At 41.2% G+C, this 59,704-nt stretch overlaps 1 protein-coding gene across 1 annotated transcript; it reads left to right on the top strand.

Moving 5' to 3' along the window:
• Nucleotides 1-2,445: 2,445 nt before the first annotated feature.
• Nucleotides 2,446-46,854, top strand: zswim6 (zinc finger, SWIM-type containing 6). The gene is made up of 14 exons (XM_030065552.1): nt 2,446-2,949; nt 32,396-32,752; nt 34,690-34,838; nt 35,068-35,218; nt 37,193-37,372; nt 38,189-38,365; nt 38,482-38,628; nt 39,172-39,318; nt 40,011-40,271; nt 42,004-42,139; nt 43,082-43,239; nt 44,143-44,306; nt 44,390-44,471; nt 44,890-46,854. The coding sequence occupies exons 1-14, from the start codon at nt 2,523-2,525 to the stop codon at nt 45,750-45,752; spliced, it is 3,399 nt and encodes a 1,132-aa protein (XP_029921412.1). The 5' UTR covers nt 2,446-2,522; the 3' UTR covers nt 45,753-46,854.
• Nucleotides 46,855-59,704: the final 12,850 nt, after the last annotated feature.

Below are 59,704 nucleotides of genomic sequence, written 5' to 3'. Positions count from 1 at the left end.
AATAAAACTGGAAGATTGGAATGAAATTGTCGTTGGTATCTGTGAGAGTTTTCTTGCTGATATTCTTACAAATACATCCAACCAGGTTTGAGAGAATGTAGAATACCTACTGTGAGTAGTTGAAATTTAAATTTTGACAGTACAAGGACAAATGCGACCTAATGCCTAAGAGATGAATACACTCAATTGTTTAGAACTAGCAGCTGATTAAATCTCCAAAATATTCATTGAAATTTCTATATCATAATACCACCCTCCCTCCGAGTGTGAGTGTGTGTGTGTGTGTGTCTGTGTGTGTGTATGTTTGAATGTTGCTGTCCTCCCTCAGCCCACCCACTGTTACCACCATGCTGAGAGAATAGGCTCAGTCATTACTGTGCTTCTATTGCACTGTCTGTGGGGTAAAATGAGACAATAGTAAAGATTCTCAACCAGGGAGCCCAAATCATTTACACAGCATGGAATAAGTGTGCTAAAATAACAATGCCGGTGACTGTGTGTCAGGACCAGCAGGTGGTACTATAACTGGAAATGGGAGAAAAAAAAAAAGACAGACTAAGTTATTACAATGGCAAATAGCTTGTTTCCCAAATGTCTCCATGTAAAAACTCTTTCAAAATACACCCTTAATATCCTATATCAAATATTCTTGGCAATTGGTGTTTACATTCAGCTTTCATTTTGCAATGCCCCCCCCCCCCAAAAAACAAAAACACCCAGCAGTGTGTGACGCGCAATATCTAGCTTCGAACAGCAGAAAGCCTGTGTGTATGTGTGTGCGTGTGGTGGTGTGTCTGTGTCAATACATGCACATATGTGTGTATGAGAGAATGGGGATGTAATAATGAAATATGGAAGTTCATATGTCTGCCATGGTAAACAATGAGGACCAACAAAATGCAGGGAACACACACAGTTTAAACCAAGCCTGGCGAACAGATACATGCATGTGTTGGACTGAGAGCCATTAAGTTCACTGTCCACGGATTACAACCCTCACCATTTCAGTTGCAATTAGTTACATCACATTTTTCAATCAATTTGGCCTTCCCCGCAGGCCACGAAACACCAGTCAGTCCAGATTAGTTCTCTCCCCTCTATTTTTTAAGCTGCTGTGATATTTTCATTGATGTCGCTCTTATGATCCATATATGCCTTTCTAAACTCCCCCATTGCTCATGTATAAATAACCAACTCAAAAGGAATAATTTCTAGGGTGGAAGTAACACATTTCTCATGTTATTTTAAGTGAGTATAGAAAAAAACGTCTATTTCAAATGTGAAATGTGACAGTTTTGTCCCCCTTGACTTGAAAATTTGAGATGTGCTACCTTTTCAGTTTTTCAATATGCACATTGGATTTAGGGTTTAGGACTCCACTGAGAATCATATTGTTGAAGCACAACATTCCCCTTCAACACAGGATTTTAAATTAGTCATTTTATTGTGGACTTTTCATAAATATTTCCTTGACTACTTTGTCCAGTATGCTTCAAATTCAAATTCCGTCAATTCTCCATGAATCAGAAACCATTAACAGTATCAAAATAAGCTAAGTATCCACTCAACTACATTTGCTGGTTATGTTAGCTGCTGAGTGTTTTGCCTGCTAGCCTTGCTTGCAAGATGGATAGGAAACAACAAAAACATGAATGTAGTAACTTTATTCAAAAATGACAAACAAGTCATGACATGATTTTCTTTCCTAATATTATTTATACAAAGCTCAACATAGGTTAGAACATGTAGGCAACAGCATCATGAACTCTATCCTCTAGCCACTTTTGCACTGCATGTGAAGAATTATGCTTAAAAATACAATTTTGTAAGTTTCTGTATATTTATACAGAGTCATTTTAAATGAGCTATCTAGAGTAGCTTTTGCTCAAGTAATTTCAGCTTCTTCTGCCTCTGCTGGAATGGGACCTTTCAGCTCTTTCCATTCTATTCCTCATAATAAGCAGCGTTTTCTTTGAATGCGCCCACATTCCATCGGACCTTTAAACGTCACAGAGGGCGTCTCTGTGCTCGCTGCTCCCTGCCCTCCAAACCACGAGGCCCCTCTGTTGACAGGCCCCACAGTCACCGCCCAGACAGAGCCAGGGCTGCTCCGCCAGCCAGCAGAGCCGCCCGCCTCAGCCCTCCAGCTGGAACATCTGGCACCGCCGCTCCGGAGAACCGCGGTCTGTTAATGAGAGAAGAGAATAAGCATCACAATACTGAATAAATCCACTCGCAACATTTCCCTTCTCGAACGTGATCTCACAAAGGATTAGCGGACATTCGGGAAATCCGCCTTCCATTCCTTATTTAGAACACAGCCAGTCGGGCAGGCCACGCCCCTTTCTTAATTTGTCAACAAAGGGGTTTGACAAGCCCCGGGAGGCCCCGCCCACTTATTTCCATAAAAGGATTATTTGCCCATACACGGCCAACAATCTAGCCGTGGGTAACCTTTTCCCTTCCTTATCCCGTTCATATGGTGCGTTGACTTCCTCCGTCGGTGTTAAAGCGGAGCTATCATGGCGGAGCGCGCACAGCAGCCCCCAGCCAAACGGCTCTGCTGTCGACCGGGATACAATGCAACGTGTAGACAGGGCCAGCGAGTCGGGGGGACGCCGTGCGGCGGCTCAGCCGCGACCCAAGGCGGATCGAGCAAATCTCAGTGCCCGGAGTCTCTCCTGGACATCGCGGCGCGGAAAGTGGCAGAGAAGTGGCCGTTTCAAAGGGTTGAGGAGCGTTTCGAGCGGATCCCGGAGCCCGTCCAGAGGCGGATCGTCTACTGGTCTTTCCCGAGGAGCGAACGGGAGATCTGCATGTACTCGTCGTTCAACACCGGCGGAGAGGAGATCGGCTCTAGCGGGGAGAACAGCGACGAGACGCGGCTGCCTTTCCGACGAGGCATCGCTCTGCTGGAGAGCGGCTGCGTGGACAACGTCCTGCAAGTCGGTGAGTGATGCGACCAAAATAACGAGGTTCGACAAACATCCTGTAGCAATAAATTTGCAAGAAAACAACAACGCCATCAGTGTTAGTAGTCTTTTTTAATATGAACAACAGTACTGAGACAGCTAAAGCTTTGTGGCTGCTTAGCGACAGGGTTTCACAACAATGGATGAAATAATGAGGCGACAGACGCACACGGGGCTACAAAAGGGTTTTTAAATCCTCTGGGTGTGTGAATGGGAATGTGTGAGTAGGGCTTTTAACGCGTAGCCCGCGTGGGGTAGTTTCAAGTGGAAATTCAGCTTATTTAAAATACCCAGATTATTGTGTCATGTCTCGAAAATCAGGTAAATGCCTACACAGCACCGCAGTATATTTGCATTAAGTTTATTTTGCTGAGCAGCTTCTTCGGCAGCTGGTTATGGGCCATGAATAAAATAATGTTAAAGAGCAGTATAATTCAACACACTCTCAACCCGTGGCATAAAGTCTTAAAAGTTTGGAAACTGATTGTCAGCGCCGTAGCATCCAAAAGCACACTCTGTGCATCATGTTATGCCATTCCACTACAATGAATGTGAATAAGCCTGTGTTGTGGTATACATTGGAGATTCTGCTGACTACATCCATGCACACAGCTTTATCGAAGGTCCCTAACCCAACCACCATGGTGACTGGTCAGCAGAAACCCTGTGCTTCTCTCCCCTGCAATAGTTCCAGGAAAATAAGCAGCTACATATGAACTATTGAGTTGGGGAGATCTGAATGAGTCAAATATCCTGCCTCAAACTTGGTGTTGCCATATATTATTATTGCAGGATGTCTGCGGTGCACAGTAACCCTCACAGAAGTAAACGTGCACTCTTTCAGTGTCATGTTCACTTTGTTTCCGTCTCTTTTCACCAGCCTAGCCCCCAAGTCATACCAAATGTAGTTTAAAAAAAAACTGGAAAGTGAGTGAAACAAGAACAGGCACCTGTCTGCTAAGCTGACAGTCTATGGCAATCTCTTTCTCCACCAGCAATATGAGCTGTAAGATTTAAAAATGTCACTTCTTCCCAGTTTTCTTTTTGGCTTTATTCTTTTGTGGCCTTGGAGCAAATTCTTTGAGATTTTAATTACTAAGCACGCACATCAAATAGCCGACATTCCTATTGTGAGTTTGGTGCTTTGCTCCTATCTTCATGTTCATCGGTGTCTTTTCCTCTCATCAGTAAAACGAAGGCAAACAAAAGCATCTTTTCATTTGGTTTCACTGCCTCTTAAAATAGAAAAGATTTGAAAAGAGGACGATAGGTGATTTAAAGCCACGATGCCTGTATTTAAATGGGCCTTTATTTGCTCTAATTTACACGTATTTGGCTCAGGTTTGTGTCCCTGTGCCAATCTATCCTCTAAGAAACAAAAATGCATGGTTGCGAATAAATTCCCCACACGGTGGTAAACTGCAGAGGTGGATCATTTTAAAGTTGTCTGATTTCAGTCAGAAATTAAGTTCAGCATTCCATGGTCTACCTGGGATCTTTGAGTATATTCCAGGTTGGCACCCTTGTTGTGAATCCACTGAGCTTCAGTAACCTTTGGAAAGCCTTCAAGACAGTAATCCAATTACTCCACATGGTCATTTGAATTGTAATGCAATCTAAAGATGTTAGTGTGATCCATTCATCTTCCCCCACTTTGAAATGCAGTACGTTTAGCAGTGTTTTTTCTGGGCTTTGTGTACTCACTGAGAGGCCAGTAGACACACACACACACAGGCCTCTGTCTTGGCAAAAATTAGAGGCCTGTGTAATCCCTGATATTAGGAAAGATTTCTTCTGCAAAGTTCAAGAGGCTCCGTGTTGACTGTGGAGAAGAAGCTGATTTTGAGTTGTTATTCCAAGAGTAGGGGGCTCAAGCCGCATGCTTACAAAGGGGAATAGCAGGGAGGGTTTCCTGGCTGAGTGTACCCTGACCTGGAATTTGCTGGAAAATGGAGCCAAGAAGTGATAAATAAAAGATGTAATCTTCCCATGTGTGGGTTGTTCTTGAGGAAGGTGGTTGCTCACAGCAGACCTGGAGTAAAATGAGCTGGCACGGATTTGCTCCACACCCGCTTACTCCACAACAAAACCTCACAATTAATCGGCACTAAAATCAAGGAAGCCATATTTTCTCACAACAGGAAAATACAATAGATTCCCCAAAGTTGGAATGCTATAGCTTGTGGTGATATTGTTGTGATCCCAGTCGAGTCCCAGTCGAGTCCCAGTCCCAGATCTACCAGACAAAAATAGGAGTGGGTATGCTTTCCTCCTCTCCACCCCTAAAGAATAACTGAAGATATGTTTGTATGACATAATTCAGAAAACTGGTAATTCTTGCAGTAACAGTTATTCCAGTCCTGATGACCCAGTTTGCTCTGGTCTTTCTTATCTGTGCTTAAATGGCATTTATACATATTTATACATTTGTATCTCCCCCAGGTGGTAGTCAGGAGGGGATCATGCATTTGGTCATTAGTATCTGTCCATGTGTGTGTTTCTGTCTGTTTGCAGTTAATCTTGCAAACTACTAGTCTAGCAGCCTAAATACTTTGTGCAGAGTTATGGCTGAACTGTGAAGACCCTCTCATGGTTGTGGTAATTCTAAATCTTTAAAAAACGTTTTCTCTCGCTACTTCCGCTCCCTCTCTGCATTCGCTGTCTTGCTTGCTCATCCACGGCTGCTCTGTCTCTCTCTCTCTCCTCATACAGCATGCTACTGGGCCTGTCAGCCTAGTATTTTTTTTTTTTTTATCATATTGTGACTGTTCACTCGGATCGCAGGTGAAAAAATTCAGGATGTGTGTTGCATTTTTTGCGCGGGTTTATAAAACACGTTGCTGAAGAAGAAAGTGAACAGAACACAGTGCAGAAACACTGTAAAAAGTGTCTGAGGCTGATGGAATCTGTTAATAAGTGATGTATGGCAAATTGATGTGAGCATAGTGAGTTGGCATTTTACTTAAATGATGAAAGTCATGACACACAGCAGTGTTGTTTTAGTTCAATATAAGAACATTGCCCTGCTTTATTCATTTTGTTGATGCTCATTGGAAGTATGGGTATAGTAGTCTATGCAAATTAATTGTAAAAGTCAACTTAATGAAATGTATAGGGATGGGGGGAGATAGATACAGTATATCACTTTTTGACAAGGGTTTAAAATTGCAGTACTGTTGTATTATAACTGAAGTATTTTGATAATCTCGTATCGCGATTCCCACCTCTGATGAAATAGTCTTAGCAAATCAAATAGGTGAGACCTAGAGAATATAGCCCTGTCTAATTAAATCTGAAATGTTGCAAAACAGCATGAGAAAATATGACATTATGCTAGGTCCAAGTCAAAAATGATTTTATGATTGTGCAAAAGGCAGTAATTAGCAAGGACTAAGCCTAAATAGATTTTCACTAAACAAAGCATAGACATCTCCTTACTGAGTCATCCTCAAGACTATCCTTTTTAAACTCACCAAGGGAGAGAAGCTCTTTGAGTAATAAATCATTTTGCAATGAGATTCATGCAGAGAGGGAGCAGAGTACATGAAAGCCTTTCACCTAATTCAGTTTGAACTTGGGGTCAGAAAGCAAAAACGATTCCTTTGTGTGGAAACAGTGTTTTGTAGAGGTATAAGAGCAAAAATAATAAGCAAGACAACAGACCAACTCTATGGAAGAAGTGAATGTCCTGAAGGAAAGTAGGCAGACCACTAAGCATACATGATACAGCGCTGAGTAAGAGCTTAATATTCAACAGTAAACCTTATAATACAGTTTGTAAAGCACAAAGAGGGGATGAGGTGTGCGTAAAACAAGGCTGCTCTTTGGGACCACTGCAAAACAAACAACAACAAAAAAAAATCCGTAATTTTTCCTGTAGCAAAAACACAATTTCAGCTTCAGCAACTTTACAAACTGCATGGTACCCGAAGGAAGAACAGTTATCATTTATTCCTAAGAGCTTATGAAATTCCATTTCAGTCCCATTTCCTGCAGTGATAACAATGTGGGGGTGGGGGTTGTCGGAGCTATCACTAGCCGGTTTTCCACTGTCGTGCCACTGTGAACTAGGGCTGTCGTCGAGCTAGACGGTGCGAATGGCCCGTGCTCTCAGTCTGTGAGAACAAAAACCATTTGCGTTTCCACTGTCGCACTGATACCCTCGTAGTCTTGCCCTATTAACCCCTACCCCTCTGCATCAGTGTAAATGCACTGTGGGAAGTCAGTGGTTAAAGTCTGCATACCAAGCACCAACTAACTACTGCAGAATGGAACAGTTTTTTTTCCTTTGGATGTTGTTGTGTGCTTTAATTGCCTTGTACTGAGTCCTCATTTTTTCAGTTTTTCACAGACCTGTTCTGTTGTGCGTTGGTTCCCCACCACTGCCAGCACTCTCACTATATATAACATAACATCCTCATTTTGGCAAACACTGTCAATTTCACAATGGGACATTATTCTCTGTGCAGATAGTGAGCAGAGCCCTAATCTCCTCGCGTGACCAGTACTGCTGGTTGTTCTCCATTTTTCTTTTCTCAATTATTTTTCTGCTACAAAAGCGAGCTGCGGCGCTGACATAAGTGCTTATCAGCTGCACCCGTTTCCCCACTTATGACCCTGAACTCCGCCTCAGACCTCGGTTAGCCCTGTCTGGCTTGTGGGTATGTGGTGGGCCATTGGAAGCTGGCCCTGACAGCCCCACCGAGGTGCGATCAAACACCGGAAGTAACAATGGAAACGCAACTGGCCTTGGCACACACTAGCACGGTCATGTTTGGCACAACAGTGGAAAGCTGGCTAATGATTTAGGCTTCATTGTTCAGTTGCACTAAAGCACTGTTGTTTTAAAAGCACTTTGAACATATTTTGGCCTTGATTATTAATACAGGCAATACATTTGAGATTGCAGAACCCGACTCCTTTACAGATAGAAGACATAACGTAACTGATTGACGATTGATAGCATCATCAATGACCTCCACGGTTTATTGTGCTGTGAAACTTCCCCAGACTGACTTGTAAGTTGGCAAAATAGCACTTCAGAAAAGGACTTCACTCTTCATCAGGGGTGGACTGGCCATCGGGCACACCGGGCATTTGCCCGGTGGGCCGATGTGCTAAGTGGGCCGACAGTCCCCCGACACTTTTTTTTTTTATTATTATTATTATTATTATTATTATTATTGAAATAGCTGACCGTAAGATCAGTAGATCAGCGGCCCGATTGACACTGGGCTGGCCCAATCACATTGCTAAACAACCCCTTTTGCGTAGTTTGGTCCCGCCTGCATAATGATTTCGGTAAATAAAGTCATTGCAAGAGTTTGTTTACTAAGCACCGGGCCGGCCCTTAAGACACGCTGCTCTGCGGCCCATTGGTTATTTTTCTTCACTGACACGGGGCTGGCCCAATCATATCTCGAGCCTGTGGCTCGGTGCGCCGGTGTGCAGTGCAACGCCGGTCGAACGTTATCTCATAGGATCTACTGAGATGGAGAGAAAACGCAAAAGTGGCGCAGAGAAACTGCGAGAAAAAAAGCGGCTGTCAATTTTCAAACCGATCGGACTTTTTCGCTTTTTCGTAATTTATCAATATGAATAAAGACCAAGCCCAAACAATGCCAGAGGAACACAATTCCCGATGGTAGAGCGGATAGTGCCCCCGTCTGCCATGCAGGAGATCTTTGGTTCAATTCCCCACCCGAACAAAAAGTCGGATTTTACTTTATTACCTCACTTGTTGTTAACCATGACAGTGAAGTGATTCTTATCATTCCGCCTGTCACTGGCTACATGACACACACAGTGGTATTTAGGGTTTCTGTAATTTTCATTTCTGTACTCTTTGTGAATTTGTAACCCAGGTGCTAAATTATTATTATCACTATTATTATTATTATTATTATTATTATTATTATTATTATTATTTTGCCTTGTTTTGTTTTGGGTTTTTGTTGTTGTTGTTGTTGTTTGTTTGTTTTTTGCCTTTTTTAATGCCTTGTTCTAACTTTATGGGGAGATATATATACCAATCGAATCAGATTCAGATTTAAAGGATTTGTGTGGTATACTTTGTTTGTCGCCATGACCTTCCTATGTGCAGTTTGGGCTCATTCTCCATTCATGTTGATAGGCACCTGCACTTACTGATCTGAAATAGATGCCCAAAAGGTGTTGGCCAGTTGTGGCCTGTTCAATAGAATAAAAAAGTTCAATTCCTATTCATCTATTGTATTTTATTGTTCCACTATAGTACTATAGGCCAGTATGATTGGGGCAGCCAAGTAATTTGACATATTTGAACAATTTTTTAAAAAGTAACGTAATAGTTACTTTTCCTGGTAATTAATTACTTTTTAGTAGAAGTAACTAGTAACTATAATTAATTACTTTTTCAAAGTAACGTGCCCAACACTGCTGATGACAGCTAACTAATTGCATGGCATTATGGTTTTAAAGAGTTGCACAGTTGTTATACACATTTAAGAGAGCAAAAAGACCGGAAAGGTGTGCGTTATCGAATGTGGTGGGCCGGTCGGGTCCAAAATGCCCGGGCCGATTTTTTGTCCCAGTCCGCCCCTGCTCTTCATTGTAGTATTGTGGCGGGTGCAAGGGGAGATTAGTCCTCTCAAAAATCCTAAACGATCTAGTGGTGCATGGCTTTTTATCATCATTGTGACACCAAAAAGGTCAATAAACCCTGAGTCCTTCGTTTCCATGTCAAGGACATCAGAGGGGCTGTATCTCAGGCCTTGGTGTCCGCTCAGCTGCGTATCAGATACTGACGATTTCTTCGTAAATATGATGTAGACATTTAGCTGCCTATCCCTGCTCATATAAATCGATGTATCACGATGCATAAATAACGCAACAAAGATATCGCTCAAATCAAAGTTAAATTCATTGATTATGTATGTAGTGGGGGGAAAAAATGCTGGAATAGGTTTGTTACATGCAGACAAATGTTTTCATCACTTTGCATGCTGTAGTCACTGGCACACATCACTGTGGGTCAAGTTTATCCCTATACACTTCTTCTCTTTGACGGCCCTTCTCTCTCTGTCTTTGTCTCTGTTTCCATCTGCTTCTGCTTTATTAGGCCAAAGGTCATTCAAACATCAATCCTATTAGTATGCAGTGTTTGTTATTGATGGGAAAGGGAGAATTGCTCCCTCCTGTTTCCTCCTTTTCTCATTTTTAACTGCAGAGCCTGGATCTTAGAAGCTGACCAGTGTGATGAAGGAGTTAATCTTTGGGTTATAGTTCTGACATTATGGCCACAGCATTAATGCCAAGTGATTCACCTTGGACCATTTTGATCATTTGACCATAAATACCTTTACTTAGGCCTTATACTTAGTACAGCGGTTTGGATAATAAATTATCTATTAGAGCTTAACATTAAAAATATGAGCACAATCGTAATTGTTGATTGAATACATTGTCATTGGACTTGATATTACATGTGGATATTACATGGACTGTCACCCAGCAGTAGAAAAAGCCCCAAGTTAGCAACTTTGTGGATGGGAAAATCATTACATTTAATTTTTCAGGGTTAGGTTTACAGATGTGTTTGTGGGAGTATGTGTATGAGAGTGTGTGTGTTTGGGCAACGCCACCGACTAAACTGTTCTTCAAATGGTTATAATGTAGTGCAGCAGTGCAACCTTTTCAGGCTGGGCGCCCCTTAGAAGGATGATTTTTTTTTTTTTCCTAAGGACTCCCTGTGGTCCATATCATAAAATAAGTTATCAGAACAGTGTCGCACAACACATCATAGCAATTACAGCTTTTCTTCAAAACATATATTATAGAACCTTTCTTTTGTGTCACATTTTGGTCTTTTCTTAATATTTACAACCACATAACCTTGTAAATTATGTGATGTGCCTGTCTGTCACTGCAGTCTCTCAGTTCCTGATAGGAGAGGGGAGCAGTATTGTCAGGGCTTCAGCAGTGAGCTCAGGATACTCCTGTGAGTCGGAAGTATATGAGCTCTTCCTGTATGCAGCTTCTTGTTTTTAGTAATCCAGTGAGCCGACATGGACAGTAGGACTGGGCGATATATTGATATTATATCGATGTTGTGATATGAGACAAGATATCCTCTGGGATTTTGGATATTATAATATTGTGATATTTTAAAAATGTTGACTTTTCCTTGTTTTAGAGACTGCATTTCAGTACAAGGATGTAGTTGTTGTGTTGTTGTTGTGCTGTCTCCCTGTTCTGTTAGGTGTCTCTACAACCTTTGTCCACATTTCTAATAATTGTTTATCAAAAATCTCATCGTGTAAATCCTATGTGAAAGTAATAACACTCATCCATACAGTATTGTTACCCTATATTGCAATATTGAGGTATTACGTCAAAAATATTGTGATATTTAATGTTATCCATATTGCCTAGCCCTACTGGAAAATTCTTTTGGTTTGGTATCCTCCAGGTTTCTCATAGCTCGGCTGTATGGCCTCATGGCTTCAACTCTGACTCAAATACTTATTCATGGCAAGTCAAGTGAGCGTTGTTCCCAGCTAGACAGTGTCCTCAGACTCCTGACCCATGTGTGACTGGTTGACAGCAATAAGATGTACATGAAGTGTCACAGCATATCAGAGAACAAACAAACAAAACCTGAAACAAAACAAACAGGTGGGAGTAATTGACTCAAAGATACGATTGTTTTATTGCACAGAGTGGTGCAGGCCCCCGGGCCATGTGTCGCGTACTTCCAGGGGTCCTCAGACCCCACTTTGAGAGCCACTGATGTGTATATCAACATTGCAGACATTTTGTACACAGAAGAGTGGAATTTGAGACTGGGGACCAAAGTCTGTTGCTCTCCAGACAGCAGCCTGAAGACTTTGACAGGCACTGACAGTCTTCTGCCAGTGTGCTCTGTTTCGTGTATCTGTTGGTGGACCATACGATCACCACGTAGTGAAATCTCACCGGGCCTCTCAGATCTATCCAAGGCAGGGTTCCCGTCCATCCTGGAAGTCGTGGAAATTTATGAAGTAGTTTTCCAGTCATGGAAGACACATGGAAAATTAAAAAAAATACATATAAATCACTCTTATATGGGGACTATTAGCCTGTTGGATGTACAGTTATTGGTGTGCTGTGTGAAATTCTTGCACATAAAGACATCCACTGAGCTGCTGTGTCCTCAGGCAAGTGCTCCTTCTTGTGTAGCCGTCATTATGTGCTCTTGATTTGTGATTAGCCCGGCTGGCGTGCACTGCGGTTAGAGAGCTCTTGACATCGCGGTCAAGTCAGCAATGAAGGCATGTTCGCTTTAACTCTGTGATGGTGAACTGCAAAACCTAAAGGATGGCAGCAGATACACGGACTGAAATGATTCCATCGTTTTTCACTGCTTCCTTGAGCCGCCATTCAGAGACCGTCTCACTCCACCCAATTTCAAGTCATCAAAACACAACAGTGCTGTTGATTTAAGGAAAAATAATGTGGAGGACTCTATTACTGTGATGGAATCCTGGTGTGAGGAAAGTGTGAAGTCTCTGAAAGTTCATTTTTATATCGTAGTGGAATGATACGCACATTTTCAAAAAATATATTGCGTTGAGTAAATTTATGGATCAAAGAGCTGAAACTTGCATATTGGCTCTATCGTTTGATATGCTTATCATAGTGGGTGACGAATCTTGCAGTTCAGTATCCTAATTTTGTGACAGACAGATAACACGTTGTCCCTGATATCCATTTAATCTGTATTATATTAAAGAAATAACATGGCTGAAACTACACTTGGAGCTGTTATTGTTATTTAACTTTGTTTCTGGTTTGGTGACATGAACTCCAGCATAGTAAATTGAATTAGGCTTGTTCATGAGCCGAGCACATCACAGCCTTAATGTGCTCTCTCGCTCTTTCTCTCTCTCTCTCTCTCTCTCTCTCTCTCTCTCTCTCTCTCTCACACACACACACACACACACACTGCTGCATACATGGAGCCCCGGGCCACAGTATACACTGATTAATGCTGGCTAGCTATCTCATCTGCAATTTTATGAAGAATCAATGAATCAACACACACCTACTGAATGATGCAAGGCTTTGAAAGCTTGCTTGAGGAACACAAACACACACACACACACACACACACACACACACTGCGCTAAGCCTTTTAGGTTGTTGATCAGCATTAATAGTGAATGTATGGCAGCTCAATATGCCTCTGCTGTACACGATCGGTTTTTATTGGGCCTACATCGGTTGTACGCTTTGAAATGAACACTGCTGCGTGTTATGGGGTGCCAGCTTAGATGCTACCATCAAAAGCATCAAAAGCTGGAAGAGAGTAGATTAAAGCTTAGACAAAGACAGAGAGAGAAGGGCCAGAGTGAAAAAAATGTGTCGGGATTAGCTTGACCTACTGCCAGACAAAATGTCATACCTCGATATTTATGCCAAGTATCTCGATAGTGATAGGATTTACAATATGACTGCGAGTTCGCGTTTATTTGAAATTTTACATGTATCAACAGTGAAAATTAAGCATTCTTCGGAACGGACCAATCACTGTCTTAAGATAACCCTAACCCTAAATTTGATATCGTCCATACCTTTGCCTTGGGCAGGGGAAATTGGGCTCTAACTAAACTGAACTGAACTTGAACTTTTGAGATTTCAGTTTCACACATGCTAATATCAAGATAATGATATGATTACGATGTATCGTTCCGCCCCAGAGTGTGTGTCACAGCTCACCCGTGCTCGCTTTTCCTGTTGTTGCTGGTTGAAGCCTTGGAGTTCTGCCCAGGTATTTTCCAGGTCAGTGTCAGACACTCCGAGGAATGTAGCTGAATTTTTCAATTCTGTTTCCACATGGATGGAAAGAGCTGCGGGCATGTGTGTTCATGTGCACACACATACGTACACACTCCTTGAATTGACTTAGGTTGTATAATAAGTTTTGTTCTTCATGGAGTATTGAGACCTTAAAGGCCCGGGTTAGGTGTAATAAATGCCGGCGTGTTCTTGTGCAGTAGTTAATATTTGGATAATCGTCTTTCTGCAGCCTTCCAGAGTTGTTTAGCACGCTTTCCGTGTCTCCCTGATCTGTATTCTTCTGCCGTATCCCTTTATCATTAACCTTCAACTCAGGGGGGAGGAGAGGAGGGAAGAGGAGGAGGGCTGGAAGGAGGGCAGTGGAAGTGGATGGGGGAGGGGAGGAACTAGTTTACCTCCGTCTGCCCTTGATTGGCTCAATGCATTTTATTCTTCTCAGTATCAGCATGGACCCTGTCTAACCTCTTCTCCAACACACACACACACACATCAGTGTTGTAGTTGAGTCACTAGAATCCGAGTCCAGTTATGACTCCTCATTGTTACAGTAAGTCTGAGTCACCAAAGTTGGATCTGAGTTTAGTCCTCATTACCTGCTCCAGGTCCGAGTCACCAGTTTTGAGTCCGAGTCATGCCTGAGTCCAGTCTGCATTACCTGAACCTGAGCCCAAGTCATCTGTCAGTCTGAGCTGATTTTCAAGCCGGGCTCAGAACCTTTCTGCTACTGTGAAAGAGCTGACATCCATTTAAAACAGTGTAATTTAAACAAACATTTGCAGATTGGAAATCTAGCTGTGCTTAATTGAATCCATCGTATAATTTGAATGAACAAAGTTCTGTGTCATTTAAGTAAAATAAAAAAATAAATAAATAAGAAAACACAAAAGGAAAAAACTTAGATTCCTCAATTGCAGCGTCTGAATCCAAAGGCAGTTAATGCCCAAATCCGAGTCTTCAGCGCTCAAGTCTGTGTCGAGTCACGAGTCATGAAAAAAAGGGTCCGAGTCCAACACGAGAGTGAGACCTGGACTCGCGTGCTGCAAGTCTGACACACACCAGGGCTGCACGATACGGTTATAAAGTCATATCGCGATTATTTTGACAGACACTGTAATTGAAATATTTGTGATTTTAGTGGCAATGATCATTTTTGCATCATAAATTCATTTAACTGAAAAAATGGGGATGATGTCATTTTTGATGGGGTGTGCACCAAAACTTCATGTTTTGTTTTGTTTTTTTTTGTTTTTTTTTTTTACATCTGGATGTCATGATTTGTAGGAATACTGTAACATTTAACCTTTACCAAAAAAATTGCAGCTTAAATTATTAGGATATTGCACTTATCCATGTTGTGATGTTGATATGATTTTGATTAATTGTTCACCCCTAACACACACACACACACTTACACACACACACACACACACACACACACACACACACACAGATGTGATGTTGCCGCTACCTCCGACACAGCTCGTTATAATTAGGGGGGTAACTCTAAACTGGTAATGCAGCATATCATGATACTTCCTTTTGTGATATGTAATTGAGCCGCCTATGACAAGTATTCTTTGTTTTGTACATTTTAAGTGTATGTTAGATTTATAGGCCTAGTTTTCTTTTAACTTCAAAATTTATCATTGTCATTTGCTATTTTTTTTTTTTTTACAGTAATATATTTAGTATTTTCAGTTTTCAACTTCATTTAGTTGGGTTGGAGCTATAAATCGACAATGCATTTTATCACCACCTCTTGTGATACATTTACTAAGTATAGATATTTAAGCTTTCAACTTAATTTACACAGAGGAATATTTGAGTTCCTATGAGGCGTATTTGTTCCCTGCCTTTAGGTATTTTAACTGGAACTGCTCTGTCATGTTCATGTATCTACCAACAAGTACAGTTGACCTCGATTCAGCTCTGTCGATCATAGATTACTGCTTATTGGAAAATGATTTCGCCTTTTCCAGAGTGTCTTCTTCAGTTACAGATATTGTGATTTACCATAGCTGATTATGTTACTATATATCGCACATCACCTGTATCATGATTCCATCATTATCATGGGTGAAATATTGTGATCGTATCGCGAAGATTCCCACCCCCGGAGACAATTAGTACACACACCTCGCCTGGTGGAGCTGTAGAAACCAGTAGAGTGGCCTGTCTTGTGAGTAATATCTAGGGAGGTTTGTTCATCCCCAGACTCTGTTAACAAGTCAAAGCCTGCCGCTGTCCTGCCCCACGGGATTCCCGAGCCCCATGGTGTGGTCTCTGAAGACGAGTGCCCTTCGGACCTCAGCAGCTCTGCCAGCAGCGAGCTTCAGTACATAACTGGTAAACTGCTCCCAAGATTTTAGACGTGCCGCTAAACATCTTCGGAAGCTGATGATGCCAAGAGTCTAATAATTGTGTTTGCCAACGGCCCGTAGTGTGTATGTGTGTGTGTGGTTGAATGGTGCAGAGTGAATGAGAGGCCTAGCTGTCGTTATGTAAAACAGCCGGCTCACCTCGCCCAGCCTAAGTGTTAATCAGAAGCTGCTTATGAGCAATGCTTACCTTTTAATGGGAACTTAAAGGTGTCATCCATCAGAGGCTGTTACGTTAGCTCACAGCTACAGCATGCTTAATGAAGACTGATGGCCTGATCTTGCCCTCTCCTTCTCTCCTCCCCTCTCCTGTTTTCCTGCCAGTTGTCCAGTAGAGAAAAACCATCTGACAATGCACATACACACACACACACACACCACACATCACAGTAGTTAATGTGTGTGTTTTCCTTTATCTGTACCTGCTCTGCCAGATAACGCTGCTACCATCTGTTCTCTGTGTATACATATCAGCTTAACCTACATCAGGGCTGGGATGGAGGGAAACAAACTATCATAGTATTTACATACGCAAACACACAATATGCTCAGGCTGTGTGTGACATAACAGCAACCCATTCACAGTGAATGGACAAGTGCATGTCTGCATATAATCGGTAACTTCCTGCCTCCTGCTTGATCTCTCTCCACTGGGATCTCCTCTTTGAATCCCGTTTCACGTTATTCTCTCTTTAATCATGCTCCACCTTTGCATGCACCTCTCCACTGTTTTTTAACATGCAAATGATTGAGCTCAGTTGTTGCTGTAGCAGCACACCCTTTCTCTGCCTCATAGATGTGTGACTGCTTTTGGATGAGTGTTCTATATATCTTGAGCATCTTAGTAAGCAACTGCATGAAATCCTTATTTCCCTGGTTGGGATCAATAAAGTATATCTATCTATCTATCTATCTATCTATCTATCTATCTATCTATCTATCTATCTATCTATATCAAAAAGCCAAATCAAGAAAATACCCAAACATTATCAGCACCGCTGTATTCTGTATGGACAAAGCAACCAAAGTTGAGCCATTTAGTAAATCAGAAACTGCCAGGGTAATGAAATAATGCTGAAGGCTCATTTCCTCAAACAGTTGTTTATATAATGATGGAGGTGAGGATGACGCAGGACAACAGATCTTGACTAAATTCTTCCAGTTATAACAATGGTTTAGTAGTTCATGACATCAGTGCAGTAAAAAAAACAAACAAAAAAAAAACAACATCATCTTGAAACTGTCTAAACTGTTCCACAGCCTTTTTGTCACCCACTATAACAGCTGTTTGTAGTGGAGCAGCTGTGAACCTCCCTCACCCAGCTGTAGCGTTTCACAGCAGTTATTTAGGGACAGCACCATGAACAATCGCAATCCATCCGATTCAGCTTGAGTGACTGTTGTTTTCCTTCAGCAATCTGAGCCTCCTCAGATGTGGCCCCTCATGGGTTCGCTTACACATACATGACGGAGGTGCACACGCTGTTACCAGACACACACACACACACACCCGACATGCTCGTGACACATGTTCACACAGGCCCTACAAACTTATCCGGTCTGTCTCGGCACAAAACAACACGCCTGGCATGCGCCTACAAGTTGAGTCATTGTTTTTATCAGAAAAGATGAGTAATATGTGTGCTACATGAGACCGAAACGGAACGCAGAAAGCTGTGTCGACTGGGCTTTAATGCAGGGAAGGGGAGGTGAAAGAGGGTGTGTGTGTGTGTGTGTGTGTGTGTGTGTGTGAGTAGGGCTGAATGCTGAGTAAAGCAGAGGGAGGAGGAAACGCTGAGCTGGCCTGCTGATGTCACACATGAGGCAAGCAGGGCCTTACCCTTTTGGCCCCCAACCTCATGCGCTTGCCCACGCAGACTCAAGGCCAAGTTTTCCTCTTTACCCAGGGAGCAGGTTAGGTTTCATTCTAGCAGCCGCAGCAGTGCTTAAGCGGAGATGCGTGCCTGTTCCTATGTATATGTGCCGGAGCATATATGAAGTAGGAATGTCACAATACCAGAATTTTGGTACTCAACATCAGTGAAATCCCTCCATTTTCTCTACCTGATTTGAAACCACTGCAAATACATAAATTAAAGATCTCATTCAGCACACGCTCCTTTATTTAAACGCTTTGTATGAACGTGAACAAGTAAATAGAAACTCTATGTTTCAAGTATTTACCCATACAGGCTGGGGTTACATTAGAACAAGAACAATAAAGTGCAATTGGCCTGCAGGCTTTAAAGGACTATACCACTTTTTCATCCTTTTTGTCGAGCTGTTGGTTTCCATTCATTCCACTACGATATGAAAATGAACTTTCAGAGACTTCAAACTTTCTTCACACCAGTATCCCATCACCATAATAAAGTCGCTCACATTCGTTTTCCCGAAAAGCAGCAGCATTGTTGTGTTCTGATGACTTGAAATTGGGCGTAAAAGACACAGTCCCTCTGCCAGAAAATAGTCCCCGGGGAAACGTTTGCTTTACACAGTGAATTATCAAGGCAAGCATAACATCATAAGGCGGGTGTTTGAGCCAAATATTCAAATGTGAAAATCATGGGATTCTGATTATGTAAACATGCAAAATCTCTGGTACGGTCGTTTTTAAGTCGAAAACAACCAAATACTGTCTTCAAATCGGATGAACTGTATGAAATGTTGTGCTGTAACAACAAATAGCAACAGGGTTACAAAGAGATATGTCAGGTTGTGTTGATCCTCCTGATACTAAAAGCGCTGGTACTGATTCCATTTTACAAAGTTTGGCATCCACTCGGTACCTGAAGGTGGATTCTTGTGACATTGCAAATATGTACACGTGTCTGTCTGATTGTCTGACTGACTGTGCCCGAGGGACAACAGCAATGTCAGCTCTATCTGACAGCTGTCTGCACTGCCGGGACTCCGTAATTTTCCTTACCACCAGAGTGCGAAAAGGGATTTAAAGAATGTATGTATGTGGTGTAGGAGAGAGCATTTGAGCAGTGTCTGTGGCAGAGGTTCTCAACCTGGAGTCCGGGGACCCGCTGGGGTCCTTGATGGGGTTCCAGGGAGTCCCCAGACAAAAACGGGGAATGTTTCAATTTCACTTTTATTTCACTGGGTGGAAGTTAGCCCAATGAGAGAATGTATAAGAATGACTATCCAGTTAATAGGTTTCACACTCTTCACTGTTATTCTGCCAATCTACATTATAGGCAGTTATGGATTAACTAAATCTGATCAGATGGAGATCGCTCAGACCATATCTCATTAAATACAAGACTGCAGCTTGACTTGTATATGGGGATCCGTGACACCAGAATGGTTGAGTATAATCATGATGATCATAATTCTATCTCCTAAATATTTCTGTGTGTGTGTGTGGAAATCTGTTGACACGGCTAAGATGGATAGGAATTGGATATGCAAGATGGCATGACAAATTACATTGCCAGCCGAACAGGAATGGTAAATTAGATGCAGAGAGGAAATATGACGGCTGGTTGTAGGTGTGCAGACAGGAATAGAAAGATAAATGTGATGACGTGAGGACAGAGAGAAACAAAGGCGAGTTTGTATATATTAAAAAAAAAAGGCAGGAATAGGCAGATTGATTAGGAGGGGCTGTGACTCAGAAAACGGTGAGAGGTTAGGAAGGAGAACAGGAGAGACTCTAAACATTGTTGTATTGTTCGGTTTCCAGTCCAGTCCAACCTGTTGTCAAGCAGAATGACTGTCTTGGCAGAAATATTGAGCAGGCTCTGTTTAGCCCAAATAGAGTGGAGGTTGTATGTCGTTCTGGTTTGATGCTGAGCCATGATATGGTCTGACCTGCATCCTGTTTTGGCAGTGAGGGCCCCTCCTCTCTGGTGATGGTTTAGGAAAGTATTCTTTCCTGCTGGAGGCGTGACGTTAAGCTGACAGTTTAACGGTTGTTCTCAATTAGGAGGGCAAGCCCAGGGTATGTTGTTGGACCAGTTGTCCCACACACACACACACACACACACACACACATCCCCATATACATGCAGACCTATTCTCTACGATTCAGTCAGAGGCCGTGAGTCACCGTTTAAACTCCTAGAATGACATTAAAGAGGTGTAACAGTTTGGTTTTTAATTCAACACATTTCTCGTTGCACTTTTATGTCTATGCAAAGTCAGTGTGTCCATGTGGAGGTACACAACACAGCAGGCACACACACTTACTGGCAAAGAGCCGTCCAGTCATTTTGTGCGTGGGTTTTAACACTACATCCTGTCATTTTAACCTTTTTGTTTTGACGAGTGCACGCATTGTTCGCATGAACCACACGAGTTTTCCAAAATGGTGCAACGTAAAGACCGACAAATTACAGAGGATATGTATTACAACCTAAAGATAAAATGATCATTCCTAATTGTAAATAACAAATGATTGACCTTGTACATTTTACATCTCCTTTTGTTTTCCTTGTGGTGTAACTTTGTGTAGAGAAGCACGGAGACAAAATGAAGGCAAAATGAAGAGCGACTCGTGATTCTATCAGTGGGTCAGTACACCAAATCTGGACGTAGCAGATCATGTGACATGGACTGGAATTAAAAGAAGTCACTGGAGTCAATTAATTCTACCTTCGTAATGCAAATACATGGCATCTTTTGTTAATGCAAATGTTTTGACGCCCCCGTCTCCGTCTTCATTGGATAAAGACGTCATCATTATCGCATAATTAGGAATAATCCAAGGAGAGCTGAACTGATTGGACTTGTTTGTAGGTTGTTGACGTTTCACTTCTCGTCCAAGAGGCTTCTTCAGTCCTTGGCTTACCATGACCTGGATGACTGAGCACTTTCACAGACAATTACAGCTAGTTTGAATTTGTGATTTCTGCCGTCTGCCATGCTTCCCTCTGGCTCAGTAACACACTTCTGTCAAATCCGTGAGGAAGCCGAGACGCTGACAGACTTCAACCACGCAGGGGAAATAGTTTTGAGCAGCCGACTTGGTATGCCTGCAGCAAAAACAGACAGGCAAGAGCCATACACATGCACACACACAATTAAATGTGCACATCCACACACACACACACACACACACACACACACACATATCTGTATAATCACCCACACATGGTGTTGTCAGGCAGCGTAAGTACTGTGGGAAGCACCTGTTGGGAGTTCAGAGGTTAAAGGTCACACTGGTCTGGTCTTACTCATAAAGAAAAAAAACCCCGCTGGTTTGCACTTCACTGTTTACACTCCACAGCAGGTGTGTGTGTGTGTGTGTGTGTGTGTGTGTGTGTGTGTGGAGGGTTGTGGGTTTTGTATGGGTTTGTATGTTTGGACAGATGTAGAATAGAGGACAGGACTTTCCCTGTATCCGGCAGGCCCTTTATTTTGTGTGAGTCTAATGTTTCTTCTCCATAATGCATCGTAGTTTGTGCTTGAGCCTTACAGCAGATCGAAGCAACGAGAAGCAACTTACAGGTTAAGACAAAGTCTACAGATGTGTTAATCAATCCATCAGTCAAACTTTATTTATAGAGCTCTTTTCATACAAACAAATGCAATTCAAAGCACTTTCCGGAATAAACACAGGAGAATAAGAAAAAGAGAAGTAATAAAAAAAACACAGGCTATAAAAGGTGTAAAAATAATAAATGACATAAATGAAGAGAATTAAAAAAATAAAAGATTTAAAAAAAAAAAATACAGTCATACAATTTAACCACTGCTTAGACAATTGCCAAAATGGTGAGTTTTAAGATTCCTCTTAAAAGCATGACGGCAGCAATTACAGTAAACATGCAAGAATAATTTTTGTCAAAGATCTACTGTAGAGGTCAGTTCAGTTGATTTGGATAATTTGATCCCTTACATTATAAAAAAAAATGCCTATCTTGACAATGATATATTAGTTTAAAAAAAAAAACCTGTGCCTGCGTAGACTTGTCAGTGCAACATGAGTGTAATCTGTGTAACTAAATTTAATCCATTGTCACATTGGGATTTTATCAGAGCAGCAACTGCACACATAATCTCTGGAGATGGTGAGTGGTTATTCCGTGGAGTGGAATGGAAATATTTAGGGGAAGCAAAGCGCTCTGTAACAGCTGATGTTGCACCACCACACTCCCACAGGAGCCAATGAGACGTTCAGGATCCTCTATGTTAATTTCTCTCACACCTACCCAGAGACTCAGCGGCTCCCGGTGCATTTATTCCCACAGTGTCTCTCCCATCTTGCTCGTTCTGGCCAGTTTAAGTGATGTGCTGGGCCCGTCCCACGTCCCCCAGCTCTGCTCACAGCGTTTTAGAAACTCGCTCTCTGTCATTTAACCTAGATGTGCTTTTTCACCATTTCCATCCCCCACTTTTCCCCCCCCCTTGTGGTTTCTCTGTCACACTGGCAATAATCTATTCAGCACCTGTGACAAGATCATGTAATTAGAAGGACAATCCAAAAGAGTAAAACTATGTACTTGACTGGGTTAGTGGGTTACCAGTGATAGCAGATGGTCTCAGAAACCCGGCCAGAGCAGCGAGGGTGAAACCTCAGTGGTGTACTGCTGTGAAGCTCATAGCCTCTGTGACTTACAAATATATATGTGACGCTCGCACCACCGATGTGCTTCATGTATATTTCCAAAATGGTATTCTACACACTCATAAGTTACGTTTGCTCATCTGGAGAAATAGTGTCAGCCGTTCCATCCGTTCTCTTCTCAACTTGTTTGAACTTCTAATTTTGGTCCTTGTTGTGTGTGATGACAGTGGTGGATCACACAGCATCTGAATCTCTCTTTTACCTTCCAATCAACCCTCTGAGCATCTGTTCAGCTGAAGGAAGTGCAATATCTTGAATTCATCGCTCCTTACACACAAAAAAAATCACAGAGTATTCAGAATATTCAACCAATTGTATCAGATTACACTCATTATAAACAAAGGGTGGTGTAGTAACTTTTACTGTTAGAGCCGTCAGTCGGCCACGTGCAACATGTGAGCAAGCCCGAAAAAGTTTCCACAAGCCTGAAGTCTTGAATTTTGATGAGGAATAATATTTACTGCTCTTGTGTTGATAAAATCCAACTGGTATCTGTGTGGACTTTCTATCTTGGAGGCCACCTCCACTCGTCAGCATACCAGCACAATTTCTCTGGAGATCGATATGTATCTCAGTGGTGGGAACAAGATGCATTCGATGTGGGGGGGGGGCATCTTGGCTGGCCTGCTGATGGCCTGGAGAGGCAAAACAAATGAGGGAAAGATGCTTTTAAATGCGGGAAAAGAGAGAGGAGGGGATCCTCTTGTGTCCTTCTTACTGTACGTTGCCAAACCTCAGAATAATAGCCTCCCCTTGTCTTAGGCAAGAGACATTCGTGTAAATATGTTGGTAAGATTTCATGTACAGTTGTCTTTGCCTGCTCCTTTCTGAAGGAACTATACAAAAACTCCCAGGTTTTGTTTCAGATGAGTGAAACTGAGAATGAGAACACATTCCAACATCATGCAAAATACGGAAAAAAAAACCCTTTCCACTTTCTACCCAAATAGTTTATGTGAGATTTGGTGAGGTTTCCAGTCTGCTATGATCTTAACTTTCCTCCATCACACCGATACAGTGGCGCTGGATTGGTTTTGGGTGAACTGTTCCTTTAGCATTTAACCAACACCTCACAACATGCGTGCTCAGGCCTCTCTATGTTCATGTTTTACATGCTTGTGTGAACAGTCGGCAGGATGTGGCCGGTGTTAACGCTGTTTGATATGATGCTGTCTGTTCATTTGTATGTCTGTGTGTTGTCTAATGGAAGGACACACATTTGGCTCTCACATTGTTTTCTGCAGAGGGTTAGATGTTAAGGCTAAGGCTAAGAAAACAGGCATAGCTTGAATACTTTTGGTCGGTTTTGTCTCTCTCCTCCTTCCTCCTGCTTCTCGGTTCCGGTTTCTTTATGTGTTTTCTTCAGTCACTGTCATGCCCTAATTCTCTTATCTTCTCTCACTTGTTACAAGATGCAGACAGTGGAATATGACACAAATTCAGTATTGATAGTTGAGTTAATTTTTTGGAAGATAAACAGTAGGCTAACTACAGAAATATTAATAATAAATATCTGAATTGCAGGGCTTTCAATTGTCTAGGCACTGACAACTGAATGTAAGAGAAGTACGTGAAGAAACGGCTTTACTGTGTTATTCTCTCCCTGTAAGACAGACTAATGGCAGCAAAACTGGATTGTCTATGTAAAAACTCTAAGCCTATTTATGCCCTTACATTTAAAAATTGCATCTGTGGATGTCTGGTCGGCCACAAGCATGAACATTTATTCCAGTGTTTTTTGTTTTTGTGGCCCACAGAGCTTAATTCAAAAGGCTGCCAATCTGACCACATGAGTATAAAAACTGAAAAGTTGGGGCTTCCTCTCACATTCACAACAGTAATTTTATAGTAGTGTCCACAAGCGATGATATGAATGATTGTCATGGCATGTTTCCATCTTTTGTCGACTTTTTAGATGGATTCTCACACCGTTTAACTCAGGAACACCGATTTGTCAAAGGCCTACTCAAAGACAAGAGCATTGCCAAAATCAGTCAAACATTTCTTGGCTTCAGCTTTGAAATCCCTTCATTTTGAAAATGACCTTTTTTTTTTGGAAACATAAGATTCAATATTTATTGGCCCTTTTGCAATAGTGGCAATAGCCCAGGCTTTGGATTTTAATAACACCAATATAGGCTCACATGAATGATCCTTGAATTGACTTTGCAGTGCATTTTCTAAATGTTGCGCATGTGTTGTCAAATTGATGATGTTTTTTTTCTATTTGCATGCATTTTCTTAAGTTGCAGCGTGTTGAGCTCTCATTGTTTTAATGATAACATTAGGAATGCACACCGTGGGCTTCATGTGAGTGGGAAAAACTGCAAAAAAATGAACAATAAAACAATCAAGAACAGCTGTCGCCGTGGTATCTGCACTAAATGTCCTAACCCTGTGGTGTCGGTGATAATGCAGATGAGACTTTGCCGCAGTCTAGACATCACATCATTTACGTTGAATATATTATGTTAATATGTTCAAGTGTCCGCACCAATATGTGTGCTGATACCAGTCACTGGGAGGTCTCCACCTGTGAGCCCTCACTGTTAAAAAGCCCGAGCTCTCTCATGTTGCCAGATGGAGCCACGGCTCTTTTCATGGAGGGGCCAGTTTCCTCCCCCGGTGATCACTACAGACCTGACAGGCCTTGTTGGAGCCTAAATGGCAGCAATTAGACACAAAATTTCAGCTCAGGTCCCTTTATTGGGCAGCGAAATGGACACCATAAAACAGCGGATTCAATAGTGTCCGCTGGAGGGGTCGTTTTGTTGTCTGACTGGCACGACCATTTGCATTTTCTCATCTGCTGTAAATGTCAGTGTCTTGTTTTTCTGGCAGGGCTGAGGAATTCTTGTCTGCTTGGTTGTGAAAGAGGCCTTCCTCCTTGTAGCATGTCAGTGCAGTTTTCTGATGCACCAAGGAAAATAAAGACTCTGCCTCTCCTATTAGCTTCTCTGGTCAACATCTGCAAACCAGCAAACCTAGATGGTAAGCTCATAATAGTCTACCTGTTATTTATCACAGCTCCCTAAAGGAATGCTCCAGTATTTTGGGCAAAATAACTTTTTTTTTTTTTTTTTTTTTTTTAACTTACCCAGACTGAGACAGGCTGTTCAATACATTTTCACATCTGTACGTTCAGTGGTTCAGCTCCTATGAGTAGCATTTTCTGTTAGCTTAGCATAAAGACTTGAAGTCTATAGGAGTCATTAGCCTAGCTCTGTCAAAGCAAAAAAACAAACTTCAAAACAAACAGCAACTTCATGTGTATCTTGTACATTTGAAATGCACATCTTAGAAGTGTTTTTTTTTTTTTTTTTAAAGATAGAGATTTGTTTTAAGAGAAGTTACGTATAGAAGGATTCAAGATTCAAGGAACTTTATTGTCATACCAGCTCACATTTACAGAAATGGCCGCTACTGTGACCATGCTGTTGATTTGAATGGGGAAGTCTGTTCTACTCCATTCAAGTTCTATGGATGTACTGTTGACGCTCAAGTTCTGGACAGTAGAGAAACTGTAGCTTTGTTTATCCCAATTAGATCTTAAGCTCCTTAAGACCAGACTGGTACCCTAAAAATTGGCTTTCAAAGTACTACCAAGAAGGTTTCTGTTAAGTGGAGTGTGTCCAGACCCACACACACACACACACACACACACAGTGTTAATTGGTACGTTCATGCTGTGAGGAGCTGCTGGAGATTGCTGAGGAGGGACACAGATTGACCCAGTTAACTAAAATCCTTATTGACCTCATTTTGAGCTAGTGTGGAGGAGCATCCTCCACACTAGCTCCATCCTTCTACAACACACACACACACACACACACACTAACAACCCCCCACTGTCCCTTCATGCATTGTGTTCCTCTCTGTGGATCTTTGTCTTTATTGGCTACTTGTCACAGGTGTGACAAGGGGCTTTTACATGAGTGGCTGAAGGGGAGATTCGCTCATTTTCTGGCACATGTTTGCACTGGATTTTTTTCACATGGTATTTATCTCAATTCGTGTCTTACTTTAAACCATGGTTTTGCTAAAATGAATCATCAGGCTTAACAGTGTGGAAGTGGAACTAAAACCAGTCATTAAGGACAGATGGCAATCAGCACCTCATATCTATTGATTCACTCCTGGCCTCTCCTTCCTCTGCCCCAAAGGTACGTCTGTGTCTCCATGGATGAGAGATTAGGTTCCCTGTTGTCATCAGAGGTACACACACACAAAAGCACACCTAGGCTGAGAACCCCTCACTTATGCTCGGAGGCTGAGATGAATGGATGGACTGGTGTGTATACTTGTGTGTGTAATGGAGTGGGGCACTTGCTGGCTTTTGTGTGCTGGGAGCCTTGTTAAATGAAGACTTTGGTCACACTGCTCTGAATGGCTCCCTGCAGCCACAGTTTCATGGGGCGATGCTGTAGACAGAGTTTGGCATGTAGGAGTCCTTAGACTGAACTCTGCAGGGAGCTGCTGCTCTTTCACAGCTCGTCCCAGCGCCATTATCTGTACATTCTGGATTAGGGCTGAACAATAAGTCGAAAAAGTATCAAAATCGCAATGTGGCCAAGCGTAATATTCAGATCACAGGAGCTGCAAGTTCTTGATAAAGGTAAAATTTGTGACAAAACACTGTAAGTAAAGTGTTATGGTGCTACACAGATGCCCTGACCTGCCAATTTTATTTTCCAAATGTAAGAAAACATGTTTATATGATGCAGACCAAGGTTATTATTGTCAACAAAAACTAACCAAATAACAAAAAACTAGGTGTGAAAAAATATTTTCCTTGACTGAAATAAAAAATGAGGCTTTACCAAAAAAGGTAACTAACAGAAAGTGTACAGTGTTTAAAAAACTAACTAAAATGAACTAAAATTATTGAAAAACTGCCCTTTTGTCAGCGTAGTTGCAGAATACCCCGTATTACCGAAAGAAAAAGGCCACAGTTAATGCTGATAGTAATAAAAAGTCAACAAAACCTAAACATTTTCAAAATATAGGAACCAAACTAAACTAGCAAACTCGCTGTAAAAACTAATTAAAACTAAACTGAAATTGACAAGTTCAAAATGAAATAAAAATTTAAACTTGTGAAACTAGTAACCCGAGCAAAAATCACATCATGATTATTTTATTACTTTTAAGTGAAAATGAAAATTATAAAAATGATTTAAAAAAAGATCAGTCCTACTAAAATCATGTATCATATCGCTGTCACAATATCTGTAAAATTAATTGTAGTATGATTTTTTTTTTTTTTTTTTTTTTTTCATTCAGGCCCAGTCTCGTGGATCATATACAGGAGGCTTGAGTTCTCCAGGGCAGGGTTAACTGGTCGTCAGGTGTTTGGGTTTGGTTACCAGGCACGTGTGTGATGTTGTGTCGGGAGTGAAGGAGTTAAGTTTGGTTGCTGTGCAGTGCACAGGCCTGTGTTATGCAAGCTGTGAGGCAGAGAGACAGAGAGAGGAAGTGCATTACAGAATGCTGAGCTCAGGGCTTTGGCACGCTGCCAAGCATATACTCTTGCACGTGCACACACACTCACACACACACACACACACACACACACACACACACACACACACACACACACTCACAGCTCAGCTGAGGACATTCCAATTTTTCCAGCAGCCCAGTGGTCTCCACTGTTTAGCAACTCTCTCTCTTTCTCTTTCTCTCTCTCTCTCTCTCTCTCTCTCTCCCTCTCCCTCTCTCTCTCTCACTCTCTCTCTCTCTGTGTCTTTCTCTCTCTCCCTTGCTCAGTTTCTGTGTCTGTCTTTCCCTGACGTCAGTAGTTCAGCTGTGGGCCAGGCATGACTGGGGCAGGGCTACGCGAGGGAGAGCCTTGTGCATTTTTGTGTGTGTGTGTGTGTGTGTGTGTGTGTGTGTGTGTGCGGAAGACAGGATGTGGACTCGTGGTTGTGCGAAGTGTGTTCCAGTGTTGTGTCATCTGCCTGCTCAAGTAGAAAAGAAGCAATAAGAGCTGACACGTTTTTCTGCTTCTGTATCTCTCCTTGGTTTACTCTTGTGGTCTCGCTCTGCTTTTTTTTTTCTCTGTTTCTTTTCTCTCTGTTCACCTCCTCTATTTTCCTTCGTTCTCTACCTCTTAACTCTTTACACATGCAGACAAACACGTTATGCATAAAGTCCCTCACCCACGTTTGCTGGGTTGGTGGGTGTCAGCTGTTTCACATAGCTCATGGGAGTGTGGCTGAGTAAAGAAGGAGTAATAATCTGACACTGGTAACGGTTAGATTTATGGTTTCTCACACGCCCAAACGGACAGATGTCATGCTTATGACCGCTTGTGATTACATTATGACTCTGAGGAAGATAAACAGTCAGAGCTTGAGGTGCTGAAGGTGTAGGTGTGGCCCACGTCACACTTCTTTGAAGATGAACGTGATCTCTGCATTAAGCACTACTTTGAATAGCTCAGTAAACTCCTGCATGACATCAATCACATGTTTTTACTCAATAGAAATCAAGCTCGACCTGATACTGGATTTTTGAGGCCGATGGCAATATTGATATTAGGGAGTAGGAAAAAAAAAATCGGGTATCGATTTATTGCATAAACACCTTTTTTTTTTTGGCAGTGCTGGCTCAGATGTGGTTATCAAACACTTGTGAACATATGTAATGGAGACAGGATATTTTGCAGTTTAACAATAAACTTTATAGTCCAGAATGATCTCAAAAACTTAATTTTGCCAAATGATGAATGATTTGTTCGGAAACATTAGATCAGTGTTTGAAGCCGACCCGCAGGACTTTGAATCAGTTCGGGTTGTTAGTTTGTGGTTAAAAGGAAAATGATCCTGTGAATTATCGCGTGAAGGCAACAAAGTCAGCTGGTTGGGGTCAGCCGTGTTGCTCTCTGGCTGAGCCTCTGAGGCCATCTGTTATCCCTGGTAGCCCACTAACTCGGCCAAACACACAGCTCTGCTCCCTTGGATTGTCCCTCTGTAATCAGACAAAAATGTTGGTCATAAAGAATTTGATTTGCAAGATAAGCACGACCCAATCGCACTCGCAGAGCCAACGTCAGCCAGCGTCCATCTGCTCTGCCTCCACAGTATGTTGCCTACACATCCTTGTTTTGTCAGAGCTATGTTTATCACATTATGCTCTCTGACAGAAAGTAGTAGCACTGACCTGCGTCTATTTCCCCGTCAGATTCCCAGTCTGGCATTAAGGAGGTAAGCAGGTCAGCCAGTCCTGTTCACAGGGTCTGTTCAGCCTTAGTGCTCATTTTGTTCTCTAGTGTCCCAAAGCTGTTTTTGCCTCTTTTTTTTTTAACCCTCCTGTTATGTTCAAATTTACTAGTATCTTTTATGTTTGGGGTCAGTTTGACCCCAGCAGTTTAAACCTCCACAAAATTATTATAATTAAAATTGTTACCAAAGTTTATGTGTCAGGTACTTTATGTTTCTTTGTTGACGACCTAAATAGCCCTTTAAATAAACCATAACTCTCCCCCACCCCCACTTATACATCCAGTATTCCTATTACGCGACTGTGAAAAAAATATGCAAATCACCCTAAAATCTCACTGATTGATCTGAAATTGGAAAGAAATATTAATTTTTGGTGTTTTAATGGATTTATATTATTTCTAAGTACAGATTTTTGTTATTTATAACCAATGCGTTACAAAGTGTGTACAGGACATTGAAAACATCATCATGTGAATTTCGTGTTTACCCGGTAGCACCCATTACATTAGGAAAACTCATTAAATATGAAGCAAAAAAAATGATGTTAAGATTTATTTAGAGACGTTAAACATTGAATAGGGTCGAATTGACCCCAAACAAAATAGGAGGGTTAACCTTCTCATTTTGGATATGGTATTTGCCAGCTACAATGGTTTGATTCTTCTCCCTTAGCCCAAGAAAACAAGCCCAAGTCAATCCAGTTTTCATGTGAAAAATGCAGAGAGTGGTCAAACCCAGGTCTGTCTTGCGTTGATCCTCATCACACACACATACACACACACACGGACATACACACCTACAAACCCAGAGGCTCTTGCAGTAAGCTCTGTAGTTCCGTTGTGTGGTCGCAGATCTCTGCCTGGAGAGAAACGATCTCCTCAGTCCTGAGAGGGAGGTTTAGTGGCTGGAGCTAGGTAAGCAGTGGAGGTGTTGTGGAAGGGAAATGAAAAGGAAATGAGATTATTTGGGTCTTTTGGCTTACCTCGGTCCGTCTCTCTCTCTGTCTCTTACTTCCTTTTTCTCATTTTTCTTCTTTCCTGAAGAAAAGGAGTTGATCCTAGCTAACCAGGAAATACCTTGTTTCATGTTTCTCGACAAATAGATTACAGACATGGGGGCGCCCTGCTGGCTGGCGTGGTAGAGCCTGTACCACGTATCAAGGCTGAGTCCTCGCTGCAGCGGCCTGGGTCAGATTCCAGGCTGAGCCCTTTGCTGCATGTCATCCCCCCTCTGTCTCCTGCCTTTCCCGTCTCTCCACAGTCAAATAAAGCAGAAACAATACAGACATGCCTCTCCACGGTGTTGTGAATGCACTTGTACATTATGTGTCTTCATATTGGCACACAGTGACTGTTGTATGAAGCCATTGTCTCTGTGAAAGTGATGTTTTTCTAATTTTGCAGATACTTACATAAAGATAGGATGAACCAGGGGAAAATTTGCTCCCCATTTGTGATTCCAGTCTAAAGTATATGTACGTTTTATCTATATAATGTATTTAATTTACATTTTGTCGGCCTATTAAGTTGTTATTCATTGTTCATTGCTGAAATTTACATATTTGTTGATCTCCTATGTCAGCAGCTGATATTAATGTTTGTTACATGTAAAACACAAAAACAAAACAAAACAAACAACAAAAAAAGGCAGTACAGATAGTGAGTCAGCTGTACTCCAGGTAACGTGTGTGTATCTGTTGCACTGGGCAGTTGTCTCTTTTGGCCCTGTGGAGAACAGAAATCAAAGATGGAGAAGGATAAACAGAAGTTGAGATGTGGGGAGAGCAAGGGAAAGAGTACAAACCTGCGGCAGCCTTCTTTCAGCCCGGTTTTATTTTTGGCATCTAAAATGATCCGTTGTATCTATTTGGGGAACCTTTTCAGATAGATAGATAGATAGATAGATAGATAGATTTACTTTATTGATCCCAAACTGGGAAATTCTTATGTTACAGCAGCATCAATAGAAACATAAAATAAAATTAAATAGAATAAGTGCAGAAATATATACAATAAAGATAGAATAAATGCAGAAATATATATACAATAAAGACTAAATAGAGTAAAAAAAATATAAACATCTAACAATATGAGATATGAAATATACAGATGTAAATATGAACTATACAGATGGTTGCAATAGATAAAAACAGTATGAATGTATATTAAACTAAGATATAATAATATAAATAATAAACAGTTAAGGTGCTGAGTAATGGAGCGTTAAAACAGAACTATACAGCAGAGAGTCGTGAGTTGTCTCTGTCAGACAGATGTGAGTTGTTGTATAATGTGACGGCTCGTGGCAGGAATGATTTCCTGTATCTGTCCCAGTGTGGCTGTTCATTGATTTGTGAGGATGTAACACTGAGTCATAATGCCAGATGATTGAGACATTTGTCTTTTCTCTGTTTCTCTGCAGGGTTTCACCTCAGCGGCACGGTAAGAGAACCCGCCACCTCCTCCGAGCCGGAGCTGGTCTGCAGCGTGAGCGTCAGCTTCGATCGCTGCAAAATCACAGCCGTCACATGTGGCTGTGGCAACAAGGACATCTTCTACTGCGCCCATGTCGTGGCGCTGTCGCTGTACCGGGTACGGAAGCCCGAGCAGGTCAAACTGCATTTGCCCATCTCAGAGACTCTATTCCAGATGAACAGAGACCAGCTGCAGAAGTTTGTTCAGTACCTGATCACAGTGCATCACACCGAGGTGCTGCCCACGGCTCAGAAACTAGCAGATGAAATACTGTCGCAGAACTCCGCTATCAACCAGGTTCATGGTGAGTGGTGAGCGGTGGGGAGGGGAGGGGAGGAAGACGTAACTGGAATGGGAGTTGTTGATAAATGGGGGCGGAGGACCAGGAAGTAGACTGTGGAGTTGAGGCTGAGACTGTGTCTGCTGGATCTGCTGTATTTTAAAGGTCTAACAGCCACACGTTCTCCCTCTCAGCACACATGAAGATGCATGCAAGGACACAGAAACGTAAAAATCAAATGGCTGGTACCAGAAAGTCCAGCTGCAGGCCTCCATCGTGGGAGAGGAGTCACGAAAAACAAGCTATTTCAGAGAACAAAAGAGAAGCACTTTGATCAGGCTGCAATGCATTACACACACACACACACACACACACACACACACACACGCACACTTAAATCAGGCCAAGTCAGAGTTGAGTGCACTGTAGGAATGCATGAAGTGTGTGTGTGTGTGTGTGTGTGTGTGTGTGTGTGTGTGTGTGTGTGTGTGTGTGTGTGTGTGTGTGTGTGTGTGTGTGTGTGTGTGTGTGTGTGTGTGTGTGTGTGTGTGTGTGTGTGTGTGTGTATGTGAGACTGTGGTTGTTTGTGTTTGGACCCACGCCTTCTTGAGATTCTACAAAAGCCATTAAGTTGCACAAACTACATCAAAGTGTACTACAGAGTACTACAAAGTACCACTAATTACCACAGAACACTGAGGAAGATCAGGTCTTCTTCTTTTTATGTTCTTGCTGTGTATTTTTTCATTCTGCTCCCCACATTTTCTATTTAAACAAATATATTTGGCACTAAATCACCCTTGTTGAGCTATAAAACGTGGTTGCATCACTTCCATACTGCCACTTACTTTTGCATCATTCAATATTGGGTGTCAGGTGGTACTTACAATATTTTAATATGTATTTATGCTTTCCTTAAACAGGCCACATATATTCAATATCCTGAATGTTTAAAGGGCAATTTTTTTTTTTTACTTGAGTCTTGGAGCAAGTCTTAGATATTGTTAAGATTTTTTTTTTTTTTCAAATTAAATATATAATAATGATATGCTACAACAGACTATGCAGTATTTATTTTATATTGTATATTTATGCACAGGATGGCCAACATTTTTGAAATGACACGCCGCACAGTGTAAATAAAAGCATTGTGTTTGGCTAAGTGACCATCATTTGTCAGACTCGAGTGTATATTGACTCAGTGTCATTAAGATTTCTGTTGAATAAAATAATATAATATGTTAAGTAAAGCATTGCATACCAGTCTGTAACAGTGATGCTTCCGACCATTTGAGTCAGGCACGATGCAGATTGTTGAAACATGTGCAGAACACTAAATGAGGAATGATTAACTCCCATCAGACTGCTGTGAGGTGAAACATTAAACAGGAAAAGCCTCTTAAATTATTGTTAAACTAAACTGTCTAGGAGGTGATACAGTTCTTTTTTATGCTACTACCACTTCCTTATTCCAGTGCCCCTTCTCTAATTGTTCACACCATCCTTTAAATCTGGCAGGAACATTTTAAAATTGCATATGGATGAGGGGAGGAATAGGAAAACTTGTGTTGTAGATGTATATTTAGATTTCTTCACTAAATCCGTGTTCTGGATGCAAAATATGGCTTCATTGACTTTATGTTGCCGCATCAGAAAAAATCTCTCATGACAGAGATTCTGAGCTTGTCTTTATGGTGATTCATGGCTTTTATTTGGACCCATTTTGCCTTTGTCTTAGAGGTCCGCTCCCCCTCGTGATGTGTATCGAGCGTTAAAAATGTCTAGTGTATTCACTTTTAAGCTTAACCAGCATTACTGCATTAAAATGTACTTGCTCATGCATATCCATGTCTGATCCTCCAAGCTGCAAAGATACTCCTTTATTTGATTGGGAGTTTATTATAGTATAAGTCAGTACATTATTGCAGTACATCATATTTCTGTTGTGTTGCTTGTTGTAGGAGCTCCAGATCCGACGGCAGGGGCCAGCGTGGATGATGACAACTGTTGGCACCTGGATGAGGAGCAGGTTCAGGAGCAGGTCAAACTCTTTCTCTCCCAGGGCGGCTACCATGGCTCGGGGAAACAGCTCAACTTACTCTTCAGCAAGGTAATGGCACACATTACCATCAGCAATGTGCATTCCTCAGCATTACACCGTCTTCTGGAGAGCAATACGCAAGATGCAGCGCTATTTCACACAGCCTTTCAATAAACGAGGGGGGTAGTTACCGCATCATGAATATAAAATTTCATCGTGACAGTTCCCTCACCAGCCCTGTGGATTTCTCCCACCTCCTCCTACCCACTGTCCTCTCTTTCTCTCTCTCTATCTCCAGGTGAGGGAGATGCTGAAGATGAGGGACTCCAACGGAGCGCGCATGTTAACACTGATCACAGAGCAGTTCATGGGTGACCCCAGACTGGCACTGTGGAGGCAACAGGGAACCACCATGACTGACAAGTACAGGCAGCTTTGGGACGAACTAGGTAAAAGAAAAAAAAAAAAGCCCATTGTAGTGGTGGAAGGGAGCGTTAGGATTTATGTTTTGAAACATGGCATCTCATTTGGTGGCTATCTAGTCTGCTTTGTAGGGATGAGTTATTAAAATAACTTTACAAAACATTTCATTTTGAGAGGGAAAAAAAAAACTGTTCAAAGAGTTACTTGGTACCTTAATTCAACCAGAATTTCAATCCTTGTCAGTTCAGGTTGAAAAGAGCTGAAAATAGTTCAGGCACTTTGGGAAAGTAGATCATTAAAATAATCAGTGTCCCAGAGGAATGCCTGCTAAGGAAGACGGAGCAGTAGAAAATACTTCAGTATGCAGTAGTAGCCTACGCATGAGTGCCCATGATGTTTTTCTTTGTTAGTTCATTCATTTACACATTTCTATCTAGTGTGTGTGTGTGTGTGTGTGTGTGTGTGTGTGTGTGTGTGTGTGTGTGTGTGTGTGCGTGTGCGCGTGCGCGTGTGTGTGTGTGTGTGGAACAGAGAAAAGAGGAGTACATCCACCAAAGTCCAATATTGGTTTAATTAATCTGTCTTGGAGCCCCTGTAGGGAGGGAGGGCAGTTTAAAACATAGTCTTCATTTTGAAGGTGAAATACAGGATTAATCCATGGACTGATTTCAAATTCAGTGTGGACGTGGACTACTAATTGTCTGATATTTGTTTTGCACACATTTCTCCTTGATCCCCTTCCTTGGCTGTGTTATACTACTATCACTACCACAACTACTGCTGCTGCTACTTACATTACTACTACTACTACTAATAAACTTTACTGTGTTCCTCTTCTCAAACCAGTTAGAATTAAAAGCAGTTTTATGGAAGAATCTATAGAGTAGATCAGAATGAGAGCCTGTTTCATGTTTTTTGGGGGATGATTAAATGACAACTTACTTCAGCTGTGCTCCTCAGACAGGACACATGAAAGCCTACTATTTCTGACAGTAGAGGCCTGATCACTAAGGATTAATAACATGAACAGAAATCCAAGGTTTTCACACACAACTTGCCTCCAGCCTGTGAAGCGAAGGCAGGTACCAGCAAACCTTAAGCACACCAGGTATGCTGTCGAGTTTGCAGTCATGTAATAAAACCGGCTTACTGGGATTTAGTATTAGTATTATTACCATAGCAATAAAATGAGACGCTGCACTGACTGAATGGAAAGGCTGGTTATTTAGCGGTGGTGAAAATTCATATTTTATTAGTTTGTATGATTTTGGTTGTACTATCAGATTGTAGGGTCACAGAATCATAAACAGTCAAATAACCGTAACGCCTCGGTCAGTTCCACCCATCTACACGCTCCGCCCCGCTGAAGGCCGACTGGTGAACGGGACCGTGTTCTGCCAGAAAGTACAAAACACAAAAACACTGCCTGGAATTTACCACATCAAATACCGTGGTAAATGCCGGGTATGTTTTTAACATCAACCTTGGTGGTTGAAAAAGTTCTGTGTTACTTGGATTCTTAGGGTCTAGTTGTTTTATGGGTCAAATGTTTGAGGGTTAACCGTCACTGTAATCATCATTCATAAACACAGCTTTTATACTACTTCTTCCTGATATTTTATGGGGATGATAACACCACTGACCCACATTTTTGTGTCAAATGTAGAATTACTACTGAAATTTGTTACACTACATGTTACTGGAAAAATAATATTATTCATTCAGGGTTCATATGGGTGCTGGAATCACTTGAAAATGCTTTTTATGTGGTATTTTCAAGGTTTGAAAAGTTGGATAAAGTGGATAAAGTGCTTAAAATTGTAATTACATTACCTATATGTATATAAGATAATATCCCCCCACCCCTCACCCTGAAAATGGTGTTTCTAGTTATGAAAAGGTGTAGGAACTTGCAACACAGCTCTAATGTGTGAACCTCGCACATAACAGAGTGTGTGTGTGTGTGTTTATGTTTACCTCGGGTCTGACTGTCTGTTCAGGGGCCCTGTGGATGTGCATTGTGTTGAACCCTCACTGTAAGCCGGAGCAGAAGACGTTTTGGCTTCGACAGCTTCGCAGGTGGAACAGTGTGGACGTCTGTCCCTTGGAGGATGGTAACCATGGCAGCGAGCTGACCAACCTGACCAACGTTCTGCCCCAGGGCCCTCCCGGCAACCCAGGTGAGATAACACCCAGCCACAACCGAAATGTACCCCACCTTTTATTTTCAGACTCCCTCGGTTTCCCTTTTCACATCGCTGTCTTTCTCTGCTCCTTTACTCTGTCTCCATTTATTCCCACTTTATCCTGCAATCTCTGCTCCTCCGCTGCTCAAACCGCTTTATTAACACGGTGCTAAGTCTTCTCTCTCCACCCTCGCTTTCGCTTTTAATCTAGTGTCTTTCCCTCAACCTCTATGCCTGCAAGATGCTCTTATTAGCTTTTGTGTGGCTAATAAAATGAGCCCAGTAACACAGTTGAGGTCACACATAGCAGCTGATATCCTCAGGGTCCCTGCTGGTGTACAGACGATGCTCATGGTGTCCCACTGCTGCAAACACCAAGAGCCTACATCAGTCTCTGTAACCTTCCCCGTTCCTGTTAGGAATAGGAATAGAGTAAACATGGTGGACCCACAAACTTGATATCTGTTCCCCATCAGCCACATTCTGTCATTAATACTAAAAGATTACTTTGCTTGGTTTTAGATCTTTACTGAAAAAAATGTTTTTAACTGATGATGTCCTGAGCCGATACAATATGTATTGTGATTCTGTAATTGTTCCCATTCGATATTACAGTTTCTTTTGGTTTTGGATAACTGGACTATGAGAAGCCCCATACAGATTCCACCAATGCCAATTCATCCCATTTCACTCATTCAGTTTACTTCACATTTGGTATTATATTTTGGTGGCATCTCTTTATCTCTATCTCTCTCTGTGTCTATCTATCTGTTTGAACAACTGTCTGACACTGCTGTGCATCTCGTCCAGACTCCCTGACTCGGCCTCATCGGACGGTGTTCACGCGAGCGATCGAGGCCTGTGACCTGCACTGGCAGGATCCCCACTTGCAGCACATCATCACTGAAGACCTCTACACCAACTACTGTTACCGTGACAACCACGACAGCTCCCTTTTTGATGCCCGAGGGTGGCCCTTGTGGCATGGTGAGAGAAGGATGCACAGAGAGGGACCGGGGGTTGGAGGAGACTCTTAATTAGCAAGAGAAGCAGAGGGGTCAAATTGACGCGTCTTTGCTTTTTTTCCGCTGCTTTTCCTACAGAGCACGTCCCGACTGCGTGTGCGCGGGTAGATGCTCTGAGATCACATGGTTACCCCAAGGAAGCGCTCAGACTGGCCATCGCTATAGTCAACACACTGCGGAGGCAGCAGCAGAAACAGCTGGAGTTCTTCCGCACTCACAAAAAAGGTCAGCTTGGCCTTTATTCCTGCGTTCTTTTGTCTTCTATATAATTTTACCTTTTAAGAATCTAAATCATGTTGCTATCCAGAAAGGCAGTTTTCATTCTTTGTATTTCAGTCTGTAGCTCATAACAGTATGGAAAATAGTGCTATTTTATGTTACTTGTGTATTTGCAAATCTATAGGGACTGTAAATAGACTTTGAAACTTGAAAACACTCAGGCTAATCAATAATAAACAGGCTAATCAAGAATATGAAGTTGAAAGTGGACAATGCTCCGAATGTCATTTTATGTTGTACATTATAAGATTGACCTCAATTTCTCAATCACATCTGGAAAATACAATTTGTAGGCATCATTGTAGCCACTCAGTACTTCATTTATAATGCCTTTCTGTTACTCATTTTACCTTAATCAAAATCAAATTGCAGCTCCTGCTCCATTTGCTGTGATGCTTCTTATCCCATTACAGTTGTAACACCAAGCATAGATAGCATGTTAACAGAGTGTTTGTGCGTGTGTGTTTGTTTGTGTGTGTGCTACTCCAGAGCTGCTCCCCAAAGGCATAACATCAGTCACCAACATGGAGGGCTGGGTCGGCCATCCTCTGGACCCCATCGGCACACTGTTCAGCACCCTCATGGAGACGGGACGAGGCAACGAGGAAGGGGTCACAGCTTTCCTCGACTTTCCAGGTACACACACACACTTTCCCTAAGTGTGCTTAAGACTTGAACTGTTAAACTGCAGTGATTGCATATTTCTTATGGAGCCACGGGCCCTCGAGTTCCAATCAGCTGTGATGACACGGATGTGCTGATTGGCCTCCAGTCATCCTCCAATAACAGCTCATGAATAAGATATGCAGCAGGAAAAACACTCCAATTAAAATGCATTAAATATGCAGGGGGCTCAGTAAGATGAATTTCACATAGCTAGGAGAAAAGACAGACACAGCACATCCTCGGCAGCATTTAGTTTAGCGATCTGAAGTAGGCGTCCTGACCTCGTGGCGCGTGCGGGCCCCGTGTTAAAGGTGCAGACTTGCTGGTTACCGCTTGAGAGAAAGACCAGAGGCATGAGGGTTTTCAATTAAGACTGTAGCACTGAGCTGCCTCATCCCTTATGTGTATGTGTCTGTGTGTGTGCGTGTGCCAAGGAACTGTTAAGCCATTAAAATACATGATTATCATCCCTAGGAGGATACACACTCTGGAAAAGAACACCAGAAAGAACAAATAGATCAATATTTTTATCAATACTCTGGTCAATCTGTAGCCCAAAGGGACAATTTTCTCCCTCTCTCTCTCTGCTTCTAATTCTTTTCTCATCCTGTCTCCTCTGTCCTTCCTTTCCTCATCTCTGCCGTCTCCCTCCGCTCTCCCAGGCTCGGTGGGTTCAGCTAAGAGGACGGAGAATCCGCTTTTCCCGGTGCATTGCTTCCTGGAAGAGGGTGAATCGTTTGTGTCGCTCGCCGTAGAAACTGCTCTGATTGGCTTAGGGCAGCAGAGAGTGATGCCCGACGGTCTCTACGCCCAGGAGAAAGTGTGTCGCAACGAAGAGCAGCTACTGGCCAAGCTTCAGGAAGTGGACTTGGACGACATGTTGGTGAAGATTTTCCGCAAGCAAGCCGTTTTCCTGCTAGAGGGTGGGTAAAATGCATGCGCGCGCACACACACACACACACACACATTCCACTGACTACATTGATTCTCTAAATCCCATTTCTTACCTTAACTCTCTCCACTACATGTCTAATCTAAACCCTTATTCTCACCTAGTCTTAATTCTAATTTTAACTATCATCCCATTACCCTTAAAAAAACATTCACCCCAACCTAAGCCTAATCCTGATTCAAACATCAACCCTAATCCTAAATGCTAACCTTAAACTAGCAAGGAATAAAAGTCTGCACCACCATAAATTATATATGTACATTTGTATTAGCACATAAAAATACAATTTAAATCAAGTCATGGTATGCAAACATTCATAACCTGCACTTTTTGAGGTTTTTGCACTGGTGCACTAAACTCAGTCGTGTTAATTGCAACCTATGTTGTGACTGTGATCTTTAACTAGCCCCGTGAAGAAGTAAAGAGCTGCAAAATCTCCTCAATTCACAGGATTTTTTTTCATTTTTTGGTCCTCATTAGTATAAAAATATTAGATGTATGGTTAATATTTGCATACATGCAGTGACGGTAGAGTAGCCAGTAGCAAGCTCAAATGCACACACACGGAGGCAGTGATGATCAGCTCGAGGCTCAGCTGGGCGAACAGATGCCTCACTGTTTCTGCAGACATGTGCATGGTGCTTTAAATGCTTCCATGTGATGGTCAGCCTGCGACCCCTTGTCTCACACATTATCCACACACACACACACACACACACACAGGAGGGAACCCAGCTCCCAGACAGCTCTGTTGTACATAAATTTGATTTTATAAAGTTTGGCGTAGTTAAGTGTGTGGACGCTGTACCATAGACACTATATGCACATTTACACTTTGAATGCCTGTACATTTGTGTTCACAATTCTGTGTATGTGTGTGTGTGTGTGATGTCTCATGGTTCAGGGCCTGTTCAGTGGAAACCTACTAATAATGGCTGGATTTCTAACATAAAGGCTTTTCCTAACTCATTTTGGTTTAGAGGCCAGTTGTCTTTCTTCATGGTCCAGTTAAATTCATTGAACTATCTTGAGTTGGCCCCTAGAGAATAAGGCCTTGTGTCTACCTATTGTTTTATTCTGGCAGAAAAGCACTGGCAGGGCTCTTGGAAGAGCTGGGATGAAGCACTCCTCAGCGCAATGCAGTGACGAAAAAAAAAAAAACCCTCACATCACAAGCCCAGTAACTTTGGATCAATCGTGGCACACAAATTCATTGTCCAGACTGTGATTCAGAAGCTGAGCACTGTCATCTGTGCTGCACTGCATTACAATCTACCCCTTCTTGATCTCCACACCAAGTTTTCTAACATACAAGCAGGTGACAAATCAAAGGAAAAAACAACATGAAGTGGCTTAATAAGTGGAGTTACCTCCTGGAACTCCACTGGCCCTCCTGTTTGTATTCATTTTTTAATTAAGGGAAGGAAATCATAATTTAAGAGGGTTATGTATCTTTGAAACATGTAAAGTGAGAACCAATGTAAATACGAATTTGTTTCAGTTTTAGGGGGGTCAAACTATGGAATGGTCTAAGTGATGAGCTGAAATTGTGTAGCTCTCAATGGTGTAATGGTGTAAACATGTATGACAGTGTTTTGTCAGTTGCATAAATAGTTCATTTGTTCAAAAATGTATTACCTAGTTCCAATGAGCTTAGCTGGCTCTTGTTGTGCACACTAACGTCATCTGTCTGTTTCTTCTAGCTGGTCCTTACAGTGGTCTGGGGGAATTACTCTACAGAGAAAGCGTCCCGATGCACACTTTTGCCAAGTATCTGTTCACCTCCTTGCTACCTCACGATGCCGAACTGGCGTACAAAATTGCACTGAGGGCCATGAGGTGAGTAGCTCCAACTTCGCCCAGAGAAATAGATCTATCGAGGACTCCTTGCTCTCGTCGTCTCCTCTGTCGGAGGAATTTAGTGGTGAGAGGGAATAGAGAGAGGGGGGAGAGAAAGAGAGGGTGACAGTCACTTACCCTTCAGTGAGGAGTTACTGCCATGGATCAGAAAAAGCGTTTAACTTGAACTAGCTTCTCTGCCTTCTTGAGTCTCATATTTGGTTTGTGGGACTGAGTGTGTGAATGTGTATGGTGTGTGTGTGTGTGTGTGTGTGTGTGTGTGTGTGTGTGTGAAAGAGGGAGAGAAAACTAGAGAGAGAGGCAGATTTAGGAGCTATCTGGGGCACTGTTTAATCACAAAGCCTCCTTTTGCTGGAATCCTTGCTAAATAATTCAACAGTGCTGAAAAGGAGTTTTATAAAATGTGTGAATAATAAATATATGGTGTTGGTTTTCTCCCTGACCGCCAAGGGTGTTATGAAACTTTATTTCCTCTTGCCGGAATTAAACCCCTTTGATTTGTGTGATATGTAAATCTTTAAAAGTTCTTTGCAATTTTATGACTTGAATTACAAATCAGTTAAAATTAAACTTGTGAAAAATGTTTAAAATCACAGCAGCTGTAACTGGAAATCTAAGCGAGGTTAGGAAAAAGGAATTGAGTCATTCTTTTTCAGAACATCCTTATTCTCAGCACACATGTCCTGAGGCAAAGATCCACCTGTGTCTAGTTGTGTTGGCACGCAAAAGAAAACTATTGATTTATTCTATGAAAAGAAAATTGCACTCTGATAACTTCTTTACTCCCATGCCTCAGAGCTGGTAAATGTGCAAGCACGGATCTGTGTGTTTTTGTGTGTACCTGTGTGTGTGTGTGTGTCCATGCTCGGTCTCTTTGTCTGATCATGAAATAATAAAAGCTTCCTGCTGTTTTGTGTGCAGGTTACCGGTCTTGGAGTCGACAGCCCCTTCCGGTGACCTGTCCAGGCCTCACCATATAGTATCAGTGGTGCCGAACCGCTACCCCCGCTGGTTCACTCTCAGCCACATAGAGTCCCAGCAATGTGAACTGGCCTCGACTATGCTCACTGCCGCTAAAGGTAAGCACACACATCTATTCCTCTTTGTAGAGCAGTAATATTTACACAAACTACTCTCTGTCAGTCCATTTATAAACAGTAGAAATAGTTTTTAATTTATTACAGCAATAGCATTAACACTGCATTTGCCTTTTTAGCAGTTAGCTGACACTCTTGTTTCCATAATGACTCACATGGTGTGAACAACAGTGTAACCTTCAACTCTAGATCATCAAAAATTACAAGCAACCAAAATCAGGAGAGCAAACATCAGATGCATTGGTTTTTGTGTCTCTGCATCGATAGAATCCGATCCATTTAATTACTAGACGTTCTATGCCTTTATTTAGAAAATGACCTATCCAATTATTTGATAGTATGGGCTATTTCTTCTATGTTAACCCTTGAGACGGCAACATGGTGTGAATGTGGAGGCGTCTGCCAGTGCTCTGCCTCCCCCGCCTTGTGTTTGGATTCATCTCGCGTTAACAGCCCCAAGAGGGGGGGGAGCAAAATATTGCAATTTTTTTAATGGCCCCTGGCTAACAGCTCCACTCGTTCAAAGACAATAATACTCTGTGTTATAAAAGTGTACTGTCAACCTGAAAAAGACAGAACACTGTACATGACTTGTGAAACAAGGCCCATTTGTGAAAGGTCATAATTTTATTTGGTAAATAAATAATCAAACTTATTGAATTGCATCACATCATTCCTTTGCATCATTATATCATATCAGATTGCATCGAATCGCATCGTATTGTATTGCTTCCGTAGTTGCTGCTTATGTATCTTTAATGTATCAGATTGTTAGCAGTGTATCGAGATATGGACCAGAAATGCATAAAACTAGTTTTCAGGCTGTGCTGGGAAACATGGAGTGACTCTGCTGGTCCATCACTTTATGTTTGTTGTGTTACAAAGGTGATGCTCGAAAGCTGGAAACAGTGTTAGAGTCCATCCAGAAGAACATACACTCCTCATCCCATATCTTCAAACTGGCCCAGGATGCCTTCAAAATCGCCACGCTCATGGACAGTCTCCCAGACATCACACTGCTCAAAGTTTCCCTGGAGCTGGGTCTTCAGGTAACATACACACACAAACAGTCTAGTCCACACAGGCAATGTCTGGCACGGTCTCCTTTCAGCTGATTTTTCGTCTCTGACAGGTGATGAGAATGACCCTGTCTACCTTAAACTGGCGGAGAAGAGAAATGGTGAGATGGCTGGTCACTTGCGCTACTGAAGTTGGTGAGTAAACTTAATATCAGGGTATTTGGGTAGTTGTTGTTTTTTCTGCACATTTGCTTTCTGTGATTTACTGCTAGTCTGTAAAGACTAATCATATTAGAATCATAGTAGATACCAATAAGGTCTTTAGGTCTTTTAACAGTGTGTTTCTATTTTGTCAGCATTAAAGAATAGTTATTTTTCATCAATATACTAATATCTAGAGCACAGGAAGGTTTTCAACTGTGTTATATCACCAGACTTTACACAATGCAAAGAAGAAAGCATATGGAGGAATATAAAGTGAAAAGAGAAGAGGATCCAAGATTGAGCCTTGGGGGACACCAAAATGAACTTTAAGAATGGGTAGTGGGATTTCCATCAACAAGGACAAACTGGGAACTAACACTTGACTATCATTTCCTTCCTCTCTGGCTAGGTGTGTTTGCGCTGGACAGCATCATGCAGAGCTGGTTCACCCTCTTCACCCCTACCGAGGCTACCAGCATCGTGGCCACGACGGTAATGTCCAACAGCACCATCGTCCGTCTGCATCTGGACTGCCATCAGCAGGAGAACCTGGCCAACTCTGCGCGTACTCTAGCCCTACAGTGTGCCATGAAGGATCCCCAAAACTGTGCCCTCTCTGCCCTGACACTCTGCGAGAAGGACCACATTGCCTTTGAGACAGCCTATCAGATTGTACTGGACGCAGCAGCAACAGGGATGAGTTATACGCAGCTATTTACTATAGCACGCTACATGGAGCATCGTGGTTATCCTATGAGGGCATATAAATTAGCAACATTAGCCATGACTCACCTGAACCTCAGCTACAATCAAGATACACACCCAGCCATCAATGACGTACTCTGGGCATGTGCCCTCAGCCACTCACTGGGGAAGAATGAGCTGGCTGCTGTCATCCCCCTGGTAGTGAAGAGTGTGAAATGTGCCACTGTGCTGTCGGACATTTTGCGGCGGTGCACGTTAACAACCCCAGGAATGGTGGCACTGCATAGTCGCAGGAACTCTGGGAAGCTGATGTCACTGGACAAAGCTCCACTCAGGCAGCTATTGGATGCCACAATCGGGGCCTACATAAACACTACGCATTCTCGGCTAACGCACATCAGCCCGCGCCACTACAGCGAGTTTATTGAGTTTCTCAGTAAAGCTCGAGAAACGTTTCTCATGGCACATGATGGACACATCCAGTTCACACAGTTTATAGACAACCTGAAACAGCTATACAAGGGCAAGAAGAAACTCATGATGCTTGTCCGAGAGAGATTTGGTTGATAAACCATCAAAAAAAGAAAAAAAAAAAAAAAAAACGCCTTTTTACTTGAGTCTGCTGTTTTTACTTATTCTTTTTACCTTGAACTGAAAGTCCACCCTGACATATAATTCAAACAAATCTTATTCCTATGATTTCAGACTGTTGGGTCTAATTTTGTGAATTTGGTGAAGTTTTTGTGAATTATAATGAAGATGCTAGCCTGTGACATTATTAAGTGATATTTATTGACAAAGAATTGGAGGTTGACAGATGAATGGAGGTCACTGTCCTATTCATTGTCAGTGCTATAAATTGTCACAGGAACGCATCACAGATTCTTGGTTGTCCAGATTCCAGCTTTCTGAGAGTGCTCACAAGATTTAAGTGACCTGCCCAAGATGATAGGAATAAGATGAGAAATGTATTAGGATGAATTTGCTCTTAAAGAAATGTCAGATTTAAAAATTGAAGAAAAAATATAGGAAAATCAGTGACTGTAAACATTAAAACCACATTTGGCATTGATGTGTATAAAATATTTAGTTTGCAGAAAAACAGAAAAATGTCGTGGAAGTTTGTGTTTTTCCCTTGATATGTGTGGAAGTGAGAGAAAAGCAAAATGTTTTGGTTTACACTGAGTATATGTTGTCCAGTGGCAAATGTCCACCTTGCACTCCTTTTCCCTCTGCCAACGCTAACAGCCTCAAAGAGAAGAGATATGGCTTTAAACCAAATGGAGCAACTCTATCTGAAGTGACAAGTACCTCTTACTAAGGATCCAGCTTTACTCCTCCCTCAGTCCTCACCCAGTTACTCAGTGTAGCTAAAGTATCTGTCAACTAAGAAACAAATCAGCATTCAGAATTCACCTCCTGAGTCAATATATTTTTAATTTGTTTTTATTATTTTTATCTCCTGAAGAGTCACTGCCCTCTCCAGGCTGATTGTTTTGGCTTTGCAGTGTTGTTCATACGTACTTCTGACATTAAACAGAACAATCTGTGCTTTTATTAAAGCCACACTGTCACACAAATACAAAAACAAACTGACATAGTGCTTGCGCTTGTGGAAACTTGGCGACTGTCAACATACGTTCTCAGGGATTTCTCTACAAAAAAAAAAGCCGGCAAAAATGAAAAAAAGAATGCATTTTATTGTACTGTACATATGATAGTATATGTCTGAATATTGAAAAAAATGTATATGTTAACTAATTTATGACAGAATATTCTATGTAATGCAAAATACTTGAAGCTGCAGTACCTTGGTTTTTGAAATAAACAAGAAAAAACATATCAGAAGACTTCAAATGTTCGCCTTGCATTGCATCAGGGGCCAGCTCAAATAGTAGTACGTGTTAGCTGGTTTGCGGACTGAGCAGTTACATCCAATGAGCTGCACCGCAGGAAACTGGCCATCGGAAGACGGGAAATGGATTATGTATTTTGTATAGACATGCAACATATATGTATTCTCCAGTGAACACAAAAGTGTATTGAGCATCGTAGAGGGTGAGAGAAAGAGACTAAAGCCCATCACTTACAACTCTGACTCAGCTAATCTCTGCAAAGTTACGGTGAAGTGGAGTAAAATCTGACCTGACTGGCCGTGTCTCATGTCTCCTTCTGCCACAAAAAGAAGCTCCATTTTATGCCCAAATAACATGTACATGGCTCTTTTGCTGACATCTTGACTTTGTGCAGGACAGAAAGTTGCTAAATAGGTCTTGACTGTTCCACTTTTTAATGCTTTTCCTCCTTTTCAATTGTTTTTCTTTTTTTTATTTCTCTATAGAATTCCTCACACAAGAACAGCCTTCTTTCTTGCCTTGTCTTAATGCTTTAAAATAACCAAATGGGAGTTCTAACTACCAAACTTTGTTCATTAAAATGAAAAAGCCAACCAGTCTTGGTTACAACCTTAGTGTCTTTAATTTTAGCTGAATGGCTCTGTATTCTGTGCTTTAAAAGCTCCTTTCATCTGTTTTTCAATGAAAAGTCTTTGTCTTGTGTCTCTTGTTTCCTCCCTCATTAGAGGCTTGATATTAGCTCCTTTGTTTAGAAATGAAATAAGCTCCATTTTATTTATTATATTAGGTAAACGATTGTACAACCATGTCAACATGCTCATGAAGTTGAAATTAAGATTTGATATACCAATATCAATTTATTTATGTAACTAAATCACTGTTTTATAAACTTGTTAATGATTCAACGTTTTGTTTTGATTAAAATTAGTTTTTTGAGAGGATGAAGTCTACGCTTTCTTTCTTTATAATCTAATCACATCGCTTTACATATTTATTGATGAGAACAACCGCCTCTTAATTAACCCTGAGTTTGAGTAAAAAACAATCCTTTAATTTACCTGAAAAAAATAAATATTTCTCTCCTGAAAGCAACAGGCAGACAAAGCGAGGTTTAACTCGACCTGTTTGTTACCACACAGTGTTTATGCACGTGGTGTGTCTGGGTCCTGCTGCAAGGTGTCTGGGTTGTGTCACTTCCTCATCAAGGGAACAGTGTAGAATGCCTTATCGGATCTCTGAAGGTGAATTTTAAATGATCTGCATGGGTCACATTTTTACAAAATCATTTCCTGTTGTATAGGTCATATTTGCCATTCATATGAAATATATTTGTCCCCTCTAGCACTCAAATAAAACTACTTTTACTATTAAAGTTTCCACATATACAATCAAATGATACCAAAGGCAAATCAATAATAACTAATTATGAATACTGGTAACAGTGGAAGGAGGGTGGTAACATGTTTTACATACAAATTAACTCTTATAAATGTATTTATTTGTTTATTTATTTGATACATTTAAGAGCACTAGCAGCTTTTTGCTCCACTATTATAAACACTTAATATAATTAATAATTGAGACCATAAAAAATACAGGGGTGTAGAGCCCAGTATCTTTATAAACTACCTAAACAGGTGTGTTTCCAATCAGTTCATGATCCATTAGGATACTGAGATCAGCAAAAAATCAAAAACTATGGTCAAGTCGAATTATGATATAAAGCTCACCAGTATCATTGCTAAAAGGTTATGCAACCCAAAGTTTGTTTTAGCACTGATGTGTTTATCATCATGAGAGTGTACATGTTTGATCAGCATGTCATACTGAGCATTTAGAAATCTGAATGGAGTTGCTACTGTATACAGCTGTTGACTCATAAATACAATGGGATCGGATGGGGCTTCATTGACTTACATGTATTTCATAACTCATAAACCATAAATGTCACCACTACTAGAGTGTACATGTTTGATCAGCATGACATATGAAGCATTTTGAAATTTGAATGGAGTTGCTAATGAAAACAGTTGCTGACTTATAAATACAATGGTAGTGGATGGGGCCTCATTGACTTCCATGTATTTTATAACTAATAAACTGTTTATGTCATTATTATAAAAGTGTGTACATTTGATCAGCATGTCATACTGAGCGTTTAGAAATTTGAATTCGAGTTTCTACTATATACAATACTGACTTACAAATACAGTGGAAGTCTATGTATTTTTATTTAAACCATAATAACTCAAAAAGTATAATGATTATCAATAACAAAAGCAATGGCAGACATCTTCACAGTGTAAAACTTGTGGGAGGAGATAGGTGACAAATTTTTTTTTTTAAAAAATCCTTAAAATCTGAAACATCTACACAGAATTCCACCTGTTTCAATTTATGGAAGTTTTGTGCTGATGAATAAAAATAAGAAGTTGGAGAGAGAACATGAAAGTGACTGCTGCACAGCAAATGCGCTAAATATGAAGCACTGTGAGTGGCCAATATGCTGTTGTGATAGAAAGACTAGGAGAGCAAAAGGTTTCCCCAGCCTCTTTCAAGAGTCTAACATGTATAATATTTGGAGGACATGATCAGCATTTCATTTCATTCAGACCTTATATGGGTATCACCTGCCACTGATGGAAATTTTCTTAGGGTTTATTTTCTTTTAGCTCTTAGTGCAGCCAAGCAAATGTTGAAAACACTTGAATCTGTGACCATGTCAGTGCTTTTTGTTATGGAACCTGAACATATTCTCAAATATACTTTAAATGGCACAGTTCATCATCTGCGCTGTATGTAATTAGATGAGATATTGGGAGAGAAAAATGAGTAAAGATTTAATTTAGCTCCAGCTGAAGACCAAAAGATAACTGGTGCTGCTGGCTCTGTGCAAGTCTGCTCAGCGGTTCAGAGGGCCACAGCCGAGTTAATCAGATTTTTAGAAATTACATTTGTGAGCCTGTATTGATTTCTGAGGGGGGATTTATCTCTTTGCCTATGCCCGCACCAAGGGATGGCCAGCGCACAGTCGGCTGGAGAGCAGCACCCCAAGAGCTGGTAGAGGTTTGGTGTCTTGCTCAAGGACACCTCAGTGGGGTCATGGGGTTTGAACCTAGGATATATTTCATCCTGAATCAACTGGCATAATAGGATAATGATCTAGCTATGCAACAGGGGAGAATGTTGTGAGGTTCTGTGGAGCAGCTGACGCATTATATTACTTTTGTATGGATGTAATACTATGGGGTTAGGGCAGCTTGGTCATGTCCTTCTGTGTCTGATACCAACACCAAAGACACCCTGTAGAGGCTAAAGGCACACTTTGGCTTCAGTATCAGATACAGTGGATGCCAATGTGATGGTGGGCTAGGTGGATGGTGGGCATGTAAGTCACAGGACCTTCACACACAAGACCTGAGTTAGTTTCCATTTCCAGTGTGAAACCTTTCCCTAACTTTAACCAAGTGTTTTTTTATGCCTAAACCGAATCTTTCTAGAACCTTAACCAACCGTGTTGTCTAAACCTAACCCTTATCTAACCTTAACTGAATCGATTGTATGTCTCAACATATCCTTTTTCTTACCTTAACCAAGAGGTTTTCATGCCTAAACCTCAAAGACATTGTGCGTATTTTCTACATGTGTACTATTTGATGTATTGTTTACTGAGATATTTTTTGTATTCTACATTTGGTGATCTATTTGTTGTAAAGATGAAAAAATAAATAAAGTTGAAAAAGCCATATGACACAGACACGTGACAAAACCAAGAAAGCCTGATGCAGCTCATCCAGGCGTGAAAGAGGTGCGGTGGTATTAGATGACCTCAGAATGAGAATGTGTTGTCCAGTTTCAGGAGGTAACATTGATTTTGTTTCAAGCTCTGCATAAGGAGGGAAAGGCACTCAACACAGTGGAAATGGGGTAAAGTGTGTCTTCATAGTGGGAGCTTTCCTCTCTTAATAGGAGTGCTGGCCGAGTCAAGATAGGAATCAAACAGAGACTCCAGCATCTTAAGGATATTTGAATTTAAAGATGAATGGATCCAAAATCACAAGATGGAGGAACTGCGGAGGCTCCAGGATCCAAAATGCAAAGATTTTGATGGAAGGAATTGGATGCATGGAGTATGACAACAAGAGAGGGACCTGCCATTTCTGGAAACAGGGTCGAAAAAGAGATCAGTTCTCAAAGTTAGAAGTGGGCAGGCTCCTTTTCTGTTTGAACAAACAGCTGATGTTACTTTTACTTGACTACCCAGCATCCATTAAGTACAAACCAGGCAGAGAACTTACCATGCAAATGTAAAATGCTGGAGACAATCGTAATCGCACATATGAACTAATGTGATGAGACCATTTTAGTCATGGTCTTTGGTTGGGGTATACTGTCACTACTGCTTGCCTCATAATATCCACATGCACCAAATTAATTTTTTTTAAAACCATTTAATTTTCATTCTCTTCAAAATAAAAGTAAAATATATTCACATGAATAAATATCAAAGACACATCTTCAACATAAAAAAACAACACCAAAAACAGTGACAATGTCAAAGTTGAAAATGTACTTTGGTCTTGTTCATAACAACAAAAATCCTCTATATTTGCTGACATTCTTGAACCCTTTCCAAAAGAGCTGGGGGGCACAAAATATCCAACACTAAACATTCAAAAGACAACAATAATTTGGATCAAAATTGCAAAATTTCTCAGGAGCACGAACTCTAAAACACTGAGGAAAGCAGTCACACACACAGGCTCTCAATGAAGTCGTGTGCTGGGTATTGTCCGATCACAGATTTATGTCCATGAGGAAGTCGTAATTTCTCTCACTGCTTATTTTACTACCTGGTGAGATGAAGATAGAATTGAAAACATTCCTTATCCCACTTCCTGTCTCTTGTTGTCAACAGCAACCAGAGGCCTCTATGGGCGTGAAGCTCTGAACTAAAGGAAGTTTTGTGCAGGAAACAAAGCACTAACTATAGGTAAGTACTAAACTGCTGTCAAGTTATTTTACCACTGTGAAACAAATTAGACCGTCAAGTTTGTTGTATTATCAAGTCACATTGCAACTGTATTTCTTGACGTCTTGCTTTAGCCTGCTAAATTTCACATTATAAAGTTGAAATGTTGAAATTTAGTAAATGTTTTCTGACTCTAAGTGACTTGGCATTGTTTTAGTTTCTACCTGCAAATTTAATCCTGTGCTGTTGGCTGCGATAAATCCCCTCTCAACACAAAGCCAGAACAGGAATCGCTTTAAGTGAGAGGGCCTCAGCTGTGGTAATGGAAGATAAGGTTTCTCCCACAAACTAGCTGAGGCCCTCGTCTCCCATTTCTATGTTTCAGATGGCACCACCGTTGGCAGAAAGTCAGGCATTTGCAATCACTTTAGTGTGTCAAGAGCCAAGAGGTCGCTGCACGCTGGTTGTTCTTGCAGTATGAAACACAATGTGCTCTGGGTTGGAGGCAGTCTTACTCAGGATCTTACCAAATACAAGTTTATACTTCCCTCAAAGAGTGAAATATCGATCGCCTCCAGGAGCACAATGCGGCACACTGCTCTTTGACATTTGCTTTCAGCTTCAGCAACAGGTTTTCTCCACCACCCTCTGGATGGTTACCTATAACTGGAAAGCTTGATAGTGTACTCTCCTGCCAAAAGCTTCACTAGCATCTCTCCTGCAGCCACCACACACATACACACAGAGGTGGAGGTAACTAATTATACTAATTCTGACTAATTCACCTAATTTTCTGTGTACTCATACTTTTTTGAGTATTTTTTCAAGTCAGTATTTTTACTTTTGCTTAAGCACATTTTTGCTCAAGTTTTGTACTTCACTGCATTTTAAATCACATCCTTTACAGAGAACAAATGATCAATGGCAATGAACAATCCATCAGCAAGGACGAGAAGAAAAATCTGCTTCTACTTTATTAGTTCTACTTTTTGTCATTTCCAAATTTCAAAAAGAAGGTGCACGATGAAAAACTGCGGTCGATGGAGGCGAGGAAAATTTAGACGCCTGATGATGAGAACCATGTTATGCTCTTATTCCATATTTGTCAGTTGAGTCTACAGGGTCCTCACTACAATCAACCATCGGCAGTTTTACGTAATGCACCTTTAAAAGAATAAGGTTTCAACTGTGTTTTCTCATCCTTTTCTAACCGCATGGACAAGATCACACATGACACAGTTACTGTTTTGAAAACGTAACTCAGTAACTTTTACTCCCAGTACATTTGAAATCAGCTACTTTTTACTTTTACTTCAGTAGATTTTCACAGCAGTACTTCTACCTCTACTGCAGTAAAATATCAGCAAAGCAACAGTACTTTTACTTGAGTAGAAATTAGAAGTACTCTTTCCCACCAGCACACATACATTTGGAATGTCCCTTATGGTGTCGTATCTGTCTGCAATTAAGCCTGGATGCTATTGTTACCTCAGGCGATTTTGTTCTGGGACAGCATTTAACACACACACACACACACACACACACAGAGAGTCACATACACACCAGAATGGTATCTGCGTCAATCAGAGCGTATCCTGTAGCCAGGCAGAGGGTTATTTCTGTAACCCCATCTGTGTAACTGGCACCACAAATAAATCTTATCACCCTTATCACACATATCCTGGGTGGGCTGGCCTGTGCTTCCATCCCTGCTGCCACACAGTGCCAGTCAGGCTGCAGACTCTCTGTCATCTCTCCACGATGGGAACACATTATGACAGCTCCGTCCAGACATCTGTTGAGCAGCAAGGATGATGCGTCGCAGGCAGAATAACATCTCAGCACTCAGAGAGACTGAAGTACGAGTGAGGTATGATATCTTATACCACAAAATAAAATGCATTTTAGGCTCCTTCATATTGGCCACATTTAAAGTATTTATTTGAAACTTGATGTCAAAGGTCGAGCGGTACTTCCGTCCCACTCCTTATCTAACAAAGCACTTTAGATGCAGGAAAATAGTGTTCATTTCCCTCTTAGAACCAACATACTTGTGGATGGCTACTTCCTCCACACTTCCTCTCTTGGCAGGAAATGACTCTGATAAAAGTGGTGTGTTAACAGGCCTGTATAACCCAGTGTTTAGTTGTGTCGCAGTAATTACTTTGATCCTTTATCAAGGATCCAGCAGACCCCTAAACACACTATTGCTATTCATTGTCATTTACACCCCTGCTTCACACACACACACACACACACACACACACACACACTCACTCATTCACACACACATCAAAGCTGTCTCAACTGGAAAGGCTGCAATGTTTTTTTTTTGTTTGTTTGTTTTTTTAAATCTCAATAGAAATTTAGAAATGCTTTAATTAAAGGATCTATTTTGAAACCCACAAAATCTCCACATCAAACCTGCGCTGCTTAGTTAGAGAGGTTGTTCCTTTTAAATTTGTAAAACCATGCAACATTTCAGTGACCCCTAAGATGTGGATAAATTGTGCTTTCTCTCAGAATAATGTATTGGAAAAATGTTATCTTCCTCTCCCTCTATCTCTAAATCCCCAAATTCATTGTTAGGAGATGTCACTTGATTGATTTATACAATATGATATATAATGCACTTCCTACATTTATAATAGCTTTGGTATTTCTGTCCACAAACCCATGAACTTTTCACATTTCCAAGTGCTTACACTGCAGTCAGCATTTCCTGTAATGACTATTCTTGTTGCTCTTAAGACAAAGTCATCAGTCTCATTTATGTTGCTGATAAACAGAACATGGTGATTATGCCCAGAGAGCTTCTTTTAAACTTCAGTGCAAGTTCAAGTTCAATTTATTTCAGTCTCCATGTTCACATAAATGATAGGAGACACAGTGCACATGAATTTCCATCATTACCAAAAAAGTTTGGGCTGAAGCCTGTGTTTATTGCAGCTACCCTTCTTACAACATAACCATTAAAAGATAGATGGTTATGTTGGTCCGCCAGAGGAAACCATGTCAGTGTCATGTTTTTCCTCACCTAGACATGAAAAATACTCATTTGTATGAAGGTGCAGTACCATGGCGTGGTATCAAGAGGGACAAAGTCTGTGTCAACATGTAGTCAACATATATATATATTTTTTTTTTAAAGTAAAATTAGCAAATATTTAAGGATTCATGTGAAACGCTAGTGTTATGATATCTGCCTTGTTGACATATTTTCGGCCATTACCTTGGTTAAAGGGCATGTTGTAGTTGTTTTTTTCTATTGAATCCTTTTTTTGGGAGGGTATTTTTTTCTAAACTTATAAAGTATTTAAGAGCAGTCACATCCTAATGTCATCTTTGTAGACATGAATACTGAGCAACTCTTTGGTAAATCTAATTCTATGACAAAATAAACCATGTACTTATCTACACTGAGCAACATAACATATATTTTATGTATCTTTTGTCATTTTACTATTGTATCACTTATTTACCACAATGAATTCATTAAACAAATCAGAATGAATAACATGAATCTCAAGCAGTTTGTCTGTGCCCTGTCCTCTGTGTCCTTGCATGGAGTCTCCGCCGTGGTTTACTGTGCTGCACAGGGATGCTTCACTCGAGAAAGGAGCACGAATGTTCAGTTTCTCCACGGACACGGAGAGGAGAAATAAATGGTTGGCTCAAGTCAGCAAGAGCAATCTTACCATCACTAAAGATTACAATGACAAAAAATATGTGAGGTAATCATATTCAAACATTGTATTTGCACAAAGACCACACCACTGGGAAGCTTAATGTGTGGTTTATGAAAAATAATTAACAGGAAAAGGCTTGGAGAACCCAGGGAATTAAAACTCAGGGTGAGGGCGCTGTCTTATTGCAAGGAGTCTTCAGGCTCCACTGAATCCCCCTTGTGCTGAAAGAGAGAATGATAGAGGGGAAAAAGACGAGAGAAGGGGTTCAACACATCTATATAGGCTCGGATGGGATATTGTCTTTGAAAATGAGGTGCTGTCTTTGTTCCCCAACTTAAGTTATGTAACTTCATTAGTTGTGGTCATCAACTTTATACATTCATATAAAGTTATCTCAGGGTCTTGATGGTCTTTTAGATATGTAACGGGTGTATCCATGTCCACTATGTATCAGGTGTTCCCTAATACTGTGCTTTCAACCACTATGGGATGTGCATGTGGGTGGACAAACCTGAGTTGTTATGTGTGGGCAGTAAACTCAAGTGCAGCACTCCTGACATGCAGTATGATCCCTGAAAATGATTACTTATAACATATATATTACATATTCACCATGATTACTTATATAATTACTATAAAATGTTTGGTATGATTCCTTATATAATATGCCAGTATAATGCACATTTAGTATGAGATCCTGCAGCCGGTCAGGAGTGCTGACCTGCTCCTCCACCACGCTGCACTCCTACAGTTGGTTACTAATGCACACTAACAAGATTACTTATATAATACGGCAACACAAGGCCCAAACGTCCATATACATTGAGAGGTACAAGTGCCCCCCAATGTTCAGGCACTCCAAAAATGTCTGTCCCCCCCAATGCTGAAATGGTGGTTTGGGCCCTGCGGCAACAGACTACATGTTTATTATGATTACTTAAATAATACAGTGGCATAATACTACAAGTATTTTCTATGATTCCCCATTTAGCCTAGTATGATTCATTTCTCAAAATCACTGGCATATTTTGGACTTGCTTTTTCAATCTCACTTAGGTTTTGTAACCTCCCTCTCCCTTTTCCATCGATCCAAAATCAGCTGACCTGCAATATAATACAGATAAGTAATGGTCAACAGTCCCAAACGAATGAAACAGCATTAAGAGAATGGAAATATACACTTAACAGGTTGTTTGTGGTTGATGTGTTGCTAACTTACCTAGCCAAATATGTTATCTATTAACATCCCTTAAATCTACTCATTTAGTGGGGGGTAATCCACTTACATGCTTTAATACATATGTTAAGTTGATACAGATGTACTGATAATATAAACTGCTATTCTTTGAACTTCTTACCTTTTAATAGTGAACCACACACGCTCAACTCTGCTGCAGACTGGGTTGCACCATAAATTCCATAAATTAACACCTGTAACTGAACTACTTCTCTTTTTATATGTGTCCTTAACCTTTTTTTTTTTTTTTAATGTGTGGCTTCCCCTTAAATCATCTTCACTGGTTTGTCTTATTGAGAACAGCTTTTGGATGTTCTCTGGAAGTAATTTTGCTTGGCTCCATACATGATTTGCGCAGTGTTGCAGTTAACCAGGCCACTGAATTTCAAAGCCTGTAATTTAATGAACAGCGGCTCAAAAAAGCCCATTCTGTTAATAATTCACATGGTTCCCCTCTGCAGTATAAAAACCGGATTGCTGTTTGTTTTCTATGTATTGCCCTGTTCTTCCGCACAATATATAAGGTCGGCAAACAGTGCAGAGTACACAATGACTTGTGATTTAATAACTCCTTAGTTTGATTTAGACATTTTACACTCAGCACAGTGGTGATTGTTGAGGAATGGGAGAAAATTTCTTATCACTGCCCCCCCCTCAAAGGGTGTGTTCATCTGATCTGGGATTCTTTTGGACATGATTTGAGACTTGTAATTTAAAAAAAAACAAAAAAAAACAACCAGAGTGATATCATGTTCTGTAAGGCATAACTGAAAATAAACCAAACTAAAGATATGGACCGACCAACTCTGACCCTGTAGACGCAGAGCAGTAGATCACTGCCTTAAGGTTGTGGGAGGAAGAAATACGAGGTTGGACAAAGCACCTTGGTGAAGATTACTACACTGCACCAATCATCCATCAAGCTCAGGCCTGTCCTTGGAATACATAATGTAATGATAATCTGATCCAGCATGTAAATGAGGGCGGAGCAGGGTGACTGCAGAAAGAGCCGTCCACCTGCCCAGCGACGCCTTCAGGCTAAAACACAGGTCACCCCTAATGACTGACCCACTGTCAGCTTCCACAGCTCTCAATCCTCGTAAACACAAGACTGGCAAACAATAAAGTTTAACGCTGGGCGCAGAGTAAGAAGCATGGTAATGGGAAGGCTTGCATGGATGCATTAGTATGATACACTACCTTATTGGGATATTGACAATATGTAATTTACTTTTTCTTAAATGCCTTTAAAAAGGTCCTTTACCCAGCACTGGTTAACAGCAGCTTTTGCAAACAAACATTTCTGCTGTTTTCTGTCTTAAAAGCGAATGTGAAGAGGTGCACTGTTTCAGCAGCTCTCTGTTTAATCATGTCAGCACTGGGAGCAATACGTTGCTCTATGGACAATCCCATTGACTTAATGCACCATGAATGTCACACCAACTTAGGTAATTAGATGGGGTGCTCGGCACTGGTAAATCAGTTTCAACACACATGCACACACATACACACACACTCGTTGTTGATGAGTAAGGGGAAATCCTCATTTGTGTGTGCAAGCCGTGGCTCCCTTCCCCCCTTACACCAAAACACCAGACATAAATCTGTCGGTTTTAGACATGTCATGTTACCTGAAACCAATTGTATCAGATAAAACTAGAAGAGCGACTTCTCTGTCAAGGAGCCCTGCATGATACAGCTCACTGTATGCCAGGAAACGATAGAAAGAGAAATAATAAAGCATGTTCATCATTATTTTATTATTTAATTTTGTATTGCTGTGTGTGAGAGAGAGAGAGAGAGAGAGAGAGAGAGAGAGAGAGAGAGAGAGAGAGAGAAAGAGAAAAGTCATTTGAAATATCTTTAAAATATGACAATACTGTAAGAGATTTTTTCTCCTTTTTCACTGGGGGTAAATGAGGGTACGTTCTTGAAGAAAAACACACTGATTTTCCATCTTATATTACATTAGTTATGGCAGTTTATCCCTGTTTTTATGTTCAGTCTACATCTTTCTAAATGTGAAGCACCCGGTGCATGTAATTTCTGTACTGTAAAGCACTTTGAGCTGCAGTTCTTGTATGAAAGGTGTTATACAAATACAGTTTATTATTCCTGTTGTTGTCACTAAAATTTAAATACTTGCGTAGTAGATTAGAATCATTTCTAATAACTGCAAAAATAAGCAGCAACATCCAAAATACATTGCACCGTAATTAATTCACGTGCACTTTTGACTGCAAAAAAAATAATGAAAGCATCAAAAGAGAGATTGCAGTATTTCTTTTGTGCATTTCAAAGATGAACTGGCATCCAACATGTTTTCTGTAAAACCTGTAAAATTAAACAACACCACAGACTCTCTCTCCACCATACTAAGTATTTATCGATATGCATCGCTGTGTATCAAGATATTTATGACCTTTTCTTTAAGGATGAAAGGACCATCACTCTCTTTGATTTCTTTTTTCCCCCCTCTCATCACTCTCTTTCATCTGTGCCGACAAGGCTCAGGGATGGGAGTTGCTGTCATGTTCATTTTGGGGTCTGTGGCCCATAAAGTTAAAAAAAAAAAAAAAGAAAAGAAAAAAGCCCTCCCATTTCACAGCTTTAAAGGGAATCCAAAATGTCACAAGCTGGAACAATTGCTGTCCATAAAGTTTTCATAAATGTCACAGTGAGCGAAACAGCCAATAGCAATTAGATATTTTCTTTAAGGCCGCCTCTTCACAACAAAATTTTTGCCTCTGAGGCGCAGCGTGAGG

The sequence above is a fragment of the Myripristis murdjan genome, chromosome 12, assembly GCF_902150065.1.
Source record: "Myripristis murdjan chromosome 12, fMyrMur1.1, whole genome shotgun sequence".
Taxonomy (NCBI): domain Eukaryota; kingdom Metazoa; phylum Chordata; class Actinopteri; order Holocentriformes; family Holocentridae; genus Myripristis; species Myripristis murdjan.
The sequence above is the reverse complement of the archived record's forward strand: the minus strand, read 5'-3'. Positions and strand labels throughout refer to the sequence as shown.

Bases quoted from the DNA above. Each gene is read 5' to 3' on its own strand.
- zswim6 (XM_030065552.1), top strand. From the start codon at position 2,523: ATGGCGGAGCGCGCACAGCAGCCCCCAGCCAAACGGCTCTGCTGTCGA. The intron at 43,240-44,142 runs GTAAGCACACAC...TGTGTTACAAAG, and splicing joins TATGCTCACTGCCGCTAAAG to GTGATGCTCGAAAGCTGGAA. The intron at 44,472-44,889 runs GTGAGTAAACTT...CTCTCTGGCTAG, and splicing joins CACTTGCGCTACTGAAGTTG to GTGTGTTTGCGCTGGACAGC.